We start from the raw sequence: 72,089 nt of genomic DNA, 5'->3' as shown, positions 1-72,089 counted from the left end.
ATGAGGGTCAGATTGAGGCTGCGTCATCCCGGAAATGCAAGTTGTGCAAGGGGAAAGGAAAACTTGGGAGTGAAAAAGAAGGGTCGGTCGTTCCCGAGGGTGTTGGTGGTACAAGTGAGAGTTCAAAACGAACACACTCCGAGGCCGAACTACTGGACCATCTGGTTGATAGGGTGGGCGATCATCTTGAGATGGTGAAGAGGATGGACGTGAAGCTGGCGAAATACCACGAGTTCATCATGGGGTTGTCGGTTCATTCAGATATGACAATATCGGATTTACCTCGAGCGATGGCTCGGATTGCCAGGATTCCAGGGGAGGTCTTCCGGATGGATGGTGCGTCGAAGCTTAATCTTGGATTGGAGACCTTATCGGCCATTGGTGTGGTAAGCTGTCGTATAATATGTTGATGCCTTTACTTAGGATAGCGCCATTAATTTTGTGTTGTTTGTAGGTTATTGCTGATGCGAACATGGTGTTTGATATGTGTGTGAACGACGAGAAATTGTTCCGGAAGATGGAGCAAGGTTTGCGTAGTGTCGTGGCTAACTTGGAGAAGGAGAAGGTGAAGTTGGCTAGTGCGAATGAGCTGCTCGCGGGGCGTGATGTGCAGATTGCGATTTTATCCGACCAACGGGCGGATGAAAAGAAGAGAAATGTTGATCTGCTACAAGGGTTGTCCCATGATGCCGAGGAGCTGCGGCACCGTAAATTGCTATTGAGGTTGGCCGTGTCTTGGGCTCGTCGGACGAAATCAGATTTGCTGGGCAAAACTCAGGAACTTGCCAAGGTAGCTGAGGAGAAAGGAAAAATTCAGGCGGAGAAAGAGAGGCTCCGTCAGGAACTTGAGGTGGCGCGGAAGGAGGCGGCTGACTTGCAGGTTGCCAAGCAGCGTGAGGAGAAACTTGTCAAAATGGATCTGATGATGGTGATCGCTGCTGCGCATGGTGCTAGTTATGAGGTTCCACCTGAAGTGGTTTTCTCGTCGGATGTCTTCAATAAGGAGGCCCAGGCCAAAGCTGTTGCTTTTTGCGAGCGCTTCAAGAAAAAATAGATCAAAGTTTCACTATAAGTTTGTCTCTGATTGGATGCTTAATTATCTTTGTTACTTCTATAATGATGTATTCGTACTTTTGAGATCTTTTTGTAAGATCTTCTGAAACTCTATCATTATAAACCTGTCTTTGATTGGATGCTTAATTTGCTTGAACTGTCTTTCATGTCAAATCTGTTTTTGCTATAAATGGAGGGCCGATTCTGTGGTCGATTTGGGTGCTTTTCTTCTTTGTTTCTAAGTCTATACCTTGCTTAGTTAGTTGCTGCTTTAATGTCTCTACGGGATATCGTCGATCCTGTGCATGTGCTCGAGGTACAGAAAGTTATATCGGTGATGCCACACCCTTATATGTATTGCCCGCCAAACGAGGATCATGACTTGGAAAGGAAAGCTCGGTATGCTTCCCCGATGTGGATGAGGCGGGGCTCCATCTCGCAGAAGAGGGTATGGAGAGTGAAAGTTCTGTGCCTTACACTGGGTCGGTAATCGATTCGTGCGAAGTGGTGGTAAGTGTGTTTTCTTCGACTGAAAAGAAAATTTGGTCACAAGAAGGCATTGGTTACCTTAATCCTGATGAGACGGTTGTTCCCGTACTGAATCCCCATCCCTCGTGGATTAAAAGGCTCCTTGCCGATGAGCTGGAGAGAGTAATAAATTTGCCTTCTGAAGTGGAGTATTGACGAGTGGGGCGACATGCTTCTCCCACTCGTCCGTATGGTCTGATGTTCGTTGACCCTCTGAAACTGCGAAGCGTGGTATTTCTTAAGTTTGCTAGACAGGGTAGCCTTGGGCCCGTTCCGGCCAATGCGAATCATCGTGTTACCCATGTGGGAAAAGCATGTTTGTACCATAGACAGAATGGTCACAACACCAACGAGTGTGTCAATTGGCGAGTCGTATATCAGGATTTGATGGATGATGAGGCCATTCCTAACCCCGACCGTGCGAGCGTCTTGCCTTGATGGGAGTTGGTTCCATGTTAGATGTTTGTGATTTTAGTTGTACTGTATTTCGATGTATGAGTTGATGTGTGTCTTGTTTAATGGATTTTGTTATGTCGTTTGATCCTCGGGATGTCTTTTCTTTCATATGTGGTTGTAATTTTAGCGTACTGAGTGCCAAGATTTTATTGGGTAGTTTGCGTTTTTAGGGTAATCGGAAACAACCTGGGGTTGATTACGCGATTTTGTGAAAAGGCGTTCAAGATGTCCGAGAAACCTTTGTTTGCTAGCGAGGACCTTACTGGGTGGCTCGTGGCTTGGTTAATCAGTAATAACATGTGGTTAATAATGTGATTGCAAATAGGTGTTCGAGATGCCCGAGAAGCCTGGGAATAACGTCTAGTTATTCGTGGTGAGGACCTCATGGGGTAGCTTGCGTTTCATTTAATCGGTAACAACATGGGTTTGTTTACGTGATTTGGTAAGAGGCGTTCGAGATGATCGAGAAGCCTAGGAATAACATTTAGAGTTATTCTTGGCGAGGACCTCATGGGGTAGCTCGTGTTTCGCTTAATCGGTAACAACATGGGTTTGTTTACGCGATTTGCTAAGAGGCGTTTGAGATGATCGAGAAGCCTAGGAATAACGTTTAGAGCTATTCTTGGCGAGGACCTTATGGGGTAGCTGATGCGCCCTCACCTAGTCATAGATGAAGACTCACTAAGGGATAAGTGTACCCCGTCGTTATCAAGTAATAAATTTCTGGTTTGAGTCCAGGTTATCGTCCACAGGATTTATTTCTGCAAGTATCGAGCTACTCGGTCTCGGATGTTATCTAGGCTTAGGGGGTTTTGAGTTTGTTTGTTTAAGTTAATCTACTCCTAGGTTGAATTATACTAATCCTAGCTAAGTTATCTGATTTTAACTAAGTTATTCTACGCCTAATTAAGTTACTCTACCCCTAATTAAGTTAAACTACTCCTAATTGATCTTTCACTAATGCAATTATCCGAAGAAACATGGTATGATCGATAATAATGGAGATAGGTTATTAAGTCTATTGAGTAGAAACCTAATCTGAGTCACTTGTATTCAAGGCGATTAACCCGACTTACCCTCCTGAAGTTCCTAGCGCGTGATTCCCTAAGGCCGAAACTAGGTCTAAGACTCAGTAAATTGGTGTTTAATCAACTAAGAGGTCGTCAATCTCCTAGGCTCTGACTAGGTCAGATTCAGCTCGCAATATGTGCCTACTAGATTTTGGGGCTTTTGAATGAGTTAAACCAATTGAATAAAGCGTAAGACAGAGATTAAACAAATAATCATAGAACAAAACAAGAGCTAAATTATTATTAAAGGCGAAGATAAATGTCACAAGATACAATAAGTCAAGTTCGGCAACTGTATCAAAGAGTACAAACAAGGAAAGATAAAAGGAGATATAAAAATCCCTTTCAGGGAACATGTTTACTCTGCAGTCGGCGACTCAATCTTAAGGACGGACCTTGATAATTCCTCGAGAAAAAGCTTTGCAGGAGCTTTAATGGAAGTCGAATAAGATGGGGGAGATGGAGAGGAATTACGAGGGGAAAGCTAAGATAATTTACAAAATTGAAAGATATCTAATTTACATTGGAAAAACTCTATTTATAGGCGTGGCTCGGTCCTCTTTTTGACCTATTTTCGTGTCCTTATTGGTGTAGGAAGTCGTGGGGTCCATCGTGGCTTCGTGGGGGCGGAATTGGTCTTTTTGACCAATTTCCGCAGGTCTGCTCGGCGAGCAGGCACTACTCGTCGCGAGCAGGCACAATGCCGGAGTAGTGCCTGAGCGGTGCCTGGGCAGTGCTTGGGCTGCTCGTCAAGCAGCGCCCGGGCTGCGTGCCGATGCTCAATTCGTCGAGCGGCTGCCGGGAGTCCCCGAGACACGATTTTTGCCTGAAATTGATCATGTTTTAACCTGCACACGCACATAAACTCCAAACAACATTAGTCCAAGGGCTAAATTGACCCGCCAATCGCTTATTTGAGCAAACGCTTCGTTTGGTGCGACTTTTGACGTATCAATTAGCTTCAAAAGATAACAGAATGATAATATGCATGCCATTTTGGCCGTATTTGCCTAAATTGATCATAAAACGAGCCTAAACAATGAAAAGTAAATAAAACGTTTCCAATTTCTAACTAACTCACACAAAATCATTTAAATGCGAGAATTGCTCGCTTATTAACTAAATAATGCTAAAAACCGTCCTAAAACCGTACCCAAAGATAGGGGGTTTTGACCCCTATCAAACCTCCTCGCACTTAAAACTTTACTTGTCCCCAAGTAAACTAAAAAACTAAACCCGCCATCACAAGCAAGCTAGAAAACCTCCCGGTTTGACTAGGTGCTTGACACAATTTCGAGCATCTATAATTACATGCGTTCGGAAGTACAAAGTAGAGACACGATATCCAAAAGCCGCATTTCAATTATCACGATATCCAAAAGCCGCATTTCAATTATCATAGGTCATAGTTTTAAGCAAAAGGACACATGTTCAATTAAACGAGCTTGAGGGGATCGCTAAGTAAAACACCTCACCATAGGTAGTTCACTCATTTCACACAATTTTGGTGGCTAAAGTGTTTACTCTCGGCTTATGTTCTTGCTTAGGATTACGTTGATTTTGCACGTTCATCCGAGTTCCTCTACTATGCTATATGACTCCGATGATATCAAAAACAGCCTCTAATCGGGGTTGTAATGTGGTTAGAGGGCTAAAGGTACAACAAGGGTTAATAGTTCTAGCGCTACAAAAACAAAGTTTAAATGGCTTTAGCAAATATGAAGTGACTGAACTTTTTATTCATCCCTTATTTTTTTTCTTTTTGGGATGTTTTCTTGAGACGTTTTTATTTTTAAGAACTGGGGAATGAAGTTCTTCCCTTTTGTTCGTCTCTTTTCTTTTCTTTTCTTTTTTTCTTTTTGGGATAGTGATGCTCATTCACTTCTTAGCCTTTTGACTTGCTACTGTAATGCCATAAACAAAGATAAAGCTCTAGAAGAAAACAAAGGCTCAAGTTGAGCTTTGCAAAAACTTGGGTTAGGACGAAAGAAAAATTCTACAAACTATTAAAATATAGGCTCAGAGGGGCTTCCTAGAGTGGATGAAAAAGAAAAAATAAGGTAAAGAAAAGGGTTAATTCTAATGAGGTTGATTCATCGTTTATCATCTCAAATCATTGCATGTAGGTTCAACACAGTATTAGGTGCAAAATATGTAATCTTCCACAAGTCAAAGCATTCACATAAAAATGTCAAGAAAAAGAGTTTTTTGATGTTCGCTCTTAGACTCAAATTCAGCTCACAATTCTTTGGGTTTCAATTTTGTGTTTACTAGTTTTCCCCAAACTCAAGTTTAATATCACATGCCTTCAATTCTTAAGTTATCTACCTAAGTAATGATTTTAGCATTTCTTCAAAAGTAGGGTCTAAATGCAAACTTTAGCTCATGCTCTTACAGATACAAGGATTGTGTCCTACACCTAAACTAGTTGTCAGGCAATATTAGATTCGGTTCTCAGCCCTCAAGGATAAATAATGAAGTTTAGATTCGAAGGAGGTTCACGATTTTAGGTCCTAAACATGCAAAACCTAAATAAAACCCGAAAAACGTAAAACTAAACTAGACACGACGCAACAAAAATTTAAAAATTATACAATTTTTGTAAGTTTGTCTACCCCTCCTCCTCACACTAAAAATATGCAATAAGTTCCAACAATGCATCACAAACCATAAAGTACAAGTGCAAAAAGTTAGGGTGGAGAAGAAAACTTACGGATTTTATCGCAATCGCCAAAAATTTGATGATTTGCGGTGCCATTTTTTTATTTATTATTATTATTTTTCAGCTCCGTTCGGGATTTAAAAAAAATCTCGAACAGTTTGATTATCGCGATTGAGCAGCGGGCTGGGCCGCAGTGCCTAGCGGCGGGCTGCGCGCCAGCGCCCAGCGGCAGGCTGCGCGCAGTGCCCAGCGGCGTACTGGGCGTAGTGCCCAGCTCGGCGAGCAGGGCCTCCTGGGGCAAAAAAAAAAATATTTTTTTTTCTTTTTTTTAAATTTTATTTTAAACCTGAAAACTTTAAAATAAAAAATAAAAATAAAATAAAATAAAATAAAAGAAAACTAAACAACTAAAAAAAATATTTATTTATTTATTTATTAACGAACACTTTTAAAAAAACGTAAAAGAAAACTAAAAAGACTAAACTAAAAGATCAATGAATAATCTAAATAAAACAAACTTGAAAAGTTTTATTAAAACTTGGGTTGTCTCCCAAGAAGCGCTATGTTATAGTCGGTGAACTCGACATAGAATTCCCGCCTAGGTGTATGCTTCTACTCGCGTTAGGAACTCGAACTCCTTAACAAATAACCCGTACCTACAAAACGGATTAAAAGCCTCAAATAAGTTTAATGAAAGTAGGAGGTCGAATTTAAACATATTATGAAAAAGTTTGGTTTGCTCCCTTTTGGATTCTCTTGACAGGTCAAAGAGAATGAAAACTTCTGAACAAGGAGTAAATCCAAACTTTTTCAACTTTTGAGGAAAAGGTAGTTGATATACACAAGCTTCGATTTGATCGTTTATTTCTATCACATGATTTAGAATTTCAGATTTTGAACCGGGGTTGCTTACCGCTTCCGGTTCTTCACTTACCTCGAGTGACTCATGTGATAGTGGACTTGGTTCTACCTTTTTGTCATTCCTCAAAGAGATGGCTTGAGCTGATTCCTTTTGTGGGATTTATGTGTTTTCCTTTATGCTTGGGAGGGCATCTCGGGGGTGCTCTTGCATCTCATGGTTTATTTGAGCCAATTGGTTGCTCAAGTCCTTGCAGACCTCCTCATTGATTGTAAGTCGGGCTGATATTCCTTTCAAAAGGGACAGCACCTCATCTCGTGAGCTAGAGGGTTGTGGAGGAACTTGGCTTGGTTGTTCGTAAGGGAACATTCCCAATTCGTTTTCCCTGTGCTCATTAACAAACCTATTTGGAGGCCTCAACATGTTAGGGTTCCCGTAGGACAAATTTGAGTGTTGAGGTCTCCTCCAATCACTACCATAAAAGCTGTAAGAATTGGGGTTAGAATTATACCTTTGGTGATCACCCATAAAACTTACAATTTCATTGGTGTTGAGGCTCAGTTTCGCCATCAAGATATCCATTTTCTCATTTAAGTCAGCCATGGAGGGATTGAGAGCCTCATTCTCCAGGGCATGAATGTATTGTCTTGATGGGATAGTAAACTTTTGAGCTTGCCACTCGACTTTTTCTTGCCAATTCATTGATCAGAGAATGCTGAGAAAAAGTGAAGTTCTAGCACAAAAGTTCGATAAGTAACAGTATACAGATATGAACAAGTATAGAAAAGTATAAAGAAAACATATATCAACAAGTGTAGACGATATAAACAAAGATATTCACAAAGGAATGCCTAAACTAACAAATCAACCTTTGGTTCGATATTGCAGAAGAAATAAATCCCCGGCAACGACGCCAAACACTTGATGCGCCCTCACCTAGTAATAGATAAAGAGTCACTAAGGGATAAGTGTACCCCGTCGTTATCAAGTAATAAATTTCTGGTTTGAGTCCAGGTTATCGTCTACAGGATTTATTTCTGCAAGTATCGAGCTACTCGGTCTCAGATGTTATCTAGGCTTAGGGGGTTTTGAGTTTGTTTGTTTAAGTTAATCTACTCCTAGGTTGAATTATACTAATCCTAGCTAAGTTATCTGATTTTAACTAAGTTATTCTACACCTAATTAAGTTACTCTACCCTTAATTAAGTTAAACTACTCCTAATTGATCTTTCACTAATGCAATTATCCGAAGGAACATGGTATGATCGATAATAATGGAGATAGGTTATTAAGTCTATTGAGTAGAAACCTAATCTGAGTCACTTGTATTCAAGGCGATTAACCCGACTTACCCTCCTGAAGTTCCTAGCGCGTGATTCCCTAAGGCCGAAAATAGGTCTAAGACTCAGTAAATTGGCGCTTAATCAACTAAGAGGTCGTCAATCTCCTAGGCTCTGACTAGGTCAGATTCAGCTCGCAATATGTGCCTACTAGATTTTGGGGCTTTTGAATGAGTTAAACCAATTGAATAAAGCGTAAGACAGAGATTAAACAAATAATCATAGAACAAAACAAGAGCTAAATTATTATTAAAGGCGAAGATAAATGTCACAAGATACAATAAGTCAAGTTCGACAACTGTATCAAAGAGTACAAACAAGGAAAGATAAAAGGAGATATAAAAATCCCTTTCAGGGAACCTGTTTACTCTGCAGCCGGCGACTCAATCTTAAGGACAGACCTTGATAATTCCTCGAGAAAAAGCTTTGAAGGAGCTTTAATGGAAGTCGAAGAAGATGGGGGAGATGGAGAGGAATTACAAGGGGAAAGCTAAGATAATTTACAAAATTGAAAGATATCTAATTTAAATTGGAAAAACTCTATTTATAAGCGTGGCTCGGCCCTCTTTTTGACCTATTTTCGTGTCTTTATTGGTGTAGGAAGTCGTGGGGTCCATCATGGCTTCGTGGGGGCGGAATTGGTCTTTTTGACCAATTTCCGCAGGTCTGCTCGGCGAGCAGGGCGAGCTGCTCGGCGAGCAGGGCGAGCTGCTCGGCGAGCAGGTCCCTAGGGGCCTGCTCGGCGAGCAGGCACAGTGCCTGGGCTGCTCGCCGAGCAGCGCCCGGGCTGCGTGCCGATGCTCAATTCGCCGAGCGGCTGCCGGGGGTCCCCGAGACACGATTTTTGCCTGAAATTGATCATGTTTTAACCTGCACACGCACATAAACTCCAAACAATATTAGTCCAAGGGCTAAATTGACCCGCCAATCGCTTATTTGAGCAAACGATTCATTTAGTGCGACTTTTGACGTATCAATTAGCTTCAAAAGATAACGGAATTATAATATGCATGCGATTTTGGCCGTATTTGCCTAAATTGATCATAAAACGAGCCTAAACAACGAAAAGTAAATAAAACGTTTCCAATTTCTAACTAACTCACACAAAAGCATTTAAATGCGAGAATTGCTCGCTTATTAACTAAATAACGCTAAAACCCGTCCTAAAACCGTACCCAAAGATAGGGGTTTTTGACCCCTATCAGTAGCTCGTGTTTCGCTTAATTGGTAACAACATGGGTTTGTTTACGCGATTTTCTAAGAGGCGTTCGAGATGATCGAGAAGCCTAGGAATAACGTTTAGAGTTATTCTTGGTGAGGACCTCATGGGGTAGCTCGCGTTTCGCTTAATCGGTAACAACATGGGTTTGTTTACGTGATTTGCTAAGAGGCATTCGAGATGATCGAGAAGCCTATGAATAACGTTCAGAGTTATTCTTGGCGAGGACCTCATGGTGTAGCTCGCGTTTTGCTTAATCAGTAACAACATGGGTTTGTTTACGCGATTTGCTAAGAGGCGTTTGAGATGATCGAGAAGCCTAGAAATAACGTTTAGAGTTATATTTAGCGAGGACCCTTGTCGGATAGCTCGCGTTCTTGTGCGATTGGGTTATTGACGCAACCGGAGAGATGTTCGATATCTGGGGATAACGCGGTAACATGTATTTTTATTCATGATTCAGGTTACAGGAGTTTATTGATAATATTTCTTCAGCGTCTGGATGTTCCAGCTATTGTCGAAGATCGTCCCGTCCAAGGAGCCGATTTTGTAGGCCCCGTTGTGTAGAACAATGTCAATTACATAGGGCCCTTCCCATGTCTGGCCCAGCTTTCCTTTGGCGAGTAGGGACTGAGCGGTGGTCGCATATCGGAGCACTAGGTCCCCTACTTGGAAAGTGCAGGGTCATACCCGCTTGTTATGATATCGTGCTAGGTTTTGCTTATGGGTCGTGATATGGAGCAGTGCGTTAAGGCGCTCTTCCTCCAACCGCTCTCCGGCCTCAGCAAGCTCTGCGTCGTTGTCAGTTTGTTCCAAAGTTATATGTCGAGGAGATCGAAGGATGACCTCCGATGGTTTCATTACTTAGTCAATGCCTATAGGATTGACGACCCTATAGAAGATTAAGTCCAAATTACTGAGCCTTAGAGCTAGTTTCGGCCTTACAAGGGAATCACGAACTAGGGACTTTAGGAGGATAGGTCGGGTTAATCGCCTTGGACACAAGTGACTTAGGTTTCAATTCAATTCTTTAAATATCCTATTTTCATTATCATCGCATCCCTTCATGTTCCTTCGGTTAATTGCATTGGTAAAAGATCACTTAGGAGTAGTTTAACTTAATTAGGGGTAGAGTAATTTGATTAAGCGTAGAATAACTTAGTTAGAATCAGATAACTTAGCTAGGGATAGTTTAATTCAACCTAGGAGTAGATTAATATAAACAAACCAACTCAAAACCCCATAAGCCTAGATAACATCCGAGATTGAGTAGCTCGGTACTTGCAGAAATAAATCCTGTGGATGATAACCTGGACTTAACCAGAAATTTATTACTTGATAACGACGGGGTACACTTATCCATTAGTGAGGGTTCTGCGGAATCCGCATCAAGTTTTTGGCGCCGTTGCCAGAGATTTATTTCTTCTGCAATATCGAACCAAAGGTTGATTTGTTAGTTTAGGCATTCATTGTGAATATCTTTGTTTATATCGTTTATACTTGTTGATATATGATTTCTTTATACTTTTCTATACCTGTTCATATCTGTATACTGTTACTTATCAACTTTTCTGCTAGAACTTCACTTTCTCTCAACATTCTCTGATCAATGAATTGGCAAGAAAAAGTCGAGTGGCAAGCTCAAAAGTTTACTATCCCATCAAGACAATACATTCATACCCTGGAGAATGAGGCTCCCAATCCCTCCATGGCCGACTTAAATGAGAAAATGGATATGTTGATGGCAAATCTGAGCCTCAACACTAGTGAAAGTGTAAGTTTTGTGGGTAATCACCAAAGGTATAATTCTAACCCCAATTCTTACAGCTTTTATGGTAGTAATTGGAGGAGACCTCAACACTCAAATCTGTCCTATGGGAACCCTAATATGTTGAGGCCTCCAAATAGGTTTGTTAATGAGCACAGGGAAAACGAATTGGGAATGTTCCCTTACGAACAAGCAAGCCAAGTTCCTCCACAACCCTCTAGCTCACGAGATGAGGTGCTATCCCTTTTGAAAGGAATATCAGCCCGACTTACAATCAACGAGGAGGTTTGCAAGGACTTGAGCAACCAATTGGCTCAAATAAACCAAGAGATGCAAAAGCAATCCCGAGATGCTCTCCCAAGCATAAAGGAAAACATAGAAATCTCACAAAAGGAATCAGCTCAAGCCATCTCTTTGAGGAATGACAAAAAGGTAGAACCAAGTCCACTATCACATGCATCACTCGAGGTAAGTGAAGAACCGGAAGCGGTAAGCAACCCCGGTTCAAAATCTGAAATTCTAAATCATGTGATAGAAATAAACGATCAAATCGAAGCGTGTGTATATCAACTACCTTTTCCTTAAAAGTTTGAAAAGTTTGGATTTACTCCTTGTTCAGAAGTTTTCATTCTCTTTGACCTACCAAGAGAATCCAAAAGGGAGCAAACCAAACTTTTTCATAATATGTTTAAATTCGGCCTCCTACTTTCATTAAACTTATTTGAGGCTCTTAATCCGTTTTGTAGGTACGGGTTATTTGTTAAGGAGTTCGAGTTCCTAACGCGAGTAGAAGCATACACCTAGGCGGGAACTCTATGTCGAGCTAACCGACTGTAAAAGTAGCGCTTATTGGGAGGCAACCCAAGTTTGGATTACAAGTTTTTTCTAGGTTTGTTTTTCTCTTTAATTTAATTTTAGATTTCTATTTCTAACTTTAATCAGTAAGTTGTCTTCTCCACCCTAACTTTTTACACTCGTACTTTATGGTTTGTGATGCAATGTTGGAACTTATTGCATATTTTTAGTGTGAGGAGGAGGGGTAGACAAACTTACAAAAATTGTATAAATTTTTAAATTTTTGTTGCGTCGTGTCTAGTTTAGTTTAGCATTTTGAGGTTTTGTTTATGTTTTTGCATGTTTAGGACCTAAAACCCTGAACCTCCTTCGAATCTAAACTTCGTTATTTGTCTTTGAGGGCTAAGAACCGAATCTAAAATTGCATGACAACTAGTTTAGGTGTAGGACACAACTCTTGTATCTGTAAAAGCATGAGCTAAAGTTTGCATTTAGACCCTACTTTTGAAGAAATGCTAAAGTCATTACTTAGGTAGATAACTTAAGAATTGAAGGCATGTGATATTAAACTTGAGTTTGGGGAAAACTAGTGAACATAAAATTGAAACCCAAAGAATTGTGAGTTGAATTTGAGCCTAAGAGCGAACATCAAAAAGCTCTTTTTCTTGACATTTTTGTGTGAATGCTTTGACTTGTGGAAGATTACAGATTTTGCACCTAATACTGTGTTGAACCTACATGCAATGGTTTGAGATGATAAACGATGAATCAGCCTCATTAGAATTAACCGTTTTCTTTACCTTATTTTCTCTTTTTCATCCACTCTAGGAAGCCCCTTTGAGCCTATATTTTTGTAGTTTGTAGACTTTTCTTTCGTTCTAACCTGTTTTTGCAAACCACAACTTGGTTCGCTATTTAACCTTTGTTTTTGCAAAGCTCGAAATTGAGCCTTTGATTTCTTCTAGCGCTTTACCTTTGTTTATGGCATTTCAGTAGCAAGCCAAAAGGCTAAGAAGTGAATGAGCATCACTATCCCAAAAAGAAAAACAGAAAAACAGAAAAAAGAAAAGAAAAGAAAAGAGACGAACAAAAGGGAAGAACTTCATTCCCCAGTTCTTAAAAATCAAAAAAACGTCTCAAGAAAACATCCCAAAAAGAAAAAAATAAGGGATGAATAAAAAGCTCAGTCACTTCATATTTGCTAACGCCATTTAAACTTTATTTTTGTAGCGCTAGAACTATTAATCCTTGTTGTACCTTTAACCCTCTAACCACATTATAACCCCAATTAGAGGCTATTTTTGATATCATCGGAACCATATGGCATAGTAGAGGAACGCGGATGAACATGCAAAATCAACGTAATCCTAAGCAAGAACATAAGCCGAGAGTAAACACTTTAGCCACCAAAATTGTGTGAAATGAGTGAACTACCCATGGTGAGGTGTTTTACTTAGCGATCCCCTTAAACTCGTTTAATTGAACATGTGTCCATTTGCTTAAAACTATGATCCATGATAATTGAAATGCGGCTTTTGGATATCGTGTCTCTACTTTGTATTTTCGAATGCATGTAATTACAGATGCCTGAAATTGTGTCAAGCACCTAGTCAAATCGGGAGGTTTTCTAGCTTGCTTATGATGGCGGGTTTAGTTTTTTAGTTTACTTGGGGACAAGTAAAGTTTTAAGTGCGAGGAGGTTTGATAGGGGTCAAAAACCCCTATCTTTGGGTACGGTTTTAGGACGGGTTTTAGAGTTTTTATGTTAATAAGCGAGCAATTCTCGCATTTAAATGCTTTTGTGTGAGTTAGTTAGGAATTGGAAACATTCTATTTACTTTTCGTCGTTTAGGCTCGTTTTGTGATCAATTTAGGCAAATACGGCCGAAATAGCATGCATAGTAGAATTCCGTTATCTTTTGAAGCTAATTGGTCCGTCAAAAGTCGCACCAAACGAAGCGTTTGCTCAAAATAAGCGATTGACGGATCAACTTAGCTTTTGGACTAGTGTTTTCTAGAGTTTTTATGCGTGTGCAGGTGTAAGTTCGGACGAAAAAGGGCATAGAAGTCACTCGGCACGAATCGAGCATGCTTCGGGCGAAAACGCTCGGCGAACAGGGCCCCATGGGCCATTTCTGCTTGCCGAGCAGGGCACCAAGCGCCTGCTCGGCACGAGCAGCCTTGCGGGAATTGGTCAAAAAGACCAATTCCGCCCCCACGAAGCTACGTTCGGCCCCACGTCTTCCTACACCAACAAGGACACGAAAATAGGTCAAAACGAAGCCCGAGACGCGTCTATAAATAGGATTTTTCCATTGTAATTAGAACATCTTTTTCCTTTGTAATTTTCTTAGCTTTCACCTTGAGAAATCCTCTCCACCTCCTCCATATCCTTCAAACCTCCATTGAAGACACCTCCGAAGCTCCATTCACCGAGGATTGCTCAAGCTTCATCCTTAAATCCTAGAAAGACGCCTGCATTGGTAGACAGGTTCCCTGAAAGGGATTTTTCATCTTTTACATTCTGTCTAGCCTCTGATACATGCTATGAATTCTAGGTTTATTGTAACTTCGTGACAATGTTTCCATCTTTGATATTTAATATAGTTCTTGTTTATTCAATTGTTTTGATGTTTTAATCTTTGTCTTATGCTTTGTCTGATTGGTTTAACTCATTCGATAATCCCAAAATTAGGTTGGCACATATTGCGAGCTAAATCTGACCTAGTCAGTGCCTATAGGATTGACGACCCTATAGAAGATTAAGCCCAAATTACCGAGCCTTAGAGCTAGTTTCGGCCTTACAAGGGAATCACGAACTAGGGACTTTAGGAGGATAGGTCGGGTTAATCACCTTGGACACAAGTGACTTAGGTTTCAATTCAATTGTTTAAATATCCTATTTTCATTATCATCGCATCCCTTCATATTCCTTCGGTTAATTGCATTGGTAAAAGATCACTTAGGAGTAGTTTAACTTAATTAGGGGTAGAGTAATTTGATTAAGCGTAGAATAACTTAGTTAGAATCATATAACTTAGCTAGGGATAGTTTAATTCAACCTAGGAGTAGATTAATATAAACAAACCAACTCAAAACCCCATAAGCCTAGATAACATCCGAGATCGAGTAGCTCGGTACTTGCAGAAATAAATCCTGTGGACGATAACCTGGACTTAACCAGAAATTTATTACTTAATAACGACGGGGTACACTTATCCCTTAGTGAGGGTTCTGCGGAATCCGCATCAGCGACTGAGGTGTAACAACCTCTTATGCCCCATTCGCTGCAAAAATCGTGAAACTGAGTGCAGTCAAATTATCGCCCGTTGTCTGTGATGAACGAATGTGGGACTCCGAATCGGTATATTATTATCCATTTTAAGAAACTTATAACATTGTCGGCGGTTATCTTGGCGATAGCCTCCGCCTCAATCCACTTTGTGAAATGATCGTCTGCGACCACTATGAAGCGTTTTTTTAGCCAAGGCGATTGGAAAAGGACCAAGTAGACCAATTCCCCATATTGCGAAAGGCCAGGGTGTGATGATGCTCATGAGGGAGGCTGCCGGCGCGTGATGAGTATTTGCATGGACTTGACATGCTTGGCATCTGCGCACTAAACAGTCTGCATCAGAGTCCATGGTCTGCCAGTAAAGTCCCTGTAATCTGGCCTTCTTTGCAATAGTTTGAGCGCCCCTGATGTGAGCTGCACACGCCCTGGTGCATCTCTTTTAGACAGTGATCTCCTTCCTCCTTGGATATATAACGAAACCAAGGGTGTTTGGAGGACTTCCGATAGAGTAGGTCGTCGTTCATTGCATACCGCCAGGAATGCCGAACTACGAGGGATGCCTGCATCCGATCCTCCTGCAGTGTTCCATTTTCTAGATACCTGATTATGGGGCTCCTCCAGCTGCCCGCTGCTGCATCTGCTGTGTCGATCTGTAACAAGCATTTTATGCTAATGGCAGGGGCCGCAACGGTTTCTATCAGGGTATGCGGGTCATGGGACTACTCGCTTGTTGTGAGAGAGGCAATGGCATCTGCCTCTTCATTCTCTTCTCGCGGTACGAGTGTAAGGGTAAAGGTTACTCCTTTGTTTTTGAGATCCTCGAGTAGGGATTTGGCGAGCGTCAGGTATTGACACATCGTTGGGTCTTTTGCTCTATAAGTACCGCTGACGTGGATGACGATGAGTTTGGAGTCTGAGTAGATTGTCAGGTGTCCGATTACCATTGTTTTGGCTAACCGAAGAGCTGCGATCACGACCTCATATTCTGCTTGATTGTTTGTGGTTGGAAAATCGAGTCGGACGACGTACCGTAGTCGAAGGTTGTTGGGTCCCTGAATGGCAATGTCTGTGCCTGTCCATCTTGGGCCGCAGGATCCTCCACACTCATGGTCCATAGGTCGCTATTGTGAGCTTTTGCTAGTGTGAGGTTGCTAGTTGATGACCCGGTGAATTCGACAATGAAATCGGAAAGCACTTGAGCTTTGATTGCCGTGCGGGGTTCAAAATTTATGTCAAACTGCGACAGTCGAATTGACCAGTTGGTGATCCGACCGAAGACTTCTGGTTTCTGGACCGTCTTCTTGAGAGGATAATTGGTCTTGATCACAACAGTATGCGCTTGGAAATACATCCGGAGACGCTCGTATGCTTGCGTTATGGCGAACAGAGCCTTTTCAACCTCGGAGTATCAGGCTTCTGCACCCTTCAGGACCTTACTCAAAAAGTAAATCGGATAGAGCTCCGTACCCTCCTCTTGAGTTAAAACCACTGCCACAGTTTCATCGGAGATAGTGAAGTACAGTTGGATGTCCCGTCCTTGCTTTGGCACTAATAGTAGTGGCGGCGTGGCGAGAAAAGTTTTAATAGCGTTGAATGCCGCCTGACAGTCCGTAGACCATTTGAAGGGATGTTCCTTCTTGATTGCTTTGTAAAAAGGCAAACAACACTGTGCCGAGCAGAAAAGGAATTGTCCCAAGGCGATAATTCTCCCGTTGAGCCTCTAAACTCCCTGTAAGTTGTGTGGTGCTTGCATTTCTAAGATCGCCTCAATTTTTGCGGGATTAGGCTCGATACCCTTTCCGGAAACCACGCAACCAAGGAACTTATCGCTACGGATACCAAAGAAACATTTCTCTGGGTTTAGCTTGAGGTTGTACTCCCTGAAAATTTTAAAGACCTCCGCTAAGTCACGCGGGTGGTCGCCCTCATCAGTGCTCAGGACGACCATGTCGTCGATGTATATTTCTACCGTTTTGCCGATGAGATGAGCGAACATCTTGTCTACTAGTCGCTGATATGTGGCCCCTGCATTCTTCAAACTGAACGTCATCACGTTGTAGCAATACATTCCTTCATGCGTTATGAAGGAGGTCTTTTCGGCATTGGCCGGGTCCAGAGGGATTTGTTGAAAGCCAGCGATGGCATCAAACTGGGACAAGATTTTGCGACTGGTTGTCTGGTTTAGAAGCTGATCTATGTTAGGCATCGGGTAAGAATCTTTGGGGTATGCTTTATTCACATCTGTAAAATCTACACACATACGGTATTCCGCTGGCTTTCTTTACAAGTACAACATTAGAAAGCCAATCCGGATAGTGGACCTCTCGAATAAATTTTACAGCTAATAGCTTTTTGATCTCTGCTTTGACGGCAGCTTGCTTGTCCTTCGCCTGTATCCGTTTCTTCTGCTTTAGGGGTTCGACGGAAGGGTTGATGTTCAATCTGTGAGTTTCTTGCTCGGGAGAGACTCATGTGATGTCTTCGTTGCACCATGCGAACACGTCCGAATGCTCTATTAGGATGGCCTTTATCTCGCTAGCCATAGGAGGTGGGAGCTTGATCCCAATCTTTAGTGTCTTATTCTCCCCGACGGGGCAGTCGCTGGCAGGTTCAATCGGTGTGGGGTTTACCCTCTCATATCCATCAGACCGTCCTCAAGGTAGAGTGCCGTCCGAGGTTGAGTCGCCTCCCAATGCAGCTTCTTGGCCAGGATGCGATCTCCTTGGATGGTGATGTTGCCGTTCCGACGCGGTAAAGTCAAAGACAGGTCGGAGATATCAATTGTGGCTTTGAGGCCAGCCAACAGAGGTCTTCCGATAATGGCGTTATAGGCCAAGGGGATGTCCACCACCACCACCCATTTAGCGGTGTCTTCTACTTGTTTGTCGTTTTCGGCAAAGATTGTTGACAAAGAGATGACTCCCTTCACGGGGACTCCTATTTCTGACAAACCGACCAGGGGAAAAGTTCTGGCACGGAGGGTCGTGTGAGTGTTCTTCATAGCGCGGAGCGCTCTCCAAGTAAGCAAATTCACCGAGCTCCCTGTGTCCACCAGCACCCGATGCATTTTAAAGCCGGCGATGTTGATGGTGACTACGAGGGCCTCCAAATGGCTGGTTCGGAGTGGTGGTTGTAGCGTCAGGGTCTGATCAACTGCCTTTCTCTTTCGGGAGCTCTCCGGATGTGGACAGAGTGCCAGTGTTCCCTCTCTTATAACATGGATTTCTCTGTGGAATCTTGGTCGATTGGAATCTCAATCTTTAAAATTATAAAAATTTAAGGACTTATTATATATTTAGCCAAGATAATATGACAAAGAAAGTCTCAGATTAGGATCTTAGGCGAGGGTGTGCATCCGTCCAACTGTATATTGACCGTACCAAAATAATTGACACTGGCACTGATACTGAATAGCATGTAAAACCGAAATATAATCAAATCAAAATATTTGGTTCAGTTCAGTTTTAAACGGAACAACCCGAATTTAGTTAACAAATAAAAATCACTACATTTCTCATTAGATTTATGACTGGAATAAACAAATTTGGCATACTGTCAGAATATATTTATATTGGCTTATCATCCAAATAACAATAAAAAAAATTAAACTGGTAAAATTGGGTATATGTATATATATAATAATGTAGAATATGTATAATTCAGTGTGGTTCGGGTTTTTTACATTTTCTGTCAAACCGAACCGAATTGAATATCGAAATGCACCTAAAAGTAAAATTGATACCGAACCAAAGTGTCAAAAAAACCAAACTAGAACACCGAATTCAATCGGTTTGTTCGATATACAGTTTTAAACTGAACCAATGCACACTCCTAATCTTAGGTTTTCAGACACAGTGTTGTGTATAATGAAAATTATTGTTGTGAGAGTGTTTCGTATTGAGAGTAGTTCTTCAGTTTAATTCTAAAAATCGAGTAACATATATTTTAGGGAAAAGTATAAAAATAAATCTTGTGGTTTGACAGATTTGTAAAGACATTGTTTAAAAGTTTGCAAAAACATGGGTTCTATACTTTATACAGTTTATAAACTCAAGTCATTCTATCAAAAATTATTATCGTAACTATTTATCATGAAAGGAAGCAATTAAAAAGGTTGACTTTGCAAATTACTCAAAATACAAGGTTTGACTTATAAATTAAATAACCAATAAATATTGTTTGACTGAAAAATTGACTGATATATCTTTTAACTACAAATTTCACAAAGTACATAATCTCTGTTTGTAATTTTTTAAACCACGTAAACTGTCTTTATGATCGGTCAAATCATAAAGTTTATTTTTATCCTTTTTCTAATAAAATGTCTCTAAATTATAATGATACTAATATTAGTGGTCTTTAAACTTTTATTTTGTAATATAAAAAATATTGATGGGGATAAGGATTACATTTGACTCTACATTTTTAAGGAAGTACGGAGTTGGTGCTAACATACGAAATGATATAAATTTAGCCTTAACGTTTCCAAGCATAATTAATTTTACCTTATTCTTACCAAAATTTTAAAAAGACTAGTTTGACTATTACATAACTGTCATATGAGATATTTCAAAAATTAATTATGTTTAAGATATTTAATATGTTACTAATACAGTTATAGAAAAAATATGTTAATTGAAGGTAAAGGTTATGCTTACTTTGTTTTTAATAAAGTAAGTATTACTTTGTTTTTTCACCACTGGATGAGCTTACTTTGTCAAATTCCACCATCGTCCAATGGTGGAAAAAACAAAATAAGACTTACTTTGTTAAAAATAAAGTAAGCATAGAAGACACCGTTAATTGAAATGCTAACATCTAAATTAAAAAAACATGTACGAAAATTCTATTATTATTATTATTGGGTAAATAATTTATGGATCCTTATATTTTTATTTAACATATAGTTTAATCCTCGTATTTTAATAACACGTTTATTAGTCTTAAAATTTTGTTTTACAACAGTTTAATCCCTTGTACATAACTAAACTATTGAATAATTTAAATATTTGAGTGATAATAAAATTTTAAAACTAAATAAAATATTATTAAAAATACGAACCATGTGAGTAAAAATATAGTACTAATAAATTAGGGATAATGTATAAAAATAACCCTAATATTTACGGCTAGAAGAAATTTTACTGATAATGTTTAAAATGGTATAATTTTAACTCTAACATTAGTAAGTTGAGTCAATTTCAGATATTATTATAAAATATTATTGGTTTAAAAAAAAAAATTCGTATTTTTTATGATTTAATAATAGAATTGGAGATTAATATTTAAAAAATAATAATTTCACCATGCACAAAGTACAATATATATTTGTATTTTTCATTTTTCCATGTGTAATCATATGTTTGTGATCTGTCAATAATGTGTGATAAAATGATACATATTTGAAATATTGATGACAAAATTCATGACTCAAAAAACCATTTGATGAATTATTGATGAATTATTTTTCAAATTTGACCAAACTTATCAATGTTAGGGATGCTCTTCTTCACTGCTAATGCTAGAGATAAAATTACACCAATTCAAAAATGCTAGAGATAAAATTACACCAATTTATATGTTTAAGGAGCCAAAATGGATATTATGCAAAAGAAAAAAGAGCCAAGGACAGGAGCCCGTACTTGACGCAGTATATAGGCGGGCAAAGGCCATTTTTGAATTTCAAAAGGTTCAAACACGGTAACTTTCCACTCTCTTCTCCATTCTTTGCTCTGAATCTGAACGATCTTTTCCATTTCCAGAAGCTCTTCAGCTCCTCATCAGCCCTCTTTTTTCAATCGAAGAAGGAACCAAAAATGGTGGTACGGAAATCTAACTATGAGAACATTCGGGAAAAGAGGTTGGAAGAGAATAAGAAAAGGATGGAAGAGCTTAATCTGAAATCCCTCTCACTCGATCTCCAATCGGCGAGTCCGAAGAAATCTCCGGTGAGTCTTAATGCGTTTTTATGTTTAGATGTTGATCTTAAATTAATGAATCGGTGATAATACGCAGATGAAGCAGGCGAAACCCAGAATTCATCGTGTAAAGGAGTTAGTACCAGTAAGAAGATCCTCTAGGTTTGCAGATAAGCCTACTGTTACCTACAAGGAAGTGAGTATCTCCCTCTCTCTCTCCCTGAATTGATTGTGCATCTGTCCATACTGTAGAATCATTCAAAACCACACAAAAAAACCCGACATTTGGGTTCAGTGTTTTGGTTTTAACTATGTTGCACGGACACTTTTAGTTGGTAGCGTCGTTTTGTGTCTGTGTTTGTTTCCATTTTCGTTTCTAGGTATTCTATGAAGGTTATGTTTTGGAAATAACTTTTCCGGTGTCGGTTTCAGTGTACATGCCCGTTGGTTTTCGGGTCTATAGATGTAGAATCATTCAAAATCACACAAAAAAAAAATCCGACATTTGAGTGTGTTCTTCCTTGTATGATGTTTTTGTTTGTGTTCTGTGTTTATACTCCATACACATACGAGAAATTAAACATCCTTTTATGGGAATGGTTTTAGACCCATCAGATTAAAGGGGTTCTGCTTTTGTGCATAGTTGTTAAAGACACGCCTATGGCTCCCCACGCACATAAGGCACCAAGTCGAGGGCCTTAGCACTCCAAACGTGGGCGCTGTCACTCAAGTGACTGCCAAGGCGTGTGTGGTTATAAGAGGCAGGTGTGTTTCTGATCATAGTTGTTAAAGACGCGCCTAAGACTCCATTTACACAAAGCACTAAGTCGAGCGCCTTAGCACTCCAAACGTGGGCACTGTCACTCATGTGACTGCCAAGGCGTGGTGTGGTTATAAGAGGCAGGTGTGCCATTTCTGATCATAGTTGTTAAAGACGCGCCTAAAGCTCCACACACACACAAGGCACTAAGTCAAGTGCACGTGGGCGCTGTCACTCAGGGGACTACCAAGGCGTGCTGCCGTTATAAGAGTCAGGTGTGTCATTTCTAATCATAGTTGTTAAAAACGCGCCTAAAACTCCACGCACAAGGCACTAAGCCGAGCGCCTTAGTGCTGTCACTCAGGTGACTGCCAAGGCATACTATGGTTATAAGAGGCAGGTGTGCCATTTCTGATTATAGTTGTTATACACGCGCCTAAGGCTCCACACACACACGGCACTAAGTCGAACTCCTTAGCACTTCAAACGTGGGTGCTGTCACTCAGGCGACTGCCAAGGCGTGCTGCAGATAAGAGGCAGGTGTGTCATTTCTAATCATAGTTGTTAAAAACGGCCTAAGACTCCATACACACACAAGGCACTAAGTCGAACGCCTTAGCAGTCCAAACGTGGGCGTTGTCACTCAGGCGACTTTCAAGGTGCGCCTAGTTGTGTTTATAAGAGGCAGGCGTGTCAGATGTCACATTGGTTTTTTTAGGGTTTTAAAAGAATTCAATTGATGTTTAATCTTTACTATTGGATTAGACACATCTAATGTCACAAATACATCTAATTCAAGTGCTATGCCAAAGCATTGACTTTGTAGCTGAGTATGATGAGGATAAAGAGTATCAAATCCTTGAAGAAGAATTTGATGATGTTGGAGATGAGGAGAGCTATAATTGATGAGTTTGCACTGCAGACTTTTGATGAGAAGTACTTATCAGTCAATATAGGATATAATGGAATTTTAGAATACGAGGTTTATATCGCATGTTCGAATTTATGATTAAGAATATTGTTATGAATTAGTATGTATTACGTTTTGATTTGAGATTTTTCTTATATCTCAAATATTATCATTTATTTTTTTTATACATTTTGATTCTTTTAGTGTCCGTTATGTCTTGCGCTAAGGCTCTAGGACCCGTTGCGCCTCTAATAACTATGCTTCTATAAGATGCTGGACTGAAATTGAATGCTTTCTAATTTGTTTAAATATTTCTGGCAGATGGTAATTGAATACATAGACAGACCTAGAAGGTTTGCATTTACTTTTCAGCAACTACAAATTTGAGTATATTTCACTTGATTTGATTGACAATTTAGAATCCATATGTATCTTACACTTGCTATGCAATTCCCTTGCAGAGGCTACAATAGTTATAACAGACATCGAGATCTGCTCAATCGAATCTATGCCTCTGATGAAGTTAGAACACTTGCAATTGATAAAGCAGAAGAACTTCAGTCAGGCTTAGGATCTAAATTCCCAAGTTTTGTGAAACCCATGCTTCAGTCACATGTGACTGGAGGATTTTGGCTAGTAAGCAAAAACTTTTACCAGAACTTCATCCGATTAATCGATTCGAGATTGATCACTGCATACATGTTTTACCTAAATAATAGCTGCCTATAAAGGGCTGTCCGCTCACACTACGCGTCCCCGCTGAGCGAGGGTCCGGGTAGGGGTCCCACCACAAGGGCTTGCTGGGGGCAAGCCTTCCCCTGCCAATTTATTTAGCAAGAGGCCGCTCCTAAGACTCGAAAACTCCAGGAAACTCATGCCAAATGTTTCTTAACACGTTAATTACCCAAAGTATGAAACGTGTATCTCAGTTTTTAAACGGTTTTCTCTACTGATTTGGACTAAAATTCTTAAAATTCAAACTTTCTATTTTGCAATTTCTATTCAGTTTAAGATTAGGAAAATTGAAACTTGTTATTTGAGTTATAATTCTTTCGTTGTATCTTTCAATTTAAAGAACTTGTTTATAATTCTTGTCTTTTGAATCTCATTTGAGCTTGAGCTTGTATTTTTTTCATCTTGTTGTTCGTTCTTTGTTCTCCATAATTTCTGATTTCATCTTCTACTTCTTGTTATTCTGAAAACTCGAATTTTATTTAAGTCTAACTTCTCAATTAAATATTGGATTTTAATTAATTTCTAAGACATGCATGATGTCACTTATCACATATAATTGGATGGGTGGAATAAAAAAATGGAGTGGGTGGTCTCTATATTGATAATGTTGAACAAAATTATTTTTTAATCTTTTAAAATATATTTTTAATATTTACACGTTGTTGCTGTGTGATCAGAGGTCACGGGTTCGAGTCTTAGGAGCGGCCTCTTGCCAATTAAATTGGCAAGGGAAGACTTGCCTCCAATACACCCTTGTGGTGGGACCCCTCCCCGGACCCTCGCTCAGCGGGGACGCGTAATGCGACCGGGCCGCCCTTTTTTTTTTTTTTACACTTTTCACATTTCCGTTTTGTATGTTTTTAACAAATTATGTTTCCTGATGTTTGTTTGATAGACATGGTCATTGACAATTTATTAACTTGAACACTTCTTTCTCTGGGGATTTTAACCATGAATTATCTTAAAACATTTTGACAGGGTCTACCAGTTCAGTTTTGCAAGGATCATCTTCCTTCTCGTGATGAATTTATTACTTTGGAGGATGAGAATGGAGATGAGACTGAGTCAAAATACCTTGCTGCAAAAACTGGTCTGAGTGCAGGGTGGAGAGGCTTTGCTATTGCGCACGAATTAGTTGATGGTGATGCATTGGTATTCCAGTTAGTCAGCCGTACAAAATTCAAGGTCACTCCCTCCATCACAAGTACATATCATTTTTGTTATCGTGTCATAATTGTGTTATATTATCTTATATAGGTTTTTGAACTTTGGAGATGTTTTATCCGCTATTAATCCCTTGAATTTGTCTAAGTTGGTCTATTGATCCTTAAAATTGCTTAGAGCGATAAACACTTCAATTTATCCAAATTTGCACTTAATCTGCCACGTAACACATGAGGGGTTAATCGTGTCACTTTAAAGCAAGTCGAGGAGCTAATGGGAGATCCTTAAAGTTCATGGCGAATTGGTTTTTTGGATTATATTTAAGGGGCTCTGATGTATTAAGTCTATTATCAATATGTTTCATATGATGTATGATATAAATGCATGAAAAATGATAATCGTAACATGTTAGTCGAGTTGTCTTTATAAATCGTGTTATTGTATAAAAATTGAGACTGCTAACACAACACTGAGGTTACATTGACAACCATTGTCTTTTCAGGTGTACATTATAAGGGCTTATGAAGAAAATCCATATGGAAAAGAAGAGAATGAAAACAATGGAAGTGATAACGAAAACAATCAAATGGAAGAAGTTGAGGAGAAAAACTTGGACACAACTAGTCAAAAAAAGGAAGAAGTTGAGGAGAAAAAATTGGACACAACTAGTCAAAAAATGGATGTGGAGGACAAAAACATGGATTCAATTGGCAAAAGAACGCGAGGAAGTAATTTGCTTCCTGCTCTTCAAGGCTTAATTGTTTGCAAGATTTACATTTTAAATTGCATATTCATCCATATAGTTAATCTGAATGGCCTCTCAGAACTATTATGAGTAAATAAAACATGCATATTGGGTTAAAATATATATCCAACTCCTCCAACTTGTATCCGAATGCCTAATGGCCTTTTAAACTTTCAAAAAACAACCTTTTTGTCCACTCAACTTGCTTAAATTGTCATTGGTAACCCCGTATTTTCATGTGACGGTATGACACACTCTACATGGTGTTGGCAGTGTAAGCAAGTCGAGGTGACAAACATTGATTTAAGCAAGTTGAAGTGATTGAAAATTCGTTTCAAAAGTTTGGTGTGTCATTAGGCGTTTGAATGCACCTTTAAAGAGTTAGATATATATTAAACTTATTAGTCAGATTCTACGACGCTAATCGTACCATTCGATTCGATTTAGCTCTATTTTAAACCGGATCTATAGCGTGAATCTAAATTATAGTAGAATCTTACAATTCGCTATTCAAATCATTCTATTTTGAGTCGGATCTTCATCATGGTTCATCAAAAACTTCAACAATAATAGCTAGTAAACCCATTATTCTTTAGTCCGATTGTTATTTATCAAGTTATCAACTCAAATTAGATGCATTCTATCATTGTCAAGCTCATAACAAGTTAAAAAAAATTGTCATACATGATTTCTTTTCTGATATTTTCTACACTAATATGTGATAATATTTTGAGTTCATCGTAGTAAACATTTTATTTCTTATAACGTTATGAATTTGAACTAAATCTCTAATTTGATTCCAGAGTCACGATTCACAAAATGAGAGTTTGAATTCACAAGTCGAATCTCAAATGGACAACTACGGTCATACTACACCCACTTTATCATATCACTTCTTGAGATTGTTAGTTTTAGATGTATCAAACTACAATCCCTTCAGGATTGTTTGATCTTGAACAAATAAATAGAGGAAAAGTATATACTTGAAAACATGAATGAAACAGTGCCCAGAGTACATGTGCTTGACATTTGTTTATTCTTTCTTTTGGTAGGGAAGAGAAGAAGCAATTGACAGCAGAGAAGTTCTAATAGACACAGCTGAACCTTCTGGTTTGGCCTGTGTGGCAATTGTGCTTCAAAAAGGCATCTTGTGAGGCAAAGATTGTAGGTTTGTATTTTCTTTCATGTCTATTTTCTTTCATGTCTCAATTGCTGCCATCAAATTTTGATTGTTGTGTTGTTGTAATCATAACATTACCTGTCTAATTAGGTAGCAGATGGTAGATTCTTGTTGAGTCAAATTTTATGTAGATGAAAGACAATGTTGAAGCTGTATGTTAATGTATCACGGATGTTCTTTTTTCGAATCACAATCTACTGATGTGTTTGTTTATCATATCGTTATCTCTCAAGGATTTTATAACAAGGATCAGGTCCTTTTGAAGACCCCGAAACATTTTTGCAACATGTGTCGTTTTTATGACAAATGACACATGCCCCAAAATGCATGGGATCTTACAAGGACCCGGTCTTTGTAATAATTTCCCCAAAGATCAATGACCATGCTATGAGGGATGTAAACATGATAGGTGAGGATTATATTCCCCGACCTATCGGAGATTCTCCACACCTAAACTTAAATGCGACAATTTTGTCCCTGACCCATGGAAATCCCTCTCCATTTCCTTAAGTTTTTTTTTTAATATACATCAAAACTTTTATTCTATTTTTCTCAGACATTTAACATAGTATAACTACAACAACAACAACAAAGCCTTAGTCCCGAAATGATTCGGGGTCGGCTAACATGAACCATCATATAAAACCGTGAAAATCAAATAGTATAACTATATATATAAAAAAAAAAGGGCGGCCCGATCGTACTACGCGACCCCGCTGAGCGAGGGTCCGGAGAGGGGTCCCACCACAAGGGTGTACTGGGAGCAAGCCTTCCCCTGCCAATTTATTTGGCAAGAGGCCGCTCCTAAGACTCGAACCCACCTCTTGGTCACACGACAATAACTATAAATAATAAAATTAAATTTGAATCAAGTGACAGAGAATTAATTGCGGAATCTGTGAAGATCCTAGGAAACAAAACAATCCCCATCCAGGTCAGGACGGATTCCCAATGGGGATGAGGAATTTCTACCCGGTTTACAGCACTACATGCTAATCTTGTTATCTTGTTTTTTTTTTATCTTTCGCGCTATACCGTTAAAAAATAAATTGATTTATTGGCAACCAAGAATTTCTTAGTTACTATATTACATTCAAGACCTAATATATCCCTAGCTCTCAAGTTGTCCAATATCTATTACCAACCTCTGAATTTCAAAAGGTTACAACTAATCTCCCCAATTTGTTTAATTAAAACAAATAACCCTTCAAATGCCATGTGACAATGCGTGATAGTAAGGAGTTAGTTGCATCGTTTTGAAGTTCAAGGGTTAGTTGTAATTTTTAGACAACTTGGAAGGACTGGGAATGTATTATGCTTACATTTGATATATATGAAAAAAAGGAACAGTTGAAACTAAATTATTTACAAAAAAGCATAATTTTCTTCATTATTATTGAAAAAATGTTTGTATGTTTAATCAACAGCTATGGTGATTTGCAGTAGTGTTCATAGTTTTGCCATTTGATTGCTGAAGGTGGGATCAATACTAACAATGACCTGAAAATTTTACCATAAAAGATTAACCTTTCTGAAATATAGCTAGTAAATGGGCAAAACAGAAGAAATATGGCTGAGAAAATGATGATGCATACCTTGCCTACACTTTTACCCGAATGGAGATGTTCAACAGCATCTGCCACAGATTGGACACCATTAAATCTTGTCGGGTCTATTGAAACCTGTCAAAATCGAAAAAGTACCAAGTTTGTTGGATAAGTAAGCGACCAAATTACTCATTATGATTGTTAGCGCTGTAATGCTTTGTTTGTGAATTCTGTTCATGAACTTTGATCACGAACAACTCGTTAATTCTGTTCATGAACTCTGCTCTTGAACGCCTCAGTAATTATGTTCATAAGCAAGCTCACGAGCAAAACAAGCTGCTTGCGAACATTTTGTTTATTGCTGATTTATTGTGTTCGCGAACGAGCTCACCTAATAGAATAAAGTTTCATGGAAAAAAACTATATAGTTTTACATTTCCCACTTTATTATTATTAAAAAATAATCGAACTAAGATTGCTCACGAGCTTGTAATGAACATTATGATCTACGTTTTTACGAACCTATAACCAAGCTTGCTCGCGCATTTTGTGGCTAAGTTTATCGTCAAACTCGGCTTGTTTATAAATCAAGCCGAACACGATTGAGCTTTTATCGAGCCGCTCATGAGCGCCATGGCTCATTTACAACCATAATGACTGTACATATTGAGCCCCTGACATTGAGCCTTTAATCTTTATACATTTAGCTCAATTGTGATTTCTAAGAGTAAAAATAAACGATCAGTCCTCGAAGTGCAGAAATAGCAACTTTTAGGGGTTTCAGAATGTTTTGTTCTAGGCTTAATACATTTTTGCCCCCTGAACTTGTCCAAAATGGTTGATTGGCCCCCTGAACTTTCAAATTGTCTCGATAGCCCCTTGAGCTTGCATAAAATATAATCAATTAATCACCCGATTGTAAAAAAAGTAAGTTAAATACGGAAGATATGTTGCACGCATCTTAAAAAAGTAAAACGACCAAGATCGGGATATGCGATTACAATATTAGAGAAGAAAATGTTTTATAATTGAATACAACAACAACAACAACAACAACAACAAAGCCTTAGTCCCGAAATGATTCGGGGTCGGCTAACATGAACCATCATATAAAACCGTGAAAATCAAGTCGTGTCAGCGACACAGATTCGCTCTCTCCACTCCGTCCTATCCACTACCATATTTTCCTCAATTCCCAATGAACTCATATCACTCTCGATCACCCTCCTCCAAGTTTGCTTAGGTCTTCCCCTACCCCTCACCACTACATCCCTTTGCCACTCTTCGGTTCTCCTAACCGGCGCATCAAGCGCTCTACGTCTCACATGGCCAAACCACCTTAGTCGGTTTTCTCTCATTTTATTCTCAATAGATGTGACCCCTACTTTTGTCCTAATTATTTCATTACGCACCCGGTCCTTTCTCGTGTGACCACACATCCATCTCAACATACGCATCTCCGCCACCGACATCTTATGGATGTGGCAGTGTTTCACTGCCCAACACTCCGTACCATATAACAATGCTGGTCTAATTGCCGTCCGGTAGAATTTTCCCTTCAATCTATTAGGCATGCCGGGATCACAAAGGAAACCCGTAGCACTCTTCCACTTCGACCAACCAGCTTTAATCCTATGAGCAACATCTCCATCTACTTCTCCATCCGTTTGGATAATAGATCCTAAATACCGGAAGCAATCCGAGGTCTGAACAACTCTCCCATCTAGGGTGATTGTCCCTGCCTCCCTACTCCTACGGCCGCTAAACTTACACTCCAAATATTCTGTCTTACTTCGACTCAACTTAAAGCCTCTAGATTCTAGAGTTTGCCTCCATAGTTCCAACTTCATCTCCACTCCTTCTTTCGTCTCATCAACCAACACAATATCATCTGCAAACAGCATGCACCATGGTATACCATCTTGAAGTGAACTTGTTAGTTCATCCATAACGATGGCAAAAAGAAATGGGCTTAGTGCGGAACCTTGATGCACTCCAATCGTAATAGGAAACTCTTCAGTCTTCCCAACACTAGTACGTACACTCGTGCATACTCCCTCATACATGTCCTTTATGATGTCAATATATTTCCGCGAAATGCCTTTCCTTGTCAAGGCCCACCAAAGTACTTCCCTTGGTACCTTGTCATATGCTTTCTCCAAGTCAATGAAAACCATATGCAAGTCTTTCTTCTTATTTCGATAGTGCTCCATTAATTGTCTCATTAGATGGATGGCTTCCATAGTTGATCTTCCCGGCATAAAGCCAAACTGGTTTTCCGAGATCTTCACCGTCCTCCTTAGCCTTTGTTCAATCACTCGCTCCCAAAGTTTCATAGCGTGACTCATTAATTTGATTCCCCGATAGTTGGCACAATCTTGGACATCGTCTTTGTTCTTATACAAAGGGATTAAGGTACTTTTCCTCCATTCTGATGGCATCTTATTGTTTCTCCAAATTTTGTTGAAGAACGTCGTCAACCATTCGATTCCTCTTTCTCCCAAACATCTCCAAATCTCAATAGGGATGCCATCAGGTCCTACTGCTTTCTTCAACTTCATCTTACTTAATGTCATTTTGACTTCACCCTTTTGAATTCTCCGCAGGCATTCATGATTTATCATATCGTGATGGATACTTATATCTCCAACATCTTGTTGGCGATCTCCATTAAATAAGTCATCAAAATAGGACCTCCATCGTTCCTTGATATCCTTATCTCCAACTAGGACTTTCTGGTCCACATCCTTCACACATTTAACTTTTCCGAGATCTCGCGTCTTCCTATCTCTCATCCGAGCAATTCTATATATGTCTCTTTCCCCTTCTTTCGTATCCAATCTTGTATACAGATCCCGATTCACCTTTGCTCTAGCATCTCGTATGACCTTCTTTACTTCCCTTTTAGCCTCTTTGTATTTTTCGTAGTTCTCGTCACTCCTACATTTCCCCAATAGTTTATAGGATTCTCTCTTACTCTTTACTGCTTGTCGTACTTCTTCTGTCCACCAAGATGTGTCCTTACCCGGTGGCATGCTACCTTTAGATTCCCCTAGAACTTCCTTCGCTACTTCCCTTATACTATGCTCCATCTTATTCCATATCGAATCTATAATTGAATAAGTAAGAAATTCTTTTTTAACATATTTTAATCTATTTTGTGAAGTATGTAATAACATCCTAAGGTACGTGTAATATATTTTCCGCATTTGAATTACTTTTTTACAATCGAATGATCAATTGATTACATTTTACGCAAGTTCAAGGGGCTAACTGAACATTTTATGCAAGTTCAGGGGGCCAATCAACCATTTTGGACAAGTTCAGGGGGCAAATGATGTATTAAGCCTTTATTCTAACAAAAGAACAGAGAATAAAGAAAAGCAATCAATGGAAGAGAGAAAATTACTAACCTTAAGCTTTCCAGTGGAGTAAAGATCAAATAGTTTTGCCAGATGCTGTTGCCATAAGTGAGCATATTGAATCAAGAAGAAACCAGCCTGCAAGGAGGAAAAGTCATAGTTTTGTTGTTAAGAATATCGACTATCGGTTGTCTTCAGGGACGGATTCAGGGGGAGGACGGGTGCTCGAGCATCCAGTGGTCACCGGAAAATGCTGGAAAACTTCATGGAAGTTTTTTACTGGGCTTTAATTTTGTTCTATAAAAGCACCCAAAAAGTATAAATTGAGTAGCCATAGCTCACCAGAGTACCCCGAACACCCCCTGCCAGTGAATCTCGAATCCATCCCTGGTTGTCTTGTATGTTTCTTAGGGCTGTAACCGAGCTGAGCCGAGCCGAGCTTAGCTTTGGCCTGCTCAAGCTCGGCTCGCTATAAAATTAACGAGCTCGAGCCCGAGCTTTGGCTTGCTCAAACTCGGCTCAGCTCATTAGAAAGTAAACAAGTTCGAGCCGAGCTTCAAGCTTGTTTCGAGCCCTCCTTGAATTTTGTTCGTTAAGAAAATTATCTAACAATGAATTGTTTGTGAGTAAATCGTTAATTATATTTATAAAGGTTGCTCGCAAATAGCTCTTTAATTGTGTATATAAACAAGATTACAAACAAAGTTCGTGAATAAATGAACAAGATGCTTACAAATAGTTCGTCTATTACTCATTTATTATGTTTGTGAACGAACTCATCTAATAGCAAATGAAATAAGATTAAGTTTAGATATTTGTGAACTAACACAGAAATATATAGTTTTCTACAAAACTAAAATTTGTTCGTAAATTTTCTAATCGAGCTTTGGCCTGCTCAAGCTTGACTCGTTTAGGAACCGAGCCAATAAATCGCGCTCACGAGCAGCTCGTTTACAAATCGAGCCGAGCTTTAATCGAGCTGACCACCGAGCCGCTTATGAGCAGCTCGGCTCATTTACAGCCCTAATGTTTCCTAGCTTACAGGTCAATGACAGTTGCAGAAAAACGATATATTAATGTCAAAAAAACAGAATGATAAGAGCAATGCAAGAAGCCAAGAACAGCCTAGTAATAGCTTGAACAGGTAAATACCACAGTTTGGCTTTTCGCTAAAATCTTCTCGCAAAGTCCAGTATAATTTGATGGATTCCATCCGTGTTCTCCTTGATACTGAAAAAGAATATCAAAAGCCTATTACTTCATACCGAGTAGCGAGAAACCAAGCATCTTTACGATTTCTCAGAAATAGACTCTTGTAATGAGCAATAGAAGGATAAACTTTAACTACCTGGGAAATCATCCCAATCACAATAAGTCGCCCATGAACGGCTAAAGCACTTAGACACAGGTCAAACATTTTACCACCGACGGATTCATAGATGATGTCAATGCCTTTAGGAAATTCCTTCTTTAGAACCTGGCAGAATGGAAGTCATAATTGTAAATACTCCGAAGAAGTGGAAGGAGCTCAAAATCTAAATTGATACTTGGAAGTTACCGTTTTGATGTCTTCATCTTTATAATCTATCACTCGGTCAACTCCTAATTCTTTCAAGAGATTTGCCTTTTCCTTACCTCCACAGGTTGCTACTACAGTATTTCCAGCCAATTTTGCAAGCTGCGTGTTTGAAAGGTCGAAGGTTTAATCATTTCAAATGTTGAAAGGGAGCTAAAAAAGCAACCAAAACTGTTGCACAGAAACAGACACGGGAAACGTTATTTCTAAAATACAGCCTTCAAACCGAAACAGAAATGGGCACAAAACAGAGAAACGCTATTAAAGAGGCACTTTCGTGCAACATATAATAAAGATTGAGCAAATCATATGGAATATCAATAGACAAACACAATTCCAGCCATTAATGAAGAACATCCAAAATACGAATAACAACTAAAGCGTAGTAAATTCATGCGTTGAAAATGTATGAAAGTTACCTGGACAGCAAATTGTCCGGTGCCTCCCGCAGCAGCAGTGACAAGAACGGTTTGTTTAGATTCCATTTGTCCAGCCTAAAAGTTTCATTTTAGAAAAATATTGTTAGAAGAAACAAATGAAGTGTTTCGATTAATCGAATTAAGAAAATGAAAGCACTACCTTTTCCAGGGCAATGGATGCTGTTAATCCTGAAGTAAGCATGGCAACAACTTCGGGATCTGGTCTTGGCACCGGAAGGACATGTTTTGCAGTGACCTGAATCGTGCAAATTGTCCGTGATTAGGAAACTCATAAAGCAACTCTTTCCATTCGGTGAAAAGAATGCTGTTCCTGGACACTATACCGTGACAAATTCAGCATAACCCCCGTAAATCATAAGAGCAGCAGGGGTTCCAACTTGCAAGTTCCGTACGGATTCCCCCAATGCAGCAATTATCCCTACCGCCTGGAGACAGAGAGAGACGAGAGAGATTTTAGAAATAAACTTGATGATCCGCTTCAAGTCAACAACAGCAGAATGTCAATATGATTGATTGAATAATCACTCTATCCTTTATTTATGTACCTCAAAACCTGCATCAAATGGAAGAAGTGAGGCAATGTCTTTGCCGCCTCCAGCGAAATACCGTCCTGAACTAAAGTTAACCTGCTTGCAATTTCAGAGCAATTCAATATCAAAACACATACTTGTCAAGTCAATAGCTTGTACAACATGATCTAGAAGATCAGGTAAGGATCAAAATGACCCTGAAAGTTGTCAACCAAGATCAATTTAACCGAAATTAAACTTTAGCTATCAACTCAGTCCGTAAGTTGGCAAATTAGCCCAAATACAATAAGTTTTAATACCTAAAATTTGTAAAATTTGGGCTAATTTGTCAAAATTTGCCAACTTAAGGGCTGAGTTGATACCTAAAGTTTAATTTGGACTAAATTGATCATGGATGCCAACTTTTAGGGGCCATTTTGACCTTTAATTCTCTAGAAAATATTAGAGAATTGATTTATATCTAAATATAACATTACATTCTAAGAAACGAGTTTCCAATTTTCTTAAATTGTGACCTGACATGTTTCATACAAGTTTTTGAGAGCTTTGGTTTCTGAAACGTGGCACGCTTTAAAATCAAAGTTTCCATGCAACATAGCTTTTGACGTATATGTAAAGCAAATGCTATTGACAAAATTCAACTGAATGCCTTCAAGGTAGGTCAAGAAACTTACATCACTAGCATTTACACCAGCATATAGTATTTTCACAACAACTTGATGCGGTTGAATGGGTAGTCGCAGCGGTGCACGCACAACGCTGGTAGCATTCCGGAAATTGTGACTCAAGGTATGGACAATTCTGAAGAGAAAAACCACAACAATAAATTCAAATCTATCAGAAACTGTTAAGAAAAGAACTTGCATTTCGGGCTCATTATAATGTAGGCAATTCCAAGATTTATATGTATCCGTTCTGCGGTATTGGATCCCATATTAATAAAGATCATCTGAGTATTATTTACTCTTGTGACCCTTATCTGTTATTTGTTGTTACACTTGAACCTTATATCTCTGATATAAGATCTGTAGTGAACCCCGTGTTTGTAACTACAGATACGGTGATTTGTAACTCTTAGATGGCTTACATCCGGTAGGATAAGCGCCACATGGATCCAACGATTTGCCCCCGTATTTTAATTGATAAGGATTCCAACACCAATGAACAAACATCTCTATTAAAAGAGAACGAGCGGAATTTCAAATAAAATTTCTCACACTTTCTCAAAACTCTGAGGAAGTTGGAGAGCTGGGGCTTTAAATGAAGGCTTCTTTCTGAAAGCTAGCGAAGGCAACACGTATTTTGCTTCTTCTGCAGGAGTGGGCCAATACTCCATACCTCTACGATTCGTGATCCACAGGCAAGAGCCAGCTTTACTCTCGTCAGTAATAAGCTCAAAAGCACCTGAAGATATGCATAGATGGGATTACAAAATTTATTTGCAGAGCCATATGATGAAAAGTGGAGGCAAACAAGAGAGATTTAGTGGCCATTAGTATCGAGCGTTTGTAGAATTCTATGCTTCACGAAAACTTCGATTTTAAAGCTAGCAAAACGTTTTTGGTCATGTTTCCATAATTTAAGAAAATTGGAAACTCGTTTTTTAGAATCTGGAAGCTCGTTTCCTAGGATATAATGTGGTTTAGAAGTATATTAATGCTAATCACATGTTCACTATATCCTTAATATTTTGTAAATCATTTTCTACAAGTTTTCAAAATCAAAAGAAAAATGTTTTACAAATATCGATTCTCGGAGTCCGTATCCATTTCCGTTTCCATATAACATAGGCAAAATTAGTTCCACATATAAGTCGTATGAAGAAAGTGGTTTAGAGTAGCGAAAATTGCTGGTTTTCAATAGTACCTTTGATAACCATTTGCATAGGAAGAAAGCCTCCCATCATATCAACAAATTTACGACTGACTTTGTTCGCCATGTCAGTCTCAACAAACTGCATCCAAAGGATATAGAAATCAATTTTTAAGGAACTGATAATGTCAATACGAACAATAACATTGATTACATATTTGTTCAGTTCTATCAGAACAACAATATTGGAAATTGGTCAGTATATCCAAAACCTTAAGGGGTAAATTACATTCATAGTCCCTGAACTATAGCGCTACAGCTAATAACATTATGTCCTGTAAACTTCATTTCTTGACATAAGAAATCCTTAAACTTTCTATTATTGTAATCCGTTAAAAAATTAACAAAATGATGAGGGTAAAATAGGTATTTGACCATAACCGATGGTGACATGGATAGAGAAAGAATGATGTAGTCAAGCTTGTTCAAGTAATCACTTTGTTGATTTTTTTATGGACTTCTGTAGATTTGGACTTTAGTTACAGTAATGTACAGTTGAAGAGTTTGTGTGGCAAGAAATGAAGTTTAGGGGCCACAATGTTAGTAGTGTTATAGTTCAGGGGTCATGGATATATTTTATCCGTAGTCTTACCTCGGGACAAAGCACATTTATGCGAATTCCTTGGCGTTTGTGCGGAACAAGTGATCTAGTAAACATAACAACACCCCCTGGGGAAAAACAATATAGTTATTTGTAAGTAATGTAAGATTCAAATTTGGCCTATACATTCCTCGCCCCGAAACTTATCCAGAAAAGTCTTATGACCCCTCCAACTTTGAAAACAACCGATTAGCCTCTTGAAGTTGCTTAAACTTAAAATGACATGATTAACCCCCCAAGTTTTGCGTGGCAGAGGAAGTGGAGCACTCATCACTTTAAGCAAGTTTAAGGAATTAATCGATCGTTTTTAAAGTTCGGGAGACAAGGCTTTTATGGCCAACTTGGAGGCCTATGTATGTATTGGGCCTTTTCAAAGGATTCAGATGCTTCAGAAAGTTTATATGCAAAAACTATTATTTCACTAATAAGAACAAGTATGAACGACCAAAGACAATCCGACTGACACGATTATCACTATTCTTGCATTTATATCATAAAATCATATGGAACATATCTATAATACGATTTTGACACAATAACCCGAATTGCCACCCCTAGTGAGCACTGATTCTTCAAATATAAGAGTAAGAAAATACTACACACCTTTGGAAGCAGCGTAGATAGGGTCATTATACATCGGATAAAGACCTGAAGCAGAACCCAAATTTATAATAACTCCAGGCTTTTGTCTAGCTCTCATAGCATTTATCTGTTCAGGAATCGTAAATAATTGTTACTCCATTGAACAAGGAACATAGCTTGACCTCAATAATAAAAGAACGAGAACAACGAAAATATCTAATGGTACTCAGGAACATCTGAAAGCCAAAGGCCAGCAGAAAAGGTTAAATTTCGAAGATTCTGATAAGAATTGATGTATGCAGCATAGTAGCTTCGCAGCTCTTAATGATATTTATCTATGTTGCACAGAAACTCTTCTTCAGCAGCATTTACACGTTTCGTGCCCATTTACATTTCAGCTTCGGTTCCGTTTCCTGGCTATGTTTTGAAGAGTATGTTTTATAAATAATGTTTCCCGGTGTCCGTTTCTGTTTCTGTACAACATAGATATTTATGCATCCAAAGCAGTATCATAATAGAATGTGAGAGTCTAAGATTCTAATTAAAATTTGGACCACCTACTTGTTCAAGTAAAAGTAATTTCAATAGTAATGTTTTAAGCATACAACGAGGTGGGTGCAATCAATTATTGTTCCTGGAGTCCGATTTCATTTCAGTTTCCGTGCAACATAGATATTTATGCATCCAAGCAGTCTCTTAATAGAATGTGTGAGTCTAAGATTCTAATTAAAATTTGGATCACAAACTTGTTCAAGTAAAAGTAATAACAATAGTAATGTTTTAAGCATACAGCGAGGCGGGTGCAATCGATTATTGCAGTCAGGTTCACGTTAAGAGTGCGCCTCCATGTACGAGTGCCATCTGTTTGATCTTTATGGAAGGGTATATCAGTACCAATGCCTGCACTGTTAATGCAGATGTCTAATCCTCCATAGGTTGCTATATGCTTCTCAAAAGCAGCAGCCAAATCACCTGTTCACACAACAAGATGCAGATAGGTACTATAAGCGAACACAATCATTTTGGAACTGGATAAATACGAAAGGGGAACAAATTATCTGACTTTCCAATGATTAAAAACAAACTTTTAACGATTTCCAGAAAATGCAAACAACAAAAGTAATCCTTGTTAGAAAAACTTACTTGTATTTGTCACATCACATCTTATAAACTGAGAAGTTGGAAAATCCAAGCGGGAATGGAACTTAGCGTTCTCTTTCTCAATGAGAGATGCAACTTCCTTCCCCTTTTCTTCTGAGAAATCAACCACGGTCACAAATACTCCCTTCGCTCCAAGAGCTAAACTAAGTGCTTTCCCTACAAAATTAACCGCCACCAAAGTGAAAACAAAGTAAACAATTGTAAAATCATCGTAGTTTGACAAAAATGAATTGGATCGGTTGTTGATTATAGCAAGCCCGAAATGTGGAATAGATTTACGTTGTTTAGCTATTATTGCTTATATCCATCCACGGACATGAAGAACACATAATTCATTAGTAAACAATACATAAATTTCATCATTTACCCAAGTCTCTAACTCTCAAATCTCATGAAACCCGATTACATCTAAAGCTCACATGTATGCATATCCAAAGAACACAAGCTCCGCAACTGTGTACAGGCCTAAAAGTACAATTTTTCTTTTCTAGTACGATTCACTTTAATGATGAAGTTTTAAATTACTATCCTAATTAGAAAAACCAAATTAAACAGTGTTACATACCTCAACAACAACAGTAGTCACATCTTTGTTTAGTAAACCATCAATAGAGCTATAAAGTTATAAACTCATATTGTTTGAGAAAAAGGAATTGGATTGGTCGTTGATTATAACAAGCTTGATATGCGGAATAGAAAATTAGACACGCAATCACAAGAACAAAAGATTTATTTATGTTGTTCATCTATTTTTGTGTACATCCAGGTAGAACACATAATTCATTAGTAAACAGTACGGAAATTTCATTATTTACCCAAGTCTCTAACTCTCAAATCTCATGAAACCTGATTACATCTAAACCTCACACATATGCATATCCCAAGAACACAAGCTCCGTAACTCTGTATAGGCCTTCTTTTCTAGTAAGATTCACTTTAATGATGAAGTTTTCAATTACTATCCTAATCAGAAAACCCACAATTAAATAGTGTGTTAAATACCTCAACAACAACTGTAGTCACATCTTTGTTTAGTAAACCATGAATAGAGTTTGATAAAAACGAATTGGATTAGTTGTTGATTATAACAAGCTTGATATGCGGAAAAGAAAATTAGACATACAATTACAGGAATAAAAGATTTACTTTGCTTAGCTATTTTTGCCTACATCCACCGACACGAAGAACACATAATTCATTAGTAAATAGTAAGGAATTTTCATCATTTACCCAAGTCTCTAACTCTCAAATCTCATGAAACCCGATTACATCTAAAGCTCACACATATACATATCCAAAGAACACAAGCTCAGTAGCTCTGTATAGACCTAAAACTACATTTTTTTTTCTAGTAAGATTCACTTCAAAACTGAAGTTTTCAATTACTATCCTAATCAGAAAAACCCAATCAAATAGTGTCTAATTGCCTCAGTCAAAACACAACTCATTCATATAAGGTACAAAACCAATAAATACCCATTGAAATCAAACAATACATTCACCAATCAATTCCTCCAATCTAATCAAATACCACAAAATTGATTACTGAACAACAATAAGAAGAGCAAAAGTTGTAAGGTTTTACCAATTCCAGATGCAGCACCGGTGACTAAAGCTGATAAACCAGGCTTGATCTCCATAACTCCAAAATCTCTGACCAATTGAGTTTTTTCTTTTCACTTGTTCCGAGGGAGGAAAATGAGAAAGGACAGATGATATATGGTTCGTTTGGAAAGAGAAGGACGTATCATTGACAATGATTCATGTTAATTAAATCTTGTTTCGTCGTTATATGGGTTACAATATCGATGATGATTTAACAATCAATCGGGTAAATTACATCATCGCACTCAACTTCAATCTTTATACCGCCATTCAACTCAGCAATTTTACCTTACGGTGCTTGTTAGAAGTGATATAGGGTAAATTACACTTATGGCCACTGAGTTTTACCTATTTTCATATTATGACCACTGACTTCATTTCTTTCCGATATGGTCACTGAACTTTACACTTTTTAACACCGGTGGCCACTTAACGTCTCAAAACAACCGTTGACGGTTAAAAATAAAAAATCCAAAGCGTTAATGATATTCTAAGGAACTTTAATTCTTGAAAAATTTCGTTTTGAGGTCATTTGGGTGTTGTTTGGTTAGGAGAGAGAAAGTGAATTTTTAGAGAAAGAAAAACTCTAAAAATGTGATTTTAGAAAATAAAAAATATGGTTTCATGGTAAATGTCGTTCTGAACAACTTTAATTCTTGAATATTTTCATTTTGAGGTCGTTAACGATCGTTAACGGTCATTTTGAGAAGTTAGTTAAATTTGAGTAGCCACCGGTGTTAAAAAGTTTAAAGTTCAGTGGCCATACCGGGAAGAAATGAAGTTTAGTGGCCATGGATGTAATTTACCCAAGTGATATAAGAGGTGGGATAGGGATAAAAAACACGAAATAAATTATCCCGTGTTTGTTTGGGAGATAGAAGAGTGAAACGGATGAGGGATAAGATTCTTATCCCTCAAATCCTATATCCAGGAGGGGATGGTATAAGGAGGTGGGATAAGCTCCTGCGATTTTAATAGGATGGAAAAGTCCATCTTATCCCTCAAATTAATGTTATGTAGTTTAAATAAGATTAAAATAGTAAAATGTATTATTTTATCTCCATCCCTATCCCACATACTGATATTCTATTAGGATGGGGATATGGATAAATGTTGAGATAGGGATAAGGATAAATGGTTGGGATAGTGATAAATATATGATAGTCGGAAATTATTATTCAATGTTTGGTACGTGGGATATGGATATGGATAAAATAATACATTTTACTATTTTAACCCTATTTAAACTACATAATATTAATTTGAGGGATAAGATGAACTTTTCCATCCTATTAAAATCGTAGGAGCTTATCCCACCTCCTTATACCACCCCCTCCTGGGTATAGGATTTGAGGGATAAGAAGTTTATTCCTCGTCCGTCTCACTCTTCTATCTCCCAAACAAACACGAGATAACTTATCTCGTATTTTTTTATCCTTATCCCACCTCCTATATCCCTTCTAACAAACACCCCGTGAATAATAATTCTCGACTATTATATTTTTATCCTTATCCCAACCATTTATCCTTATTCCTATCCCAACATTTATCCCTATCCCAATAGAATACCAAACGCCCCGTTAACGTTTGAAATGGTGTAATTTTACTTTTAACGTTGAAAGTTCTGAGTAATTTTATTCCTAATAAATTGGGTCATTATTATAAAACATAGATATTTTTGTTTCTTATTCTGCATCTAATTATATAATAATGGCTTCAAGCATTATTTGGTCCATGACCTATCCAAAATTGTGTCATTTGGTCCCAGACCTATTATTTGGTCACATTTGGCCCTTGAACTATCCAATTTGGTGAAATTTCACCCAAATTGTATGAATATTTAACAGAATCATTATCTCATTGATAGGTAATGATATTTTGACACTTAAACTTGAAACGTGATATTTCTTAAAGTTTTTTTTTCACATTATGTGGAAATAGTTAATTAGATTAAAAAAAGAAAAAAAAACAAAAAACAAATCCTAAACTAAAATCTATTAAGTTCAAGTGTCAAAATATTGTTACTTGTTAATGAGATAATGATTCGGTTAAGTTTGAATCCAAATTGGATGAAAGTTCACCAATTTGTGATAGATCAGGGGCCACATGTGACCAAATAATAGATCAGAGACCAAATGACAAAATTTTGGATAGATTAGAGGTCAAATAGTGCTTTAAGCCTATAATAATTCGTTTTAAAAAAAGGTTTTATATTTTTTATAATTTAATAAAAGAATTGGAAATTAATATTTATAAGTTCGGTAAAATTTTTGAATTTTTTATCTAATTCGTACAAAAAGACAGTATATTTTTTTATTTTTTTATTTTTTTCACATCCTAACATATGCTTGTGATTTGTTACTGATAAAATGACGCACATTTGAAGTGTAAATGACAAAATTCATGACCGAGAAGACAATTTGATGAATTATTTCTCAAATTGAACCAATTGATCAACGTTAGGGGTAAAATTGCTCCTAGCTTCTAACGTTAGGGGTAAAATTGCACCATTTTAGATGTTAGAGGTAAAATTGCTCATGGTCCAAAACGTTAGAAGTATTTTTGCACCTTAACCTTTTTTAATATCACTGGACATTGAAGTTTAACTAACTCCTTCAAAATAACCGTTAATGATCTAAAAATGAAAATATTTAAGAATTGAAGTTGTTTAGAATTACATTTACCATGAAACTACATTTTTTATTTTCCAAAATCACATTTTTTTGGAGTTTTCTCTCACTAAAAATTTATTCTCTCCTCTAATCAAATAACACGTAAATGACCTCAAAGTGACAGTTGACGACTTTAAAATAAAAAATTTCAATAGTTGATCAATATTCTAAACAATTTTAATTCTTCAAAATTTCCATTTTGAGATGTTGCTTGGTTATAAGAGAAAAAATAAATTTTTAAAAAGAGAAAACTATGAAATAAATATGTCGTTTTTAACAACTTTAATTTTTTAACATTTTCATTTTGAGGTCATTAGCTATCATTTTGAGACATGAGTTAAAGTTTAGTGGTTATAATGTTAAAAAATGTAAAACTAAAACTGAGTGATTTTTATATTACTTTCTAAAGTTTGGTGGTTATATCATGAAAACAAGTAAAGTTTTCAGTGGTCATGGTTGTAATTTACACTTTGTTTGTAATATAAAAAATTTTATCGATTTATTTTCATAAGCAAACAAAGATCGAAAAATCAATAAACTATTTTTTGTATAATAATTTTTGGCAAACAAACGAGATCTAACCTTGAACATGTTTGGAAAATATAGGTTTGGAATAAAATTAGAGTTTTGGAAAAAATTTAGATGTTTAACTAGTCAAAACCTTTGATAGTGGTATTGAAAAACGGATTGAGACAACGATTGAACTAAACTGCTAATTTAGAAAAAAAAAACTAGTTTTAAGAGTTTCTTTAATTAGAGAATTGCACCTTATATTAAAAGAATTTTTTTTATCTCTAATTACTATCCTTAATTACCTATTAAATATGAAAAAATTCATCATTATTATTATTATTATTTACGTTTGGAGAACTTACCATTATAATTATCTCCAGGCTAATCTTTATCTTTATCCTTCTTAGTTGAGTTTAAGTTAAACACTCTCTTCACCTAATTTCTTAGGTTGTTTAGTTGGAATTGGGTTCTTCTCATTTCTATTATATATTCTCCTATTTAGGGAAATTAATCAACATATTTATTTTCTAACTCTCAAATTACAATAGTGAAATTTATTCCCAGAAGTAAGACCAATCTCAACTACTTGATCGAACATGAGAAAGAAACTCTCAAGAACTATGTAGAAAGATTCTAGCAGAAAGCCATTCAAGTCAAAGTACTGAATGTGGAAAGAACGGTTAGAATAATGAAAGCCAACTACCTCAACAAATAGTTATCCCGAGAGCTAACCACCAACACACCTGAAACCTTCAAGGACTTGCTGAGCCAGGTAAGAGACTTCTGTTAATGGAGGCCCACAAGCTCAACCCTCTATTGAACGACAAGGTCTCCCCCTCTAGCAGCTAGTCTATAAATGATAGAGACCGATGCCAAAGAAAGCCACGAGAGCACCTAGAGAGGTCACTAATCTCTTTGAATGCTTCTAGAGAAGATGTCATGTACTGGATCAGGAAGAATATGGTACACATCACATACCCTCCAAAGATGAAGAAGCCCCCCTCACACAGTAACAGAACATACTGTAACTTCCATAAAAGTGGAGGACACTACATGGAGACTACATGCAACTCATCACCGACTTATGGGAAGTTGGACCGCTTCTTTAAGAATCGACTAATATCTACTACATATATCACTAATGACAATCAACAGAAAACGATTAACAACAACATCAAACAATAAACAACTGAATTAAAAAGGTTTTTTTTTCTAAAATTACATTCTTTTGCATATTAAAGCTAATTTTGCTTTTTTTGTCAATAATAATATAATTAAATTTGTATTTATTCTTAGAATTAATGATTAATGTTTAATTATGAAATTTTATAGATTAATTATTATTTATTAAATAATTAAATCTTAATTATTGTTTTTTTAAATAAATATAATTTGATCCAAATCCTGTTTTTATTTAGATGTAAGGTGTAAAAATACCCCTAAGGTTGATAGTTATGAAATTTTTTACTTATAACGTTTAAAATTGTACAATTTTACTCCTAATATTAGCAGTCATAACAATATTACCTTTACCTCTGATGTTGGCAAATTCCATCAATTTCAAATATTATTAAAAGAAATACAAATATTTTATTATCGCATTATGCATCAATAACACATGTGTTGATTCTAAAATTTCTGTTTTACGTTTTTTATAATTTCATAATAAAATTAGATATTAATATATTTTTAAATTTAAAGAAATATTTCAAATCTTAATTTTTTTATCCACTCATACTCGTACCGAAATGCAATATATTTTTCTGAACTTTTTCCTTTATATATTTTGTTACGTGTATAAATTTTTACAGTTGGAAGCAAAATTGCAAATGATAGTTAACATTGCTCCCACCTTTCACCATTAGCTATTTAAAAAAACACAAATATTCTGTTACCACCATTTGATATTCTATTGGAATAGTATGGCCCTGTTTGGGAATTAGCTGTTAGCTAATTACATTAGCTGATTTGACTAGTTGATTTGATTAGCTGTTTGTGTAGACCTGTTTGGTAAAAATTAGCTGATTGATAATAGTGGTTTGTGCAAAAAGACGAATAAAGACATTAATTTTGGTGCATGAGAAGAGTGAGTATCTATTAGGGTTAAAGAAGTCTATTAATTTTAATATTACAAAACGCTAATTGTAAAAGCTCATTTTAAGAGCCTTTTCTAAATTAGCGTTTTCATTCCAAAACTCTCTTCCAAACCTCTCTCCACCAAACACTCCGATTAGCGGTTTCAGTGGTCAAACCTCTAAAGTTGGTCAAAATCGCTCTTTTTATCCCAAAACGCTCTTTACCAAACGGGGCCTATAGAGATAAAGGTTGGATAGAGATAAAGATAAATGATTGGAATAAGAATAAAAATATGATAGTTAGCAATTATTGTTTGGAATGTGGAATATGAATGTGGATAAAATAATACCTTTTACTATTTTAACCTTATTTAAACTACATAACATTAATTTGAGGTATAAGATAGACTTTTCCATCCTCAGTTCCGGACCCTAATGACCAAGTGAAATTTAGACCTTCACCGTTAGATTAGATGATATTATAATCCTATGGCCATGAAATTAATTAATTTAATATTAATTAACTGACTTTTTTTTCTATTAACTCTAATCAACTCCTACAAACAAGGAAACAACTTTTGGAGAGAGAGAATTTTGATTTTGCAGAACCACGTTCTTCACTTCGCCAGAAATTTTGTTCATTCACCTTAGTCCTTCCTCACCTGAATTGAATGTCGGATAATTGAATTGGTTATACCCATCTCTCCTTCCTCCTTTCTTCTTCTTCCATATTACCCGAGGCTATCGTTACCACTGTTGAACGATTAGAAACCACCGTCCAGAACAATCAACCAGTTGCCGGAGAATAAAAAAATGAGGTTCATAAAATTCAATATTGTTTATGAATTATGGATCCAAATTTCCTCTGTTAAAAGAAAAAATTCAATTGAACTACTATTGATCGATACCAGTTGCCAGAAAAAAAGCTTATTATGATGGATTTCAATGGAGGACTTCTCTGCAGTTTCTTCTCCAATGTTCCGGCGTTCCTTCTCAGACATTCACTGTTTTGTTATTCTCTCATACACGTTGCTTATTTGTAGGAGTTGATTAGAGTTAATAGAAAAATAAATCAGTTAATTAATATTAAATTAATTAATTTCATGGTCATAGGATTATAATATCATCTAATCTAACGGTGAAGGTTTAAATTCCACTTGGTTATTAGGATCCAATTGAACGGGACTGCTTCCATCCTATTAAAATGACTCGAGCTTATCCCACCTGCTTCTGAGTATAGGATTTGAGGGATAAAATCTCTCCACTCTCTCAGTCTTCCATCTCCCAAACAAACACCTCGTAACTTATCTCATAGTGTTCTTATCCTAGTCTCCTGACAAACATCCGCTAAATTCCTCGAAGCCTGAAGATCAACTTTCAATCTCCTAAAGTTTCAAATGTATGGAGGCTTGTTCTTATTTCGATTTCAAGGTATGAATTACTCCTTTTTTGCCTTTCAATTCTCTGAATTTACTTCCATTAAATTAATACAGAAACATCTGGTTGCTCTGCATCATTGCTGAGGACTTCTTTCGCTAACAAGTTTGTAATCAAATGGTAATTTCAAGCATCCTAACTAATGGCCTGTTAGGTGTTTGTTGTTATGTCTAGCTGAGATATTAAACATAATTGCCTGAATTTTGCTTCGTAAAATAGGATCCAAGTTTCATTTATTTACTTCAGCTCAAATTTAAGGATAAATTTAATATTACCATCAAATTTGACATGTTTTTTTAATTTTTATTAAAGGCTTAGTTGGATTTACATTGTTGACCCATTCATAGTTGGATTTTCAACTCTTTCAGGTCATCTTCACAAGAAATTAAGATCACTAATTTACATTTCATTTGTGAACCAAGTTCCAACCTTTTTCTCTTCTACTTGAAATCAACCTCCCCAATTTAGATTGCTCTTGTTTCCTTTACCTGGGAAAATGGCAGAATTAATCCTTTCTGATATCACTGTTGGACTCATTTCGAAGCTGGGTTCTTTGTTACTGAACGAGATAGGGCTGTGGTGGGGTCTGAAAGATGAGCTTCATAAACTCGAGAGAACTGTTTCCACAATCGAAGCTGTTCTTCTCCATGCGGAGGAGCAGTCTATGGGGAATCCTCAAGTCAAACATTGGCTTGGAATGGTGAGTGAAGCCATGTATGATGCTGATGACTTACTCGATGAGTTTTCAACAGAGGTTTTGCATCAACAAGTTGTGGGTGGTTCTAAAACGTCAAAAAAGGTGCGTCTTTTCTTTTCAAGTTCCAACCAATTTGCTTTTGGTCTCAAAATGGCTCATAAGATTAAAGCCCTTAGAGAGACATTAGATGATATTGCTGCTCAAAAGAATAAGTTTCATTTAGAAGAGCGATCTGTGGAGAGGGTTTTTGTAGCTAAGGGCAGGGACCAAGCTCACTCCTCTCCACCTGAAGTTGTTATTGGTAGACAACATGAAAAGGAGGCAATTGTAGAGCTTTTACTCTCTTCTGATTATCAAGAGAATGTGTCTGTTGTTGCCGTTGTTGGTATTGGAGGCTTGGGAAAGACTACACTTGCTCAACTGGTTTATAATGATGACAATGTCAAAAACCATTTTGAGTTGAGGATGTGGGTCTGTGTATCTGATGATTTTGATGTGAAATTACTGGTGAAAAAAGTTTTAGAATCTGCAACTGGAGAAACGCCTCAAAACACCGAGATGGATCCATTAAAAAATCTCCTCCATGAAAAGATAAATGGGAGAAAGTATCTGCTTGTGTTGGATGATGTGTGGAATGAGAATCCAAATAATTGGTTGAACTTAAAAGACTTGTTAGCAGGTGGTGCAAGAGGAAGTAAGATTGTAATCACTACACGACTCAGATCGGTTGCAGAGATGAGTCGGCCAATCTGTATTCATGAATTAAGAGGTCTGTCTGAAGATGAGGCTTGGTTGTTGTTCAAACAGATGGCATTCAAGCATGGGCAAGTGTTGAGTCCGAGCCTCGAAGCTATTGGAAGGGAAATTGTAGCCAAGTGTTGTGGAGTTCCTTTAGCCATAAGAGCAATAGGAGGTATGATGTTCTCTAAGGATTTGGAGTCTGAATGGCTAATGTTCAAAAATGAAGAACTCTCGAAGATAGATGTGTATAGGAATGATATTTTACCAATTCTTAGGTTGAGTTACAACCATCTCTCTTCCCATTATAAGCATTGTTTTGCTTATTGTAGCTTATATCCTAAAGACTTTAAAATTCCTGTAGAAGGTCTGATACAACAATGGAAGGCACAAGGGTATCTCAAGCCAACAAATTCAAATGTGTGTCTTCAAGATGTAGGTTTTGGGTATTTCATGGATCTTTTTCGGATGTCGTTCTTTCAAGATGCTGAAAGGGATGTTATTTCCGGTGAAATCAAACATTGCAAAATGCATGATTTAATGCATGATCTGGCCATTTCAGTTGCTGGGGACAATTTCTATGCATCACATTATGGAATAACAAGTCTTAAAGACAAAACTCGACATATGTCATTTCGGTTGCAAGATTTTTCTTCATTGTGGAAGGCAAAAAAGTTAAGAACAGTATTACAGTTGAACAATTTTCCCATCAAAGAAGAAAAACTCGATGCCATGTTTTGTAATTTGAGATGTTTGAGGGTGCTTGAAATACATGGGTACAAATTTAACGAACTGCCAAGTTCCATTTATAAATTGAAGCATCTAAGATATCTTGATCTTACCTTCTGTTCCAATATCGAGAAACTTCCATATTCAATCACAGATTTACAGAACTTACAAGTGTTGAAATTAAGTTTTTGTGAACGCCTCAAGCACCTGCCAAATAATATCACAAAGTTGGTCAATCTTACTGATCTTGACAATTCTGAGTGTTATGATTTAACTCATATGCCGCGGGGTATTGGGCAACTGACACGACTTGAGAAATTATCTCTATTTGTAATATCCAAGGATAATTCTATCTCCAAGCATAACGGTGGGCTTGATGAATTACATGCATTGAACAACTTGAGAGGTTCATTGAAAATCATGAATATAAAATACCTGAAAAATGCAGCAAGGGAGGCAGCTAATTTGAATGCGAAGAAACAACTTCAAGAATTGACATTAGACTGGGGCTTCTTTGAAGATGGTGACGATAATGTCAATGCGAATGATGAAATGGGATTGGAAGCTCTACGCCCACACCAAAATTTGAAAAGATTGTCTTTGTCGGGTTATAGAGGAGTGAAGCCTCCAAGCTGGCTACCATCTATCACTAATTTGGTGTCCATTTATATTGGGCGTTGCAGAAGCATACAGTGGCTCCCACCATTTGATAAGCTCCCTTATCTTAAAAACTTATGGATTTTTTATTTAACTAACCTGGAGCATATAGATGTTGCTGTGAATTTTGAAAATGGAGGATCTTCGTCATTCTTTCCTTCCCTAACAGGTCTTACTCTCACACACTGCCCCAATCTGAAGGGATTTGTGAGATGCAAGACTGATGTTGGAACGAAACCATCATCGATATCAATGGAAGAGCTGCCCTGCTTTCCTTATCTTTCTCGTTTGGAAATTGGAAGTTGTCCTAACTTGACTTACATGCCACTTTTTCCGGAGATTAAAACATTGAAATTGGGGGAAGACGGAGTGAAGTCCCTGATGGAAGTACTGAAGGGTGTGTCAAGTGACGAGAAGGGTGATGGCATGCAGTGGCAAAGCCTTAAAGTCCTCCATTCCATTGAATTTAGAGGCATGCATAACTTGGTTTCTCTACCAAAGGAGCTTCAATACGTTGCCACTCTGCAACATCTGCGTATATTTATGTGTCATCGTTTGAACTCTATACCAGAGTGGATGGGCAACCTCGTTGCGTTACAAGATTTGACTATCTTTGATTGTCCCCAACTATCAGAAAGATGTAAGAACAACACAACTGCTGATTGGCCTAAGATTTGTCACATTCCAAATATTTCCATTGACCATCAAAGTATTCAGAGGAATGGGTGCTATCTGCTCTGATTGCAAATCTTTCTCACATTTTGGCAGAGTATGTCCTCCTCCTCTTCAATCTCCATCATTTTTGAATTAAATATACTCCTTTTGGTCGTTTCCATAAAATCTTTATTTATGGATATTGTATATAGTTCAAGTTGAGTTTAATATGTACAAGAACGTGGGGGTCTTTTTGGATTTATATTCCCTTTGATTTGACTTGTCCTTGCAGTGATAAACAGACTCTGAAACAACATGCCATGTTGATAAAAGCCCCTTAATTGTCTTCAGAATTGACAAGGTCAGTTCTGATTCTGAATGATCAACCGTTTGCTTCTTTTTGTATTTGAATATGATAATTACTTGTCTTCCCTTCAATTTATACTTTCATTTGTTTGAACTCTGCAGTAAAATTTGCCCTTTGATTCCAACTTGCTGTGGGCTGTGGCTAGCAACATCGAAGCTCGTGGTGGTCTTTTAACCAATCTGGTATTATCTTTATGTTCTTCATTTACTTATGAGCAGGTAACCTAGTAAATTGGAATATCAAATTTGAATCAGACGTTTTTGTTTGAGATCATTTCAGGGCAATTCTTCAAAAATGTTCTACAAAATCAGCTTCAAATAGGATTCTAAGCATCACAGGCAGGTAATATGGTATAACTTTCTCATTGTGAGTCCTGATTAACAATGTGAATAATCACGAGACTTCTTTCTTTCAAGATGCTAGAGAAGCACACTCCAGATCCACCCATCTCGTCCTTCGAGGACCAATCTCGGTAAGTTCATCATCTCCTGGTATTCTTTCACGACATGGTCGCTTTCTCAACTATCCAATTTCTGGCACTTTAATTAAAGCTGTACAGGAGAAAAACCGTTCATTTCTTTACCGAATTTCTTGTTGTTGTTGTTGTTGATGTGAAAGTCTGGTTTAACAGGTGATGCTAAGGACAACTCGAAATGGAGTAGATAAGAGAGAGCTTAAAGGATCCAACTAACCACAAGCAACACAAAATGGTTAATGCCACAAATGATGAGGCTGCATATCATTTCTTCACATGAGCTTTGCTTGGAACAACGAGCCCGTTCCTTGGTTAAGTGAACCCAGTGGAACTTCTGTGAAAACGAGTCTTGGTGAGGCAAGCGAGTCTTATACTTTTGGGTTAGTGCTACCTCCTTTGAAATGTCTATTTTACTGCTGAAATATCATGTATTTGATTTATGCATCTCCTCTGTTTCTTTATGCTTAGTGCTACCTCTTTTGAAATGTCTATTTCTATCAAACAAAGGAAATGAATCCACATATTAGTTGCCTGGATGATGACGTGAAATGCATGTTTATGCTGCAGATTTGTAAGAATATTATGTTTAGCTATACTAAATTCAGATTTTTGAGAATTTGAAGTGGTTTTTTCTTGGAGCTTTTTTCTGTTTCACAAGGAATTTAATTCTTCAATGCTTTGCATATCCAATATTTTGATTCTGTTCTCATTTTTCTTTTTTGAGATTTTGATTTTGGTGAACAAGAAATTAGTATATAGTTATGTTCTGGGCTGTGGCTAGCATCGTCAGAGCTCGTGGTGGTTTCAAACTAATCTGGTATTAACACAATCCATTGCCATTACGCTCTTTGTTGTCTTATGAACATGTAACTTTTGCAAATTGGAATATAAAATTTGAATGAGGCATTTTAGTTTGAGATCATTTCAGGTCAATGCTTTGGAAAGGTTCGCAATATCAACTTCAAATTGGAATTTTGAGCTTCTGCATGTCAGGCAGGTAATACATGAAGATCAATGCCATAGCAAAATTGTTGTATATAACTTTCTCATAGCGGTTGAGAGTTAGTCCTTATTAAGAATGTGAAATTTCAGATACCTACTCGAAGCCAACGACTCTTCTTTCCTTGGAGCTGCTAGAGAATCACATGTCTTGTCTTTTCGACGACCAATCTCAGTAAGTTCATCGTTTATCATATCTTTTAAAGACACGGTCGCTCTCTCACTTATCCAATTTCTAATTGGTGCTTCAATTAAAGGCGTACATGAGAAAAATGATTCATTTCTTTATCCAATTTCTTGCTGTTGTTGATGTGAAAAGTCTGGTGTAACAGGTGAGGTTTGTTGGGCTTTGGAGACTAATAGATCGGCCCAAATGCAGTGATGGGCCCAGCTTCAGCGATCCAACTCACTGCTGAGTTGGACGGGGTACGGGGGCGGTAACCAAATTTTTTTTTAGGGTTTCTTAGGCGATTAGGGTTTCTTGAGGAGTATAAATATAGCCTCTTTCTTTGTAATCCACATCTCTCATATTATAGTGAAATATCCTGGTTTGGTAGTGCCCCCAGAAGTAGTCATTCAAATTGAGTGACGAACTGGGTAAATAATTCTTGTGTGTTTGTTTGTTTTTCGTTTATCGTAATTGCATTAGTTCCTAACAAGGTTTAAGGCTCCAACTAACTACAAGCAACAGAAAATCAAAATGGTTAAGTTGCTTTGAATAATGAACCAGTGGCTTACTTGGTTAAGTGAACCAGCGGAGCAGCTGAGAAAGCAATCGAGTCTTCACGAGGCTTGGTTAAGTGAGTCCAGTACAACGGAGCTGCTGCAAAAGCAAGCGACTAGGCAAAAAAAGTTAGCAAAGTTTGTTAAACAACTATTGTGATGTTCATCGTATAAGCTGATGTGACAAGTCTACTTAAGTTTGTTCTCTATATATTAGTATAGATACTCATGTCTTATATACTTCATATAATAATAGAAGCATTATTTTTCATATGTTGTGTTTAAGGATAATATTGAACCTGAAGTAGATTCAATTGATATATTAATGCAGACATCTCCCTCAAGAACCCGAGCCAAGATGAATCATTTTTTTCATATTTTGTGTTTAAGGATAATATTGAACATGAAGTAGATTCGATTTGATATATCTGCATATGATTTCATTTTTGTTTCCTCTCTTAGATTTAGGGTGTTGTTAAACCCAGCTCCAATTTCCCACATCTAGCCCCGTGAAAGGACGAAAGTATCCTTTGAGGCTTTGAGGTGGGAAATGGGGGAAAAAATGTCATGTATCAGCGCAGAAATAAAAAGGGCTGATTTGGGATTGTTAGTTATATCTGTTATTTGTTTTTAATTGTTGTTATTTGCAAGTTTTGGTGAATTGTCTGCTAGCTAATTGTTATTCCTTTTAGTACAGAAGTTGTTATGCCAGCTGGGGTAATTGTACTAGCTATGATGTCAGCAGTACTATTCCTCTTTATAGGTCACGCATTTGTATTTTGTGGGTATCATTAATGAATTAAGAATATTTCCTTCCTCACTTTCTCTCTTCTTTCCTCATTTTCTCTCTTCTTTCTGCACCTAATTCTCATTCTCTTCTTCCCTCTTATTTCACATTCTTTCTGTCAGTTCAATACATGACATTGGTATCAGAGATTCTTCTTCCTTGGACCATTCCATGAATGGTAAACTTGTCCGCTAAGAAAACTCGAGCAGCCACCAGTTTCGTGAAAAGGCAGAGGCCAACGCCGAGAAACTGGAAAGAGTGGAGGCTCGTCTTTTGGATGTTCAACAGGCTCAACAGAAACAGATTGAAGAAGTTTGCCTGGAACAGTCTTTGTTGCGTAAGGAGCAGATTAGCTCCCATCAATCCATGGAAGACATGTTTAAGAAAACAATGACCACTCTTGCTCAGCTCATTCGCCCAAACCAGGAATCATCCCAAACTTCACAAATTTCTATAAACCCAGAAACAGATCTCAACACTCCTAAAACTTCACTACAACCAGAATCCATCATCACCCCCCAAAGAACACCTCCCATTACTCTTAATGCAGAAAAAGGAATCTTAGGCAGTTCACCTCACAGTTTCGTGTTGGGCGAAACTTCTTACACCCAGAAAAATAATTCTCTGCACAAAGTGCTTCCTAAATGTGAGCTTCCTGCATTTGATGGAGCTGAGGTGGAAAATTGGCTCAGTAAGTGTTCAAAGTATTTTCAGATCTTCGATGTAGCTTTGGAGAAGCAGGTGGAATTAGCTGGGTTATATATGAATGGAAGAGCAGAAGCCTGGTTCAAGAACTGGATTCCAACACACCAGGGCATCATTTGGGAAAAGTTTGCAGAAGAAGTAGGCAGACGTTTCCAGGTGACTGAGATAACAAATGTGGTGGAGCAAATGACCCAACTCCGGCAGACTACCTCTGTGACCGCTTACCAGGACCAGTTTGAGGTTCTCAAGCTTAAGATGGAGAAAATTCATCCTGAGATTAAGGACTCCTACTATACAGATAACTTTATTGCAGGCCTGAAACCAGAACTACGTTCAGCAGTCAGATCTTATGAACCTACTGATTTTTACTCGGCTATTAAACATGCCAAGTATCAAGAGAACTATATCAAGGATATTCTGGAAATAGTTAAGCCAAAACCCTCATTCAGATCTCCCCTACCATCCAAACCCTGGAACCCTACTTCTACCTACACAGCCACCAATCTCAAAGTCCCTTTACCAGCAACGACTACTACCACCAACACTCAGAACCCAAAACCAGATTACAAATCAACCATCAACCAAAAACGGACTCCCGGTGCTTGTTGGAAGTGCGGTGAGCGTTACCATCCTGGTCATCAGTGCACCAATAAGAAATTGCTCGCCATGACTGCCGAAGGAGAGATTGAGGAGCTGGAACCTGCATTACAGGAGGAAGAACCACAAGAAGAACCATCAGAGGAGATATCAGTTGAGCCGGAACAAATTACTGTGTCCATTAATGCCCTTAACGGCGGAACTACTAGCACCACATTGAAGCTAAAAGGTACTCTCAATTGTAAATCAATTATGATTTTAATTGATAGTGGAAGCACCCACAGTTTTGTGGATTCCACTATAGCTAGAGAAGCAAAATTACCATTGATTATAGTCAAGCCAGCTAATGTGACAGTGGCTGATGGCAGGCAACTCACAGTTACCTCTAAGTGTAATGGTTGCAACTGGACTATGAATAACAATAGGTTCAGTTTTGATTTGAGAGTGCTTGACCTAGGAGACTATGATGTGATCCTAGGATCTGATTGGATGAGGAGTCACACTCCGGTTACGTTTGACTTTGCAAATAATATTCTCTTGGTTCATAAGGATGGAAAATAGGTTACCCTTAAGGGAATGCAGGAAGAGATGTCCCTGAAGATGATGTCCATTAAGTCTGTGAACAGATTGGTCTCCAAAGGATGGAAGGGCATTACTTCAAAACTGTTTTTGATGGTAATGAGTAATGAGGAGCTTGATGAAAGTCCACAGCCACCAAACTCTCCTAAAACACCTACAGATGACCCTATTAAATCCCTCATAGCCCAAAACAGCCACCTATTCCAATCTCCTACCACTTTACCTTCTGAAAGATCCCATGATCACTCAATACCATTGAAGAACTCATCTGAACCCGTTAATGTAAGACCTTACAGGTATTCCCACCAACAAAAAAATGAAATTGAGAAATTGGTGGAGGAGATGTTGGCTAGTGGAGTCATACGACCAAGTAACAGTCCCTATGCTTCACCGGTGCTCTTAGTCAAAAAGAAAGATGGTTCGTGGAGGTTTTGTGTGGATTTTCGTGAACTCAACAAGGCAACCATTAAGGATAAGTTTCCCATCCCACTCATACAAGAGTTATTAGATGAATTGCACGGAGCCACGAAATTTTCCAAGATAGATTTGAGGGCAGGTTATCATCAAATTAGGATGAGGGCAAGAGACATACAGAAAAAAGCTTTTAGAACTCATTCCGGGCATTACGAGTTCTTGGTGATGCCGTTTGGGCTAACCAACGCACCAGCCACGTTCCAAGCTCTCATGAATTCAATTTTTAAGCCTTATCTTCGAAAGTTTGTATTAGTGTTCTTCGACGATATTCTAATCTACAGCCCTAGTGTTGAGGCTCATGTGCAACATTTGGGGATAGTGTTCCAACTGCTAACATCACATTAATTGTTCGCTAAGGCTTCAAAGTGTGAATTTGGCATGGATCAGATATCCTATTTGGGACATATAATTTCGAAGGATGGAGTGGCCACAGATCCCTCAAAAATATCTGCAATGAGTAGTTGGCCCCTGCCAACCAACATTAAAGGTTTGAGAGGTTTCCTGGGGTTGACAGGATACTATCGGAGGTTCATTCAAGGGTATGGCATGATATGCAAGCCACTTACAGAGCTGCTCAAGAAAGACCAATTTAAGTGGACCTTGACTGCCACTAAAGCTTTTAATCACCTCAAGCGCCTCATGACACATGCCCTTGTGCTTGCCTTACCTGATTTTAGTCGGCAGTTTGTATTGGAGTGTGACGCTAGTGGTTCTGGTATTGGCGCTGTCCTCATGCAAAACCAGCGACCCCTTTGTTATCTCTCAAAGGCCCTATGCCCTCGCAACCAATGATTGTCTGCATATGAGAGAGAGTTCTTGGCTATTTTGCACGCGGTGACCACATGGCGACAATATCTTGAAGGGAATCCCTTTGTCATAAAAACAGACCAGGAGAGCATCAAATACCTCTTGGAACAGCGCCTACACACCACCTTTCAACACAAGGGACTTTCCAAACTCTTGGGATTGGAGTACACTATACAGTACAAGAAGGGTAAAGAAAACAAAGTCGCTGATGCCCTATCGAGGAAATTCGAATATAATGGGTCAGGGAATGCTCAAGTCATGGCTATATCTATGGTAGTGCCTGCTTGGATGGAGGAGATACAAGCATCATATGTCAATGATGAACAGGCCACCAAATTACTACAACAATTAGCCATTCAACCTGATTCCTCAGGTAAATTCACTTATCAGAATGGGATCCTTCGACATAAGCACAAACTTTACATAGGCAAGACGACTGAGCTTCGACATAAGTTGGTGCAAGTCTGCCATAATTCCCCTTTGGGGGGCCATTCTGGAATTCGTGGCACTCTTTCCAGGCTCCAACAAGGTTTTTATTGGCCACAGATGGCGTCGACGGTTGTACAGTGGATAGCAACTTGTGACACCTGCCAGCGATGTAAGGTTGATCTTTCACCATATCCAGGTTTATTACAACCTTTGCCTATCCCTGATTCTGCTTGGAGGGATATTGCAATGGATTTCATTGAAGGTTTGCCCAAGTCCGGAGGATTTGACACTATCCTTGTGGTGATTGATCGATTTACAAAGAGTGGCCATTTTTTACCCCTCACTCACCCGTTCACTGCTGCTACGGTGGCTAAGGTGTTTCTGGATAATGTCTTCAAACTTCACGGCATGCCTCGGACCATTGTCAGTGATAGGGATCGCATCTTCACTGGAATCTTTTGGAAGGAGTTAATGAAACTCATAGGCACTCAGCTTTTGTTTAGCAGCGCCTATCATCCCCAGACGGATGGTCAAACCGAACGCCTAAATCAATGTCTAGAAGGGTATTTGCGCAGTATGTGTTTCATCACACCCATGAAATGGGCTTCTTGGTTGGCCTTGGCAGAATATTGGTACAACTCCAGCTTCCATAGTGCTCTTAAAATGAGCCCTTTCCAAGCCCTTTATGGAATCGCACCTCACCTTCCAGTTTTGCCCAGTTCTACATCAGATGTTGCTGCTGTTGACGATGTCTTACAGGAAAGGGATAAAATGAATTCTGTTCTTAAGGAGTGCCTCACTCAAGCCCAAAACCGCATGAAGCAATTCGCGGATAAGCGTCGATCCGATCGTGAATTCAATCCAGGGGACTGGGTGTTTCTTAAATTGCAGCCTTATAGGCAATCATCAGTGGCTAAACGCTCTTCTTTCAAATTATCTGCCAAGTTTTATGGTCCCTTCCAAATCCTCGCTAAGATTGGCAAGGTTGCCTACAAGCTCCAGCTACCACCAACTTGCAGGGTCCATCCCATTTTCCATGTGTCTCTCCTCAAGAAGAAACCTGACCCTATGATCCCTATCCTTACCACCTTGCCCCCCCTAGAAGATGGCCCAGCCCCCCTCAGTCCTTTGAAGGTTTTGAATACCAGAAATGCATTGGTTCAGGATCAAATGGTGCCTCAAGTTCTCATACAGTGGTCCGGCTTGTCTGCTATGGATGCTACCTGGGAGGACCAAGACATGTTAGCAAACCAGTTTCCTGAGTTTATGCATTCTTGGGGACAAGAATGTTCTCATGGGGGAGGATTTGTCACGTATCAGCGCAGAAATAAAAAAGGCTGATTTGGGATTGTTAGTTATATCTGTTATTTGTTTTTAATTGTTGTTATTTGCAAGTTTTGGTGAATTGTCTGCTAGCTAATTGTTATTCCTTTTAGTACAGAAGTTGTTATGCCAGCTGGGGTAATTGTACTAGCTATGATGTCAGCAGTACTATTCCTCTTTATAGGTCACGCATTTGTATGCTGTGGGTATCATTAATGAATTAAGAATATTTCCTTCCTCACTTTCTCTCTTCTTTCCTCATTTTCTCTCTTCTTTCTGCACCTAATTCTCATTCTCTTCTTCCCTCTTATTTCACATTCTTTCTGTCAGTTCAATACTTGACAAAAAACCTCTCCCGGCACGCGGGCGTGAGGTAATCATGCCTCACCCTGTGGTGAGGCGTGATTACCTCACGCCCGCATGAATAAATCACAAAAAAAATGTTGATGATTGTGGTTAACTCGAATTATCTGTTTAGAAATAAAATTACGGCATTTTAACTTGGATTACCCTTTAACAAATAAAATTTAAAAACATAAACATTAAAATAAAAATTAATAAACATAAAAATTAATAAACATAAAAGAGTACATATAATATCAAAAGTGTTAAAATGTATGAAGTTCTACAAAAATAATTTAGTTCGCCCGACGCCACGCGTCCATAAACTCATTCATCTCCCTATTAATGCGTGGAGCATCCTCATCAAATCGGTGGGTAGCCGTTAGTTGGGTGACACGCCACACCTAGCTAAACCCATTGTAAAAAAATTGAAAAATAAACACATATAAACTAATACTAAATAATAATATTAAATAATAATAAACTTACAAATTCGCTGTTGGCGTGAGCATGCTGGACCGGTCCAGCCTGTGGTGCATGAAGGAGATGAGGATGCGAATATCGCATATACCAGTCTATATAAGCAGGATCACAGGCAGTGGGATCGCATCCAACTGGTCGGCATCTCCTCCGATCAATGCCCCGAGCCGATGGAAATCTCCGCCAGGTATCCTCAACTATGATAGAGGAATGCGTGAGCTTGTACGATAAAGATCTCCATGGTCGTACTGCTTTATCAGGTCTAATATGTTCAGCTGGGATAGGCTGAGTATATCTAACCTGTCGCAGCGCTCGATCGGGCATATACGGCTCGATGATGTCTCTACACCGTATCCAATCGGCATAAGACACTCGAAGTCGATCATCATCGGGGACAGGACCATAAGGCAACCACGTCACCTAAAAAAATAATACTCGTATATCCACGCATGTAGTAGGGTCAAACATCTGCATATACCAGAACAGTCTCCTCTACTCGCTATCCCCAGCTGCCGGTACAATGTGGCAAGTGTAGCAGACCCCCATAAAAATCCAGCTGCCCCTCTGACACCGCCGTAAACCTCAGCAAGATGGGCCGACCTAATCCTATCTCCACTCTTGTCAACAAACAAAGTGGATCCAAGCATAAGCCACATCTGTTGAAACACCTTTCCACATGATTTTGATTTGACAAAATTATTTGAGTTAATCCATGATTAAGACAATTAAATTTAAGTGTTTTGATTTAATTGTACTAATGTGGTTGTTTAATGATAAGTATAATTATAAATGAGAACAGAAATAAAAATTAAGACAGGATGAAGTCAGCATGAGCCACAAAAGCTGAATAGAACAGAACTCGGCACCTTAGAAGAAAAGTCTTCTTCAGAACAAACGCTTGAAGACGAAGCTAACCGAAGAAGCTGAGTAGAATGTGACTCAGCCTCGCCATAGACAAAGATCGAAGGCAACGTCTGTTAAAGTCAAGCTGAGTGTTCATCAGGACAGCGCCAATGATCCGTTAACTAAAAGACAAGATCCGACAGAGATATGCGCCGATTCAGAAGCTTCGGAATTATGCAAGGAGACAGTTTCGAGATGCATGGGTCAACTGGCCTTTGGCTAAAAGACGAAACTGGCGCTAGAAGACGAACCTGGCGGAAGAAGACAAGCCTGACGCCTGCTAAATTCGGACGACAAGATTGGCCTGCAAAACTGTATGCTGACCAGTGAATTACGACAGAAGACCGTTTGAATTCAATGGATACATCCGAATTCAAATGATTGAAGCCTCAGAATTCATTATAAAAGGACAAGTTCTTCACTTGGATCCTTTGCCGAAGTACAAAAGAGAAAAGCATACATACAAGCATATACAAACAAGAAAAAGCAAATACTTACACCCAAATCCTATTTCTGTGTAAAAGTCTAGATTGAATTTGTATTCATATAAAGTGTTCTTCATCTAGAAAGAACAAATCTGTATCAATTGTAAAGATTGAGAGAGTGGTGCTGAGTACTCGGTTTTAGTACTCAGCGGTAGAGAAAATCTGAGTGTTTGGTTATAGCACTTAGTAGGGTTGAGTAGACGAATAGAGGAAGGTACTCTTGCATACTCAACTGTTTGTAAACGGTTTGTGCTCTACCTTTAAAGAGCTCAGTATTGGATTGAAAAAGCCCGGAAGGATTCTGGGGACTGGATGTAGGCGGTGAGGCCGAACCAGGATAAGTCTGCTGAGTGATTTCTAACTCTTTCTCTCAATATATATATGTATGTGTTGCTTGCTTAAATTACTCAGGATATAAAGTGTATAAGCTGACACTGAGTAATCAGAGTGCTGAGTTGAAAACTGACCTAAGTGTCAATTCCCAACTCACAAGTAAAACGGTTCTAGTCAGCCTCTGACTAAAGCTGTCTTACATCTCGCTCGGCCTTGCTGACCAAAACTGAGTAAAGTAAGTTAAAGAATTCAATTAAGTCAGCATAATTAAGCGAAAAAGTTACATTAGTTCCTAAACCCCCCCCCCCCCCCCTTAGAACTAATTACACGGGACCAACAAGTGGTATCAGAGCACAGTAGCTCACTACTCAAAGATAAAACTATCTTGAGCTGATCCCTGTAAATGGCTGAGAACAACACTCACTTCCTTCCTGGAAATCAAACAACACAGATACTCCCTGAGGGATTATCTATTAGTCGGCCTCCCTTGTTCTTCAGATCCAATTATACATTTTGGAAGAACATGATGAAAAATTTTATTCAGGCTACAAACATGAGTGCATGGCTTGCAATAGTTCAAGGCCCGTTTGTGCCTTACAAAATGGTAAACAACGAGAAAGTTGTTAAGAATGAAACTGAGTGGTCAGAAGATGACCTTAGAAAATTACAAAATAATGCTTCGGCTATCAATATGCTTCACTGTGCGTTAGATGCTGCAAAGTACAACAAAATTTCAGGTTGCGAGTCAGCACAGGAAATATGGAAGAAGTTGGAAGTGACCTATGAAGGTACCAGTAAGGTCAAGGAATCAAAAGTGAACCAACACATGAGACTATACGAGCTGTTCGAGATGAATGACAATGAAGACATCTCTGAAATGAACGTTAGATTCACCAACATCATAAATGAGCTGAAAAGATTCGGTAAGAACTTCACAGAAGAAGAGCAAGTGAAGAAGATCTTGAGAAGTCTACCCAAGAGCTGGTAAGCTAAGAAGACAGCTGTGGAAGAGGCTCAGGACTTGACCACATACAAATATGATGAGCTGATCGGATCCTTACTGACCCACGAGATCTCAATGAAGAAATTTGAAGCTAAAGAAAAGTTAGAGGACAAGAAACAAAAATCACTTGTCATGAAAGCTGACTCAACAGAAGCTGACTCATCAAATGATGAGGAGATGGCCATGTTCACAAGAAAGATGAAGAAGCTGTTCAGAAAGAATGACAAGAACAGCAAAAGGCCATTCAGAAGAAGCGATAAGTACAAAGCTGAGTCCAGCGACAGCAGATACAAGAAGGATAGCTCGAAGCCTGTCACATGCTTTGAATGCCATCAGACTGGGCACATTAAATCAAGCTGTCCAACTCTGAAGAAAGAAAAGAAATGTAGCAGAAAAGCAATGGTGGCAACATGGAGTGACAGTATTGAGTCAACCTCATCAGAAGCTAATGCCACGGAGTCTGCAAACATATATTTTATGGCGGACGAATCTGCTGACCACGGATGATCTGAGCAAGCTGACCTCTCAGATGACTCTGACCAAGAGGAACACTCCAATGAGGTAACATCTCTTCTTTTGCTCAGAAACGAAACGGTTAATGCCCTGAGTGATCTCTACACACTGACCAAAAAGTGTAATAAGAAAATTAGGGCACTCAGTAGGCGATGTGATGAGATCGAGGATGTCAAACTGAGTGACATCCGACATCTCCTTCAGGACAACACTAGGCAAGATGAAAACTTGAAAATAATGCATAGATTTGTCTCTGAAGTCCAATCAGACTCCAAGAAGCTGAAAAAGGACATCACAACTATACAGAACCAGCTGAGTACGTCGACTAAGAAAAGGTTCTATCCCAATGCTGAGTATCAAGGTACTGGTCAGCATCGACAATACACTCGGCAGAACAGTCAGTGTGACTGTTGTGGAAAAAGGGGACACACCATAAATGTGTGTTGGTATGCTCAGCACCATCGTGCTGACCAGAAGAGGAAATACCCTCAAAGAGTAATCTTTTGTGACTATTGTGGTAAAGATGGCCACACCATAAATATATGTCGTCACAAAATAAAACATGATGCGTCACCTGTTTATGCTAACCAACGAGGACCCAAAAAGAATTGGGTACCTAAAGATGAATAGTTTAAAATGCAGGTGAGCCTGAGGTGCGCAGAGAAGTCAAAGCTTTGGTATATTGACAGCGCATGCTCGAGGCATATGACTAGTGATGAAACTCAATTCATCACACTTGAGCGTAAAAGAGGTGGAAGTGTAAGCTTCGGAGATAACAAAAAGGGTAAGATAGTAGGTTTAGGTACTATCGGAGGTAACCCTACCATTGAGTCAGTTTCCTTAGTCAGGGGTCTCAAATATAACCTATTGAGTGTGGCTCGGCTGTGTGACAGCGGTAGAAATGTTGTATTTGATGCCACTGAGTGTCGGATACTCGAGGGAAAAACAAACGATTTGATTTTAACTGCCCCTCGTGTTTACAATGTGTACATGTTGAGTTTAGAAAAGAATTGTTCGAAAAACATATGCTTAGTGTCAAAGGAAGATAACTCCTAGCTATGGCATAAGAGACTTGGTCATGTAAGCATGGACCTCCTTGCCAAATTAGCAAGAAAGCAATTAGTTGAGGGTTTGCCCAAACTTAGATTTGAGAAAGATCAATTATGTAATGCTTGTCAGCAAGGTAAACAAACCAAAAAGTTTTTTCAAAGTAAAAATATTGTCTCAACCAAGCGTCCCTTGGAATTACTACACTTGGATCTTTTCGGACCTGTCAAACCACTCAGCTTGGGCGGTAAGAGATTTTCCTTGGTCATTGTAGATGATTTCTCTCGGTACACTTGGGTCATTTTGTTGAGTAGCAAGGATGAATCTTTTGAGACAATCTCAACACTGATCAGAAAACTTGAAAATGACCGAGATTTAAAATTAGCTCACATCCGTAGTATAATGGCGGAGAATTAAAAAACCAACAGTTTGATGAATTCTGTGAAGTCAGCGGCATTGACCATAATTTTTCTGCTCCTAGAACTCCTCAACAAAATGGGGTAGTTGAGAGGAAGAACAGAACATTAGTTGAAATAGCTAGGACAATGCTAAATGAGAATAGGCTTCCAAAGTATTTCTGGGGTGAAGCTGTCAACACAGCGTGCTATATACTCAACAAGGCTTTAGTTAGACCTATTCTTAAGAAAACCCCTTATGAAATTTGGAAAGGACGAAAGCCCAATATTGGATACTTTCGTGCTTTTGGTTGTAAATGCTTTATACTCAATACGAAAGACAACTTGCCAAATTTGATTCTAAAGCTGACGAAGCGATCTTTCTAGGGTACTCAACTAACAGTAAAGCATATAGGGTGTTCAATAAACGAACTCAAGTCATAGAAGAGTCTGTCCATATCGAGTTCGATGAAACTGGCCCTGCAGGAAAGTCAAGTCAGTCTGCCGAAGATGACACAGGCTCAGCTTCCGATGACCAAAATGGAGCCGCTGAGTCATTACCACACGGGCTGACCAAAGGTAAAAACAAACCTAAAATTACCTTTGCTGACCAATCTAAAACTGCAGAGATTGTTGAAACACCTGCTCCTGACAACTCAACATTACCCAAAGAGATCAAAATTCCAAGAGGACACTCGGAGAAGTCCATTCTTGATGCTGCTGAGAACAACCTGATGACAAGAAATTGACTCAGGAGATATCTTAGCAATGTTGTGTTCGTCTCAGTCCATGAACCAAAGAATTTCACTGATGCTGAGCACGACGAATTCTGGATCAATGCTATGTAAGAAGAGCTTGATCAATTCAAGAGAAATGAGGTATGGGATTTAGTACCAAAACCTAGGAATCAAAAGACCATAGGAACTAAGTGGGTCTTTAGAAATAAGCTAGACGAGCAAGGCAATGTAGTCAGGAACAAAGCCCGACTTGTAGCCCAAGGCTATAGTCAGCAAGAAGGCGTTGACTATGGTGAGACCTTTGCTCCCGTTGCTAGGTTAGAGGCTATACGAATATTATGTGCATATGCTAGTTTCATGAACTTCAAACTATATCAAATGGATGTCAAGAGTGCATTTCTTAATGGATTTATAAACGAAGAGGTATATGTTAGTCAGCCTCCAGGGTTTGAAGATCCAAAATTTCCAAACCACGTTTATAAACTCAAGAAGGCCTTGTACGGCCTGAAACAAGCACCACGTGCTTGGTACGAAAGGTTGACCAGTTTCCTGCTGACCAGGAACTATGTCATAGGTAAAACTAACATAACCTTATTCATTAAGAAAAAGGGTAAAGATACCCTGCTGGCACAAATTTACGTAGATGATATTATCTTTGGTGCTACTAATGAATCAATGTGCAAAGAATTTAGTAAACAGATACAAACTGAGTTCGAGATTGTTGAAACACCTTTCTACATAATTTTGATTTGACAAAATTGTTTAAGCATAAATTATAATACATATTCTAAACACGCTAAGTTTAAATGCTTTGATCTATTCTACTAATGTGTTTGTTCAATGTTGAGTATAAATGTTATAAGTCATAAGGATTGGAAGGCCCAAGCCCAATACGGAAGCCAAGGCCCAAGTCAAACAACTCAGTACACTCGGCCCGCGTATGTCAAGACGTTGCCGTTTTGGACAAAAACGCAACTCAGCAATCGGAAGGATCTAGAAGACCTTCGGGAACAACTTCACAATGAAGCTGCTGAGTAGTCTCGACAAAGCGTACAAGACAGCAGCTGGCAAAGGAAAACTTCCAGACAAAGTGTTTCCTCTTTTAGCAAAGTTCAGACGACACAGTATGCTGTCCAGTTGACTTTACCATAAAAGGAGAGACCATCTGCTGTGCTGACCGAGGACAGAAGATACACGATTGTGATTGGCCGAGAGCTCTGTGCAAGTCAGGATGACAACGACACATAGCCGTTTCCCTCCAATGGTTATTTCGAATTTCGAAATAACCGAATGACCAGACGTCTCTATAAATAGTGCCATCACAAGCTTCACAACACACAGAACTTGATCAAGCCATTACGCTGTCCAAATCTCTACAAGTTCTGCAAGCAAGAAGCAAAGCAAAGTTCTTACACTACATTTTCATATCTGTGTAAAAGTCTATAGTGATTGTAAATCATCTAAAGTATCTTAGCACATCTTTGTATTAGGACAAAAACACTTATCATTTCCAGAGATAGAAAGGAGAGGCTGAGTACTCGGTTTTAAGTACTCAGCGGAGAGATTAGGATTGAGTAGAAGTATAGAGGAAGGTACTCTTATCATACTCAATTGCTGATATTGTAAAAGGTTTGAGGCTCTACCTTTAAAGAGCTCAGTAGAGGATTCGAAATCTCGGAAGTGTTCCGGGGACAGGACGTAGGCTTAGAAGAAGCCGAACCTGGATAAATCTGCTGAGTAAAGTATTTATAAACCTTAACTCCTTATTTATATTGCTTGCTTTAAATAATCAAAACTGACCAAGTAAAGAGGTCAAGTTGAGTTGTGCGCGTTGAACGTCTGAGCTCAGGAATAGACTCTAAGTGCTATCTCCTGACTCAAGCTAAGAAACTGACCTAGTCACCTGTTGACTAAGCCAGTATCTTGCTGTTTACTCAGCGCCGCTGTTGAAACCTTTTTCTTTAGAAAAAGAAGTCTGCCTAAATTGCAAAAAAGTTTAAATAGTTCGTAACCCCCCTTTGGAACTATACTTACAACTAAACAAGGGACCAACAAGTGGTATCAGAGCTTAAAAGCTCACTATAAAAGGTCTAACAACCTTGAGCTGATCCCTACCATGGGCGAAAACAGCACTCTGTTTCTCCCTGGAAACCAAACAACTCAAATACTGCCTGAGGGGCTGTCCATTACTAGGCCTCCCCTATTCTTCGGGTCAAACTATACCTTCTAGAAGAATAGGATGAAAAACTTCATTCAGGCTACAAACATGAGTGCCTGGCTATCTATAGTCCAATGGCCGTTTGTACCTGTTGAGGTTGTGGCTGGCCAAACAGTTATAAAAGCTGAGGCCAAATGGACAGAGGATGATCTTAAGAAGCTTTAAAACCATGCTTCGGCTATCAATATGCTTCACTGTGCGCTCGATGCTGCAGAATATAACAAAATCTCAGGTTGTGAGTCGGCACAAGAGATCTGGAAGAAGCTGGAAGTCACCTACGAGGGAACAAACAAAGTAAAAGAATCCAAGGTGAATCAGCAGATGAGACTGTACGAGCTGTTCGAGATGAACAATGATGAGGGAATTTCAGACATGAACGCAAGGTTCACCAACATCATTAATGAGCTCAAGAGACTTGGGAAAATCTTCACTGAGGAAGAACAAGTCAAAAAGATACTCAGGAGTCTTCCAAAAGACTGGCAAGCAAAGAAGACAGCAGTTGAGGAAGCTCAGGATTTAACCACCTACAAATATGACGAACTCATTGGTTCATTGCTGACCCATGAGATATCCATGAAAAACTTTGAGGTGAAGGAAAAATCTGATGACAAGAAGCAGAAGTCACTTGTTATGAAGGCTGACTCCACTGACGGGAGTTCAACTGATGATGAGGAGATGGCCATGTTCACAAGAAAGATGAAGAGGCTGTTCAGGAAGAACGACAAATATTCTAAAAAGCCTTACAAAAAGTTTGATAAGTATAAGGCTGACTCAAGCGACAGCAAATACAGAAAGGACAGCTCAAAGCCCATTACATGCTTTGAGTGCCATCAAGCTGGCCATATTAAGTCAAACTGCCCCACGCTGAGGAAAGACAAGAAAAGTGGGAAGAATGCAATGGTGGCTACTTGGAGTGACAGTGATGAATCTTCATCAACAGAAACTGAGGCCACCGAGTCAGCGAAGATATGCTTTATGGCTGACGAACTTGCTGAGCCATGCATTTCTGAGCATGCTGACCAATCTGATGAGTCAGATAATGAAGAGCAATCTAATGAGGTAATCTCACTCTCTCAACTCAGAAATGAAATGGGTAACGCCCTGAGTGATCTCTATACACTTGTTAAAAAGTGTAACAGGAAGATTAAAGCACTCAGCCGGCGTTGTGATGAAGTAGAAGAGGTCAAACTGAGTGACCTCAGATATCTTCTTCAGGACAACTCAGTTTTGCATGAAAATATGAAAACCATTCATGAGTCTGTCTCTGAAGTCCATCCAGTTTCAAAGAAACTGAGGAAGGATGTCACAACCATTCAGAACCAATTAAAGGTTCCAAACAAAAACAATTTTCCGCTGAGAACTCAATATCAAGGTACACAGTACCAAGGTACTCAGCAGAGACGAAATCCCCAGCGAAGAGTCCAATGTGACTTTTGTGGGAAGTTAGGACACACTACTAAAATGTGCTGACAAGTCAGTAAAAAATCCTAAACAGAAGGTCAGTTGTGACTTCTGTGGAAAGAATGGCCATACTGTCCATGTATGTCTCCATAAAATAAAATATGATGCTATACCTGTTGCACCTAACAAGTCAGGACCCAAAAAGAATTGGGTACCTAAAAGTAACTAGTTACAATGCAGGTAAGCCTGAGATGTGCCGAGAAGTCAAAGATGTGGTATATTGACAGCGCATGCTCAAGGCATATGACGGGTGATGAAACTCAGTTCATCACGTTTGAACGTAAACGAGGAGGGAGTGTAAGTTTTGGAGACAACAAGAAGGGTAAGATAGTAGGCTCAGGAACCATCGGAGGTAACCCTACTATTGAATCTGTCTCCCTAGTCAGCGGACTTAAATATAACTTACTCAGCGTAGCTCAGCTATGTGACAATGGGAGAAAAGTTATACTGGATGTAAAATATACGAGGGTAAAACCAATGAGTTAATTTTAACTGCCCCTCGGATAGATAATGTCTTTATGCTAGACTTAGAGAAAAAGTTTTCAAAAACTGTGTGCTTAGTAACAAAGGAAGAAAATTCCTGGCTATGGCACAGGAGACTTGGTCATGTAAGCATGGACCTCCTGGCCAAACTAGCAAGAAAGCAATTGGTTGAGGGCCTGCCTGAACTTAAATTTCAAAAAGATCAATTATGCCACGCTTGCCAAGCTGGAAAACAAACCAAACAATCTTTTCACAGTAAAAACATTGTCTCAACTAAACGTCCGTTAGAATTACTACACTTGGATCTCTTTGGTCTAGTCCAGCCGCTGAGTCTGGGTGGAAGAAGATTTTCCTTGGTCATTGTAGATGATTTCTCTCGGTATACGTGGGTTATCTTGCTGACCAGCAAGGATGAAACTTTTGAGACATTTTCAAATTTGGTTAGAAAAATTGAAAATGAAAAAGACCTAAAATTAGCTCATATCCGTAGTGATAACGGTGGAGAATTCAAAAACCAAAAGTTTGTTGAATTCTGTGAAGCCAGCGGCATTGACCACAATTTTTCTGCTCCTAGAACACCTCAGCAAAATGGGGTTGTAGAAAGGAAGAACAGAACTCTGGTTGAAATAGCCAGGACAATGCTGGATGAGCATAGGCTTCCAAAGTATTTTTGGGGAGAGACTGTTAACACAGCATGCTACATTCTTAATAGGGCTCTAGTTAGACCTATACTCAAGAAAACCCCCTATGAACTTTGGAAAGGACGAAAGCCCAATATTGGATACTTTCGTGCCTTTGGCTGTAGATGCTTTATTTTAAATACCAAAGATAGCTTAGCAAAGTTTGATTCAAAAGCTGATGAAGCTATCTTTTTGGGCTACTCAACAAACAGCAAAGCATACAGAGTTTTTAATAAGCGAACTCAAGTTTTAGAAGAGTCAATACATGTAGAGTTCGATGAAACTGACCCTGCAGGTAGATACCAGCCGCTGACCGAAGATGATCCAAACTCAGTAACCATCGCTGACTCAGAACCAGCTACTGAGTCATTCACGAAAAGGCTGACCAAGAGTAAAAGTGAACCTAAGATTACTTTTACTGACCCATCTACTTCTGCAGAGATTGTTGAAACAGGAACAACACAAGACATGAATCTACCCAAAGAAATAAGGATTCTAAGAGGGCACTCCGAAAGTGCAATCCTTGATTCTGCTGGGAATACCCTGATGACGAGGAATCAACTCAGGAAGTACCTCAGCAATGTTGCTTTCGTCTCAGTACAAGAACCGAAGAATTTCACTGAAGCTGAGTACGATGAATTCTGGATGAACGCAATGCAAGAGGAGCTCGATGAATTTCGAAGAAATGATGTATGGGAGTTAGTGCCTCATCCAAAGAGTCAAAAGACCATCGGAACAAGATGGGTCTTCAGGAACAAGATGGACGAACAAGGAAACGTAGTCAGGAACAAAGCAAGGCTTGTAGCTCAGGGCTACAGTCAGCAAGAAGGTATAGACTACGGTGAGACCTTTGCCCCAGTGGCAAGGCTAGAGGCAATTAGAATACTGTGTGCATATGCATCTTACAGGGTAAATTTCACGTATGGTGTACAACCTTTGCCCTATTTCACACTTTGGTGTACAACCTTCAATTTGTCTCACTAATATGTACGAACTTAGAGGTAACCTTCCACTGTGGTGTATAGCCGGTAAAAATGACCGGTCAACGCTAGTCAACGCGCCACCTCACCATTTTTCAACTTTAATTAAACACACCTCATATGCAATTACCAAAATAGCCCTTTATCCTAATTAGAAAAAATATATACTCTCTTCTTCATTTATTTTATTTTCTAGTTTCTCTCTCTAACTACTCTTTTCTCCTTAACTCCTCTCTCTCTCTAAATTTAATAACCAAACACAAAAGTGTCCTTGACCCACAACATGGTTTTGCTTAATCAAAACCTGAAATCTGTAAATTGCGACATTCACGGTTCAAATTTCTCAAAATCAAAACCTAAAATCAAACTGCCAGAAATTCTCATGCTCTGGTTTTCCATTTGTTCAACAAAATTGCCCAGCTTTCAGTTGTATTACCTGAACAAGTGGAATCTGCTTTATGAATGTTGGCTTTATTCATATGTATTTCCGTTATGTTCTACTTAATCATCAATTTCAAGGAATGAAATATCACTTTTCTGTTTTAATTGCTTTAGAAATGATTAGTGGGTTTTCTTTGATCTATAAATATCATTTTTATTCACTAATAGATATTTGAAATTTAATCCTTAAGATCTTTCAAAGTATTAAATAAATTCCATTCGTTTTAGAAATATCAGGTAATACAATTGAAAGTTTGATGAAATTTCACTCTTAATATGTCTTCATTAGTGGAGGCTTTAATCGGGAAAATCAAATTACCCAGAAATTCTCATGCTCTAGGTTTTGATTTTTTTTTATTCTTCCATGCTTCAAACTTGGGAAAGCTTCAGGTATGGCGGAAGAAATTCCCCTACTGTAGTTTTTTATTTTGTTATTTTCCCACGCTTAAAACTTGGGAAAGCTTTAGGATGGGCGGAGGAGAGCTCAGATCGCCTTAAGCTTCGAACTTCTTCCGATTCCGTTAGATCCGTCTAAATCATCATTTTCAGCAAGCTTTATTCTTACTGTAGAAAGCCTTGATTTTGGGGATTTAAGGGATGAAACACTCCATTGTTCATTTCCAGAAATGCTAGTAGTGGTAAGATTTAATAAAGTAAAGGGGAAATGGAAAAGAAGGCAATGGAGAAAGAGAGTTAGAGAGAGAGAGTAATGGAAATGGAAAAAAGGAAGAAAGGGCATAGATGTAATTTTTTGTTAAGTGGTCAAATATTGACTTTTTGACCGGTCAAACAGATGACATGGAAAGTTGACTTTTGTGTTGACCGGTCATTTTCACCGGCCGTACACCACAATGGGAGGTCACCCCTAAGTTCGTATATATTAGTGAGACAAATTGAAGGTTGTATACCAAAGTGTGAAATAGAGCAAAGGTTGTACACTACATATGAAATTTACCCGCATCTTACATGAACTTTAAATTATTCCAAATGGATGTCAAAAGTGCGTTTCTTAATGGAGTTATAAACGAGGAGGTTTATGTAAATCAACCTCCAGGTTTTGAGGATCCTAAGTTCCCAAACCATGTTTACAAACTCAAAAAGGCTCTGTACGGCCTCAAGCAAGCACCACGTGCTTGGTATGAGAGGCTGACCAGTTTCCTGCTGACTAGAAATTATGTCAGGGGTAAAGCTGATACAACCTTATTCATTAAGAAAAAGGGTAAAGATACCCTGCTAGCCCAAATCTATGTTGATGATATAATATTTGGTGCAACTAACGAATCAATGTGCAAGGAGTTTAGCAAACAAATGCAGACTGAGTTTGAAATGTCTATGATGGGAGAACTCAACTTCTTCCTCGGTCTTCAAATTAAACAAGGAAAGAATGGCATCTTCATCAGTCAAGCCAAATATGCCAA

The 72,089-nt window shown here is 38.5% G+C and overlaps 3 protein-coding genes across 16 annotated transcripts; 2 read left to right on the top strand and 1 right to left on the bottom strand.

Annotated features, from left to right (window-relative positions):
• The first annotated feature begins 20,724 nt into the window (after positions 1-20,724).
• LOC136226132 (B3 domain-containing protein At5g42700-like) lies at positions 20,725-26,644 on the top strand. Of its 2 annotated transcripts, XR_010687609.1 has the most exons (8): positions 20,725-20,993; positions 21,061-21,159; positions 22,955-22,986; positions 23,095-23,269; positions 24,347-24,553; positions 25,035-25,260; positions 26,330-26,445; positions 26,548-26,644. XR_010687609.1 is itself a non-coding variant. In XM_066014461.1 (7 exons), exons 1-7 carry the CDS (start codon positions 20,862-20,864, stop codon positions 26,347-26,349), a joined length of 891 nt encoding a protein of 296 aa, XP_065870533.1. In that variant the 5' UTR covers positions 20,725-20,861; the 3' UTR covers positions 26,350-26,644. The 2 variants fall into 2 exon arrangements, 1 of the variants encoding a protein (XP_065870533.1); XM_066014461.1 differs by having other exon boundaries at positions 26,330-26,644.
• An 845-nt stretch (positions 26,645-27,489) lies between these two features.
• Positions 27,490-39,940, bottom strand: LOC136226131 (uncharacterized). The gene is made up of 18 exons (XM_066014460.1): positions 39,714-39,940; positions 38,111-38,284; positions 37,758-37,939; positions 36,989-37,094; positions 36,377-36,453; positions 35,779-35,866; positions 35,130-35,316; positions 34,587-34,713; positions 33,928-34,008; positions 33,706-33,807; positions 33,522-33,617; positions 33,362-33,436; positions 32,925-33,044; positions 32,715-32,843; positions 32,519-32,596; positions 31,418-31,504; positions 28,053-28,139; positions 27,490-27,957 (listed from the first exon to the last, which is right to left on the bottom strand). The coding sequence occupies exons 1-18, from the start codon at positions 39,766-39,768 to the stop codon at positions 27,907-27,909; spliced, it is 1,902 nt and encodes a 633-aa protein (XP_065870532.1). The 5' UTR covers positions 39,769-39,940; the 3' UTR covers positions 27,490-27,906.
• A 5,496-nt stretch (positions 39,941-45,436) lies between these two features.
• Positions 45,437-52,740, top strand: LOC136226101 (putative disease resistance protein RGA3). Of its 13 annotated transcripts, none has more exons than XM_066014415.1 (11): positions 45,441-46,424; positions 46,799-50,020; positions 50,198-50,266; positions 50,374-50,454; positions 50,552-50,614; positions 50,689-50,744; positions 50,904-51,127; positions 51,472-51,564; positions 51,676-51,744; positions 51,840-51,921; positions 52,079-52,740. In XM_066014415.1, the coding sequence occupies exon 2, from the start codon at positions 46,927-46,929 to the stop codon at positions 49,990-49,992; it is 3,066 nt and encodes a 1,021-aa protein (XP_065870487.1). In that variant the 5' UTR covers positions 45,441-46,424; positions 46,799-46,926; the 3' UTR covers positions 49,993-50,020; positions 50,198-50,266; positions 50,374-50,454; positions 50,552-50,614; positions 50,689-50,744; positions 50,904-51,127; positions 51,472-51,564; positions 51,676-51,744; positions 51,840-51,921; positions 52,079-52,740. The 13 variants fall into 13 exon arrangements, with proteins under 13 accessions (XP_065870491.1, XP_065870487.1, XP_065870489.1 ...); XM_066014417.1 differs by having other exon boundaries at positions 51,660-51,744; XM_066014422.1 differs by lacking the exon at positions 51,472-51,564.
• The last annotated feature ends 19,349 nt before the right edge of the window (positions 52,741-72,089 follow it).

This window comes from Euphorbia lathyris, chromosome 4, assembly GCF_963576675.1.
Source record: "Euphorbia lathyris chromosome 4, ddEupLath1.1, whole genome shotgun sequence".
Lineage (NCBI taxonomy): Eukaryota > Viridiplantae > Streptophyta > Magnoliopsida > Malpighiales > Euphorbiaceae > Euphorbia > Euphorbia lathyris.
Note: the sequence above shows the minus strand (reverse complement) of the source record. Positions and strands in the feature narration are given on the sequence as shown.

Coding starts and splice junctions, on each gene's coding strand:
- LOC136226132 (XM_066014461.1), top strand. CDS start 20,862: ATGGTGGTACGGAAATCTAACTATGAGAACATTCGGGAAAAGAGGTTG. Junction 21,160..22,954: donor CTACTGTTACCTACAAGGAA/GTGAGTATCTCC, acceptor TATTTCTGGCAG/ATGGTAATTGAATACATAGA. Junction 23,270..24,346: donor TGACTGGAGGATTTTGGCTA/GTAAGCAAAAAC, acceptor ACATTTTGACAG/GGTCTACCAGTTCAGTTTTG.
- LOC136226101 (XM_066014419.1), top strand. CDS start 46,927: ATGGCAGAATTAATCCTTTCTGATATCACTGTTGGACTCATTTCGAAG.
- LOC136226131 (XM_066014460.1), bottom strand. CDS start 39,768: ATGGAGATCAAGCCTGGTTTATCAGCTTTAGTCACCGGTGCTGCATCT. Junction 33,808..33,927: donor CATTTGATGCAGGTTTTGAG/GTACATAAATAA, acceptor CTCTGTCTCCAG/GCGGTAGGGATAATTGCTGC. Junction 32,597..32,714: donor TGATTGGGATGATTTCCCAG/GTAGTTAAAGTT, acceptor ATTCTTTTTCAG/TATCAAGGAGAACACGGATG.